The 72,089-nt window shown below is 42.8% G+C and overlaps 1 protein-coding gene across 5 annotated transcripts; it reads right to left on the reverse strand.

Annotated features, from left to right (window-relative positions):
- Positions 1-2,028: 2,028 nt before the first annotated feature.
- HAUS3 (HAUS augmin like complex subunit 3) lies at positions 2,029-56,713 on the reverse strand. Of its 5 annotated transcripts, none has more exons than XM_030192580.1 (6): positions 56,600-56,713; positions 46,461-46,492; positions 36,266-37,247; positions 24,917-25,359; positions 3,838-4,066; positions 2,029-2,786 (listed from the first exon to the last, which is right to left on the reverse strand). In XM_030192580.1, the coding sequence occupies exons 3-6, from the start codon at positions 37,172-37,174 to the stop codon at positions 2,571-2,573; spliced, it is 1,797 nt and encodes a 598-aa protein (XP_030048440.1). In that variant the 5' UTR covers positions 37,175-37,247; positions 46,461-46,492; positions 56,600-56,713; the 3' UTR covers positions 2,029-2,570. The 5 variants fall into 5 exon arrangements, with proteins under 5 accessions (XP_030048440.1, XP_030048439.1, XP_030048442.1 ...); XM_030192579.1 differs by lacking the exon at positions 56,600-56,713 and adding an exon at positions 55,878-55,981; XM_030192582.1 differs by lacking the exon at positions 56,600-56,713 and adding an exon at positions 55,758-55,981.
- Between the last annotated feature and the right edge of the window lie 15,376 nt (positions 56,714-72,089).

A 72,089-nucleotide genomic window follows, 5' to 3' on the forward strand; every position in this document is an offset into this window, starting at 1 on the left:
GTGTAAAGCATAAGTTTACCGAGAAAAGGATGAGTCGAGCAAACACTATTTTTTCCAGTACTTTAGACATATAACAAACGTTTGAGATGGGATGATAATGACTAGGAGAGGTAAGGTTTAGGGTGGGTTATTTCAAAATGGGGCAATTATGGCCTGCTTCCAGAGATCAGGCACCTGCTCTAACAAAGGGCTAAGATTAATCAGGGACAGTAAAGTGGGAAGTAGATCTATTTCTGGTGCCTTAAGCCAAGAAGAGGGAAAAAAAAATCACAAGGGCAATAAGTGGTTTTCTTCAAAGAAAAAAAGTGTTTGAACTTCAAAAGAAGATAAGGTAGAGAAGCCTGTGTGTGAATCTGTCAAAGGGGAATAAGGAAGAGGAGTCGGGGAGAGAAGTGTTGGTTAGAGAAAATGCATGTCCTCCCATCCCTGTGGAATTCATAGTAGAGTTAGAAGCCATACCCCTGAAGAATTTTTTCTGTTTTGATAGTACATTTTACCAGCATGTAAAAGGAACCACTATGGCACCCTCTGCTGCAAATCTATATGGAGCAGCAAACACACATATATATATATCTACACACATACACACACACACACACATATATATATATAGTCAGCAGGTCACCCTTCAACTCTTTGGCCACGGTCGACCCTGCTTAGCAGACATGCTTCACTGCTGATCTTTCTCCCTTGCAGCACCAGTTGGTTTCAATTCCTTGCCCTTCTGCCACCGCTTCCTCACAGGACTGCTTCTTTTAGTTTGCCATTTAATAATGAGCACCCAACAAACAGACAGAAACTCCAGCAGTCTTAGAATAAAGGGATTCATTTTTATTCACAGCCGTTCAATTGTAGTGAAGTCAGCAACACAGTACAATGATCTCATTTTGCAGTCTTTCATAAGTTCATGTTCACAATACCAGACAGACATTTCCTGTTAATTCGCTGAGTATAGTTCAATGACCTTTACCCCTCTCTCTTTTACTCTGTTAGTTGCTAGGTATCAAGTTAAACCACAGCTCCTTGCAACACACAATATTTAACTTCTCATACCCTTAGCCTTCTTAAGCATTTGCCACCATAGGTTTCTTCCCAGCTGTATCAATCCTGTCTTCCCCTTTCTAGACAGTTGAGGTCATACCTTAGCCAGGAAGCTCTTCACCTTAGCACTAGCAGTCTGTGCACATGCCACCACCTCCATTCTCTCCTCTTCATTCTCCTCCTTTTTATCCCATTCCATCTCCTCTAATTCCTCCCAGGGCTCCCTCAGCTGCTCTTTATCACCCTGATCAGAGACCATCTCCCAATCCTGCTCCTCTCCCTCTTGTGTTGGGTCACATACATTGTGGGAATAATGGTTCCTAGGCTCATCCCTTATTTAATTGGTCTCTTGACCACCAGAGGGTGCATTCCAAGTCTAGAAGGGATCTGCACGTCTTATACTCCCTCCCCGGGGCTCCTCTCGCTTTCCCTGAGACCGTCTTCTCAGTAACCCCTTACAATATATATATATATACACACACACATTAATTATATTAAATGGTAAATAAACTTAGTTTAAAAATACATTAAAGCTAGTTAAAAATACTACTGTATTTAAAATCTGCTTCTTGAGGGACAAGCATGGTACTCACATTCAAATGTTCACAATCAGGCTTATTTTTGAAAGAGAAGGGCGCCCATCTTTCGACACAAATCGGGAGATAGGCGTCTTTCTCTCAGGGTCGCCCAAATCAGCATAATGGAAAGCCAATTTTGGGCGTCCCCATCTGCTTTCCGTCGCGGGGACGACCAAAGTTCCTGGGGGCATGTCGGAGGTATAGCGAAGGCGGGACTGGGGCGTGCCTAACAGATGGGCGTCCTCAAGCGATAATGGAAAAAAGAAGGGCGTCCCTGATGAGCACTTGGCCGACTTTACTTGGTCCATTTTTGCTTACAAGCCTCAAAAACGTGTCCGAACTGACCAGATGACCACCGGAGGGAATCGAAGATGACCTCCCCTGACTCCCACAGTGGTGACTAACCCCCTCCCACCCTGAAAAAAAACAACTTTAAAAACTTTTTTTGCCAGTCTCATTTTAGTAATTCAAAGAATCTCAAGCAAGTCTAAAAAGCTTTGCTGTATACCTTTAAAAGTGATTAAAAAAACAAAAAGAATGAAGGCATCTATACGTTACATTCCCATTTTTTAAAGATTCCTATAAAATGATCAAACCTAACATACTACAAAATGATTACAGTTTTACATAGAACTACATTAATGCAGGATAAGAAATTAAAATGGTCTCTAAGACTTTACCCATGTTAAAGCTTAATCATTATGCAAAAATTTTATATTGGGTCCTATCATACTTCCCACATACAGAATTTTACTCTCTAGAAAAGCCTTTGTTGTACTAACTAGATCAATACAGTATTTTCTGCTACAAAAATTACTTTTATGAGCAATATGGACACGAAAAAAGTTTTGAACTCATGCAATTAAATAGCTCATTTATAAAATCTGTTATTGCAATCTAATATCAAACAACTTAATCAAAAAAGTTATTTCAAAATTTATTTCAAGATGTTTAGAACAAGTTTGCTTCAGACTCCAGTTTTTCTATAATATCCTTCAGACCATCATCATCTTTGAAGAAATACACATACAGCTGTTTTTCCATCTGATGCAATTTATCTGTTTCTAGGATCTTTCTCTTCGCTTTTGTATCAGTAACAATTCCCAAAACAAGCTGATTTAATTTATTCAGCTGAGCTTCTAGTTGTTGAATGTGTTCTGTTATTTCCTTAACAACAACAACAAAAAAAAGGTTAATTATGTTCATATTCTAATTTTTATTTCCAAACTATACCATGTCACTTTTCTGCCATAACTAGTGAAACACGAGATGGTCTCTTAATTGACATTTCCCTTGGAGTCTAAACTACATGTCTTTGTAGGTCAGAAGAATATCTTGATATAATTTTCAGTCTTTCCCAGCTATTAATGATGATCACTCAGGTAAATTTTAGCAATTTTAATTTTTAGTGAAGTAGGGAAAGGGAAAATGGGACTTCACATACTGCCTTTCTGTGGTTTTTAAACTATATTCAAAGCGATTTACATAATATATACAAGTACTTATTTGTACCTGGGGCAATGGAGGGTTAAGTGACTTGCCCAGAGTCGCAAGGAGCTGCAGTGGGAATTGGGCCCAGTTCCCCAGGATCAAAGTCTGCTGCATTAACCACTAGGCTACTCTTCCACTCAAAGTTTTGGTTCAGCAAAATATATATATATATATATATAAAGGTAAATGCCTAAAAGAAACCTGTCTCTAATTTAAAGATTAAAATATTTTTGAAATATCTATATACATTTTAGTAATCCCATTCCAAAAGAAAGCACCCTTATCTGACACTTATTCAATAACTACCTTGGCTTAGTCACATTTGCTTTAGGCTCAATACATCAAATTTTAGCACATGCAATTATCTGTTGCCAGGCTCACTGATATGGTTTTGTATTGTTTTTCTTTTAAATATCAGCACAACGTGATTATACTATATTAAGACACTTTAAAGGTGGATTTAAAATGTCATAGATGTTTCATTATCTTGATAATTACATGTTTCCCCCTCCAAATCCCACCTTATTCTGGGTAATTCATTACCAAAACCACAGACTGATAGCAGCTCAGAATAAGGTTCATCCAGCCTGTTAATGTTATTTCCTGGTAAAATGCTACAAATATCATTTGACTTCCGTTTTTCCCTTCACATTAACTCAACAAGGATATTTTTGCTTTCTTGTATTCTATTACCATATTTTCCCCACCACTTAATGAAAACACTTACCTGAGCACTAAGCAAGGGATCCTGAACCCCACAATATAATGAATCATATAGAGACTCCAAATCAGCATCCAATTTAGACAGAGAGAGAGACTGTTCTTTATCAGATATGGCTAATTGATCTTGCAATGAAATAATGTCTTGCATTAATTTCTGAGCCACTTGTTCTAGGCCATTATACGTAGTGAACAACTGTTGCTTTTTGTTCTCTCCATCTATAAGCTGGTATAGTCTGCAGTTAATAAAGATACAAAATTTTAATAGAGCTGATCAAAACCCCACACAATTTCATTGACAATTTAGTATCTCGATCATAATTATTTCATAAAACATAGAAACTGTGTGGATTAAATACCTGCAAATGTGGTGCTTGTCAGAGTGCAAGACTGCAAATAAATGCAATGCAAAAGTGTGTAAAATGCTAATCTGTTTTTATGTCCTAAATGCAACTTGATAGGAAGGAAAGAATTGTCAACTACCAATATAAGGAACAATGTACATAAGTAATGCCATACTGGGAAAAGACCAAGGGTCCATCGAGCCCAGCATCTTGTCCAAGTATGATAGGAATAATGCAAAGTTCTGGAGCACCTGGGAAGCCAGGGTTTGAATCCTACTGACACTCCAGTTGTGATCTTGACCAAGCAACTTAATTTGGATAGGGATACACTTAATGTACCTGAATGTAACTTGCCTTAAACCCACTACTGAAAGAACTACTACAACCCAAATTCCTTTCTGTAAGAACATCGAGGATGGACAAAGATTAGTCTAAAGCTACCAAGATAGTACAGTGTCTTCAACAGAAACCAAAGAGAGATTTAATGAATGTGAAATGAACTTCCTAGTAAAACGTGGACAGAAACACTTGGTTTTACCTGCTAATTTTTTCCCAAGTCCTATCAGACCAGTCCAAAATGAATGAGTTATACCCCTCTTCCAGCAGATGGAGATAGAAAACAAGCATTGAGTCTTGCCTTATATAGGACACCATGCAGTCACCTATTGCTCAGTATATTTTTTTAAAACAAACATATGTAGTACATCCCTCAAGCTCAATCATTAACTTAGGAAGGGAGGGAGTGAGGGTAGTAGAGCTTCAACCTGTCCAGACATTTTTAGCCAGAGTTGTTGGTGAGTTTTGGATCCTAATACTGGCCTATTAGAAATGACAGACAATTATGAATGAAACCAAACCCAAGTAAACAAATCAGGGTGGAACTCTGGACTGGTCTGGTAGGACTCAGAAGAAGGAAGGAACATTTTGATCATACTTGCTAAATGTCCTCCAGACCAGTCCAGAATGAACAGGATGTAATAGAGCAATCCTTCACACTGAGCGGGACTTGTCAACCTCAGTTCTGCGTAATTCTGTTCTAAAGGCCATGATCCCTCTCGCAAGCACATCTTAAGAATAGTATTCTGAAGATAACTGCAACAGCCACCATGTCACAGCCTTACAAATTTTTTCTATAGAGTATAAACAAATGTCTCCTGAAAAGGACACCAACTCACTAGTCCAGTGAGCTTGCCATCTCTCAGAATCCACACAACTTTGTGAATATCAATCGAGGAGGAGGACTACACCATACTACACTCCCCTGTGGAATCTCTAAATCTATCTCCCACCGTGATCCAGTCCAAGTTTGCAAACCACAGGCATCTAGACCAATCCTGTGCCTTGAGCACCATGAAACTAGAATGCGCAGTAATCCACTGCAAGACTTATTCTAGAAATGGACAGAGGAAAAATACAGTGCCTCCAACAATGGTTGGGCAACCATTCCATATGAATCACACTCTTTCAGCACAGAAGAATCATGCATGTAAACCCCTTTGTAGCAACATGCTGTAGCCGCACATATCTGCTCTCTTACAGAATAGCGCTTTGTGCACTTTTTTTTTTGTTACATTTGTACTTCGCGCTTTCCCACTCATGGCAAGCTCAATGCGGCTTACATGGGGCAATGAAGGGTTAAGTGACTTGCCTAGAGTCACAAGGAGCTGCCTGTGCCTGAAGTGGGAATCAAACTCAGTTCCTCAGTTCCCCAGGACCAAAGTCCACCACCCTAACCACTAGGCCACTCCTCCACTCCACTTATGCATGCAAGTGCCAATTAAGGGGCCACTAAGGGCCCAGTTATAGGAATTGCCCTTATTGTAAATTGTTGTAATTGTCTTTTGCCTATGTTTAACTTAATTCTTGCTGTACATCACCTTGCATGAATTTCTTCCAAGGCTCTAAAATAAACCTTAGCAAAAAAAAAAAAAAAAAAAAATTTTTATAGAATTTCACATTCTGTCTTGATACCCTCTGCACCCTGACTGGGTTGTCCCCCAACAGGCTTTGATAAGAGAGGTGGCCTCCTTGGACAATTCCCAGTTTTCTGACTCCAGGGAGTGCCTGCTCAGGACATCTATCTGGGAAGTCTGAGTTTCTGAATCTCTTGTACTATTAACTGTATGGTCTGGCTTCCTGCAGTGTTGACACACCAAGGATTCCTGGTTTGTCAGTGAAGCTTCCTTCCCCAATGCACTGAAAATGGACACCGGTGCAACCAACCTTGATTCTGGCAGGACATGGATCTCTAGAGTCAGCTGCATTGCCCCTGCTCTCAACACTGACGATGTCAAAGCTGCAGTACTGCATCGAGTGAAGAAGCACTCCTTCTGCTCCTCAAAGCTTCCATCGACAAAGACATGGACATCACAGAAGGAGTATCCACATCCTTCTGAGTTCCCTGACGTGTATCAGAAGCAGGGTCTCGGGGCCATAGAAGCTGTTTTACTCTCTCCAATGGCAAGTGATTCTCACGTTTATAGCACTTCGAGAACAATGGCAACCTCGGTAACTTGGTGCCATGCTTTGATGAGGAGCAATACCTAAACATCACACTCCCACGGCATCATTCTTCAGAAAGGAATCAGATGATGACTGCTTCCAGAGAGCTCTTCTGTTGCCTGATGTCAAAAGCAACTGAGAATCTCTCGATGTCGAAGCATCCCCAGCATCCAATGTAGCATCTGATTCCACGGAGGCTGGTGTTTCCAATTCTGAAGTCAATGGACTGGTCTTCTCTTTGAAAAGCTTTTCTCTAGCATGAATCAGTGAATCTCTGACATCTGTAACAGATAAGAGGAATAGGTCAGGTCTCTGCAGGCACTCTGAGTGAATATCTGTAATAGATGTGGTCCTGTTGCACCTGGAACACATCTTGATGCTGCTTGGCATCTTCTTTTGGGACATTTTGTTCAGAAAACTAGCCACAGAAAAATCATGCGGCAAGATAATGACAAAAATATTCTGACAAGGAGCTCAAAGCCTAAAAATGGCCCACACTGAGGTATCATGAAAGAAGAATTAAAACATACTTTGCCAATCTGACTAAGGAACTACTAGGTAGATGTGATAAATGGCAGGACTTACATATTTTCAAAAATTAGATATTAGTAGTACAGCAAAGAGAGGGAGCAAAGTACAAACAAAAGTCCAAAACGCAAAGAAAAAAGTACCAGTAGTCTTCAAAATAGGGACACAGACCCATTAATCATACGCTTTTGTAAAACAATCTCTCCGAGGATTGTTTTACAAAAGTGTATGATTAAAGGATCTATGTCCCTATTTTGAAGGCTACTGGTACTATTTTCTTTACGTTGCAAAAATTAGATATTGACACGTTTGAGGTGCTGAGGCGACTGCAAAAAACACCCAAACCAGGTCTGATCGGCTCCTCGATATAGACTAGACTGAGGAGGTCCTGTGAAACAGCAACAGGCGAGACTAGGCTTGTACGTTTCATAAGAATAGCAAATGTTTCTGGAAAAGATTACTGGGATACTATTTTCCATGCTGGGCTCTGTTCTGCTTGTCCTCCAATAAGAAACATTTTCCTATACATCACTTTGAGCATATTTTCAATAGGCAATTTATAAATGTGCATAATCGGATCACCCCCTCAATGCGCTTATTGGAATTACAATATAAATTTCTTTTGAGGCTTTATATCTCACCTGCCCAAGCGTTCAGGGCCACTTTCCCTGCATATGAATCAGCGACCCACAGCCATATGTTTTGGCACTGCCCGCAGATACAGCGGTTCTGGACTCATTTATTGTCGGCAAATTCTTTGCAGTGGGTGCTACAAATAGCACCAGTGCCTCTGCTTCTTTTTAACCAGTTTACCTACTCATTACCTGCACCACTGGGCATCCAATCATTTCTTCATAGAGCATCCTTAATTGGTTAAAAAAAAAAATCTATCTTGCGGTGTGAGATGGGGAGTGGCCAAGATGGCGCCGACACGCTGCGAGGAGCGAGACTGCCAGGGTTAGGTTGCTGAAGTTTCCTCGGTTTTTCCTACTTTTCCTGCTATGCCTCATACTAAGACAAAGAGGATTTTGTCCTGGCTTTACCACTACCCCGCCCTTACTTCCTCCCCGATACAGCAAACCCTAGCCAGCTTTGCACTCCAGCGCCCACAGATTAATACCGGAGGGGGTTCTGTTTTAAGCGCTGAGGGAGGAACCTTGTCGCTTCAGGAACATGAGACAACGCTCTCACCTCCGGAAGCTGAAACACCACCATGCCCCGCCGTGACGTAGGAGGAGAAGACGGGCCACAACCTTGCAGAAGTCGCTCAGATTGGGGCCAGTGGTAATGGCTTTTCCTCGGATCATTCAGCAGCAGTACTCACGACTCTGGATAGGAAGGGATTGTTGAACCCTCCCGTGGAGGTTACGCTAGACACCCTCTGGCAGGCAATTGAGAGATTGAATTCCTCGGTAACAAAGTCAATTCAGGAAACTGCGAATCTTGTTTCTACAGTGGAGCAACTTTCTAAGTTGATGGACAAATTAATGTTTCCAATGTTAAGGATAATATGGCAGCAGTTATGAAGGACAAATTGATTATGCATCAGAAAACTGAACAAATTGAAAATTATAATAGACATTTGAATTTGAGGATACTAAATTTTCCAAGGCCTGTTGGAGTCCTTCCATTAGAATTGTTCAAGAAATACCTCATTGAAAATTTAAAGATTTCCTCTCAAAATATTCCTCCCATAAACAAGATATATTTTCTCCCCATGAAGAAGAAGCTAAGGGGGGGGGGGGGGTCTCCTGAAGTTTTGGAACAGGCCCAGGAAGAGGAGAAAATTAATGATCTAAGAGATATTTCCCTGATCTTAGAAGATTCGTTATCAGAAGTTACCAATAGGGCTAACACTATTGATTTCATTGGTATTTGAGCAAGATTTCAACATGATTTTGAAGTTGTACTTTAAGAATGCCCATCAAAAGTTCTGTGGGCAAAAGGTATGGATATTTCCTGATGTTACCAGATCCACTCAAGACAGACAAAAGTTTTTTTGGACATGAGAGAAGAAGTAAAGGCTATGGGGGTTACTTTTTTTTCAAGCTTATCCCTGCAAATGTATAGTCACTAAACACTTCTCTTTCTTGATTTCACTCTGATTACACTTATATATAATTACTATCTCACTGTAATCACTGTACATTTTTATATCAAACTTTTATTCATGTATTTATTTATAACACTATAGTTTCTTAAAACTATTACATCAACCTACACCTTTTAAAAGATATCCTTATCCTTACTTTCATGCATACACGTAGTCCTGGCATGAACATGGCATCAAATCCAATGCCCAAACAAAAAAAACACAGCACCACGGGCCTTTAAAAATGGAACACAGTTCTTTAATGAATGAGCCTTGACAAAAAGACTTTTGTCAAGGCTCATTCATTAAAGAACTGTGTTCCATTTTTAAAGGCCCGTGGTGCTGTGTTTTTTTTTGTTTGGACTTTAGTTTGTACTTTGTTCCCTCTCTTTTGTTACATCAAATCCAATGCATCACCTTCTCAGTGCTGCATGGGTGCACTCAACATTACGCCTGATGAAGGTTCTACATCTTTTACCAAATCTCCTGCCATGCTTGATGCTAATGCTGAAGTTGATGCAGAAACAAAAAGTATTGACACTGGATTCTGCGGACTTTAATGCACCTCTTCTGCACACGCTGACAGAGGTTACAGAGAATATCTCGGTGGCCCAGATCTAGGCACTGAACACACCAGTTATGGAGGTCTTTTCCTGAAATAATACGATTACACCGAGCACACTTTTTAAAGCCACTCAGCACCCTCAATCTGACTTCTGTGGTAAGTAAATCAATGGAAATGCTTTAAAATAGAGAATGGTAAAGTTTTTGGAATACAATGGATTACAGAACCCGAGGCAACATGGTTTCACTAGAGGAAGGTCTTGTCAGACAAATACGATTAATTTCTTTGACTGTGACCAAAGAATAGGACTGAGGGAGTGCACTACATGTGGTATATTTACATTTTGCAAAGTCTTTGACACGGTTTCACATAGATGACTAATAAACTAAATGCCCTTGGCATGGGCCCTAAATTGACTGACTGGGTTAGCAACTGGTTGAGTAGAAAGTGATAGAAGGTAGTGATAAATTGAGCTCATTCTGAGGAAAAGGATGTTAAAAGTGGTGTTCCACAAGGTTTGGCTCTTTTTAACAGTTTTTTGTAGCGATATTACTGAAGGGCTGTCTGGTAAAGTTTGCCTCTTTGTGGATGATACCAAAATCTGCAATAGGGAAGTCACCCCTGATGGTGTGGATTACATGAGGAAGGATTTGGTGAAGCTAGAGGAATGTTCTCAAATTTGACAGCTTAGATTTAATGCTGAAAAATGCAGAGTCATGCATTTGGGCGGCAAAAACCAGAGGGCAGGGTACAGTTTAGGGGGCGAAAAACTTTTGTGCAGGAAAGAGGAGAAGGACTTGAGTGTGATCATATGTGATGATATTAAGGTGGCCAAAAAGGTAGAAAGGGCAATGGCAAAAGCTAGAAGAACACTTGGGTGCATAAGGAGAGGAATGGCCAGTAGGGAAAAAGGAGGGAATGATGCCTCTGTATAAGACTATGGGGAGACCTCATTTAGAATATTGTGTACAGTTCTGAAGACCACACCTCAAAATGATATAAACAGGATAGAGTCATTCCAAAGAGTGGCTACTAAAATGGTCAATGGTCTTAGTCATAAACTGATGGGGACAAAGATGTCAATATGCATACTTTGAAAGAAAAGTGGGAGATGGGAGATATGATAGAGAAATTTAAATACCTATGTGGCATAAATGCACAGGATGCGAGTCTCTTTCAATTGAAAGGAAGCTCTGGAACAAGGGGGCATAGGATGAAGATGAAAGGGGACAGACTCAGAAATAACCTGAAGAATGACTTCTTCACGGAAAGGGTGGTGAACTTGTGGAACGGCCTCCCGGTGGAGCTAGTGGAGACAAAAACAGTATCTGAATTCAAGAGAACTTGAGGCAAGTACATATCTCTAAGGGAGTGAAAGGGAGAGTAGATGGCATGGACAGGCAGACTGGATAAGCCATATGGTCTTTATCTGCCTACATTTTTCTATGTTTCTATGATTGCATGGAGGCAAAAATGGGTGACGCAAGGTCAAAAGGCTCAATGGCCTGGGGAGCTCGAGTAATCGCATACCCGAGAAAGTCAATGGTTCCTGGGTAGAAGGAAGATCTTGGAAGCTCCTTGGGCAGAAAATGAAATGAATTCAATAAAAAATGTTAATCTATGACAAAAACAAATAGTTATGAAGAAAATTTGACCTGAAAAGGTAAAGAACCAAAAGGTAAAGAACCAAAAGGCAAAAGGTTTTTTGTGTGCTGAGGAGAGATCATGAATGCGACCTCTCTGCTCCACGAAATATTGTGCCTGCTTGCCCTCGAAGAAGCTACAGACATTTAAATACCTACATAAGAACATAATTGCCATACTGGGTCAGACCAATGGTCCATCTAGATCAGTATCCTGCTTCCAACAGTGGCCAATCCAGGAGACAAGTACCTGGCAGAAACCCAATTAGTAGCAACACTCCATGCTACCAATCCTGGGGCAAGCAGTGGCTTCTCCCATGTCTACCTGAAAAACAAAGGACTTTTCCTCCAGGAACTTGTTCAAACCTTTTTTTTTAAATCCAGATATGCTAACCGCCGTTACCACATTCTTCAGCAATGAGTTTCAGAGCTTAACTATTCTTTGAGTGAAAAAATATTTCCTCCTATTTGTTTTAAAAGTATTTCTATGTAATTTCATTAAGTATTTCTATGTAATTTCATTGAGTGTCCACTGGTCTCTGAAAGAGTGAAAAATCGATTCACTTTTACCCGTTCTACACCACTCAGGATTTTATAGACCTCAATCATATCTCCCCTCATCTGTCTCATTTCCAAGCTGAAGAGCCCTAACCTCTTTAGCCTTTCCTCATATGGGAAGAATTCCATCCCTTTTATCATTTTGGTTGCTCTTCTTTGAACACTTTTCTAATTCTGCTGTATCTTTTTTTAGATAGTGACCAGAATTAAACGCAATACTCAAATTGAGGTTGCACCATAGCGCAATACAGAGGCTGGGACACTGGCTATTACCCTTAGAATCAGTAAAAAACTAACCTTTATTTTGACTAAGCAGTGATAAGGGATTTCAATTTCTTAATCTCACTGGTGAGGTCTTGTGGACAAAAGGGTCCTTGGTAATGTCATCTAAGGAAAAGACTAGCTCTTCAAGAAACCACTCCCTCCCACCCCAGGCCAGATCTCTAATTTATAAGCCAAAACAACAAGTTAAAAGCAGCCGATCTCTTGGACCAGATGGGTACTGAAGGTGCTCAAAAATGAAACTGCAGGTCTACTATTGGTGATCTGTAACCTGTCATTAAAAATCTTCCATGGTACCTGAAAGATTGGAAGGTGGCCAATGTTAATGCCAATTTTTAAAAAGGGTTCCAGGGGTGATTTGGGAAATACAGACTGGTAAGTTTAATATCGGTGCCAAGCAAAATGATAGAAACTACTATAAAAAACAAAATTACCGAACACATAGACAAACAGTTTAATGGGACAGAGTCAACATGGATTCAGTCAAGCGAAGTCTTGCCTCAGCAATTTGCTAAATTTGTTTCAAAGATGTGAACAAAAATGTTGATAAAGAGGGGCATTTTTGATATGTCTAAATCCAATTTTGGCCATTTTGCAGAAAGCGTCCAAAAATCGTCGTTGATAATACACTGAAACCTTCTGCTCAGTGTGCTGCTGCGGCTAAGAAAGCGAATAGAATGTTGGGTATTATTAGGAAAGGTATGGAAAACAGGTGTGAGGATGTTATAATGCCGTTGTATCGCTCCATGGTGCGACCGCACCTTGAGTATTGTGTTCAATTCTGGTCGCCACATCTCAAGAAAGATATAGTAGAATTGGAAAAGGTGCAGCGAAGGGCGACTAAAATGATAGCGGGGATGGGATGACTTCCCTATGAAGAAAGACTAAGGAGGCTAGGGCTTTTCAGCTTGGAGAAGAGTGGAACAGGTAGATGTGAAGTGTCTGTTCACACTTTCCAAAAATACTAGGACTAGGGGGCATGCGATGAAACTACAGTGTAGTAAACGTTTCTTCACCCAACGCATAATTAAACTCTGGAATTTGTTACTGGAGAACGTGGTGAAGGCGGTTAGCTTAGCAGAGTTTAGGGTTAGACGGTTTCCTAAAGGCCAAGTCCATAAACCACTACTAAATGGACTTGGAAAAATCCACAATTCCAGGAATTTATTTATTTATTGTGAACATTTATATCCCACATAATCCCACCAAGGCAAGCTCTATGTGGCTTACAACGTTGAAGGAAGCGTACAATACAATAAGTCATATGCAAGATGGAGTAAAGAGTAGAGGAGGGGAAGAGAGGGGGTCAACAGGGGAGAGGAATAAGGGAATGCAGGGGATCAAGCAGGAGTGGAGTAAGAACGATTACACAGGTAAGTCTTTAGAGATGTCTTGAATAGGCTGTGTTCGGCTGTCTCCTTTAACGGTGATGGTAGAGCGTTCCAGAAACGGGGGCATGTGTAGCTGAACGACGAGGCAAAGAGCAGCTTATATCTGCATAAGTTCCTGCAGTTAGGAAAGTGGAGAGTCAAATAGGTGCGGGAGGACGTCACGGAATTCCTGGGCGGGAAGTCGATAAGGCTAAACATATAGGTTGGTGCCTCCTCATAGACAATTTTGTGAACGAGAACACAGACTTTGAATTCTATTCTTTCCTTGATCGGGAGCCAGTGGAGCTTTTCATGGAGGGGCTTCGCTACCTCAAACCGCGATTTGCCAAATAGCAGTCGCGCCGCTGTGTTCTGTGCAGTCTGAAGTTTTTTAAGGACGTGCTCCTTGCAACCAGTATAAATTCCATTGCAATAGTCAAAGTGGCTTAAGACGAGTGAGTGGATTAGCGTCCTGAACAGGTCAAAGGGAAGGTACTGCTTAATACGCTTAAGGGACCTCATGGAAAGGAACATGCGCTTCGTGACGGACAAGACTTGGAGCTCAAGGGTCAGGTGAGGGTCCAGAATGACCCCAAGGAGTCTCATACTGGCAGCGACAGGAATGGAGATGTTCTGTGCAGTAACCGAGGCCGGTACAGACTTGTTAAACTGGGAGGAGAGGATGAGGCACTGCGTTTTTTCCTGGTTGAGTTTAAACTTAAATGTGCAAGCCAGTTGGTCATGATGGCGAGGCTGGTCTGAATCTTAGCTGTGATTTCGGCTATGGAAGAGCGAAAGGGGATGTATATGGTCACATCGTCAGCGTAGATATTTTTATTATTATTATTTATTTATTGCATTTGTATCCCACCTTATCCCACCTATTTGCAGGCTCAAAGTGGCTTACATAGTGTTGTTAACATAGTTATTCCAGTATGTCAAGCTTAATCATGGGAAGAAAGAAGAAGGGAGGGAGTTATCAGGGTATTTATAGAAGGTGGGCTTTATAACTGAATGGGTTGGTGAAGTGGATTAGTGGGGCTGTAGGTTTTCACTGTAGACCTTGTTGAAGAAATATGTCTTCAGAGATTTGCGAAAGGTAGTTGTTTCATCGATTGTTTTCAGGTTTATGGGTAATGCGTTCCATAACTGCATGCTCATGTAAGAGAAGGTAGTGGCGTGCATCAGCTTGTATTTTAGTCCTTTACAGCTGGGGAAGTGTAGGTTGAGAAATTTGTGAAATGATCTTGTGGCATTTCTGGAAGGTAGGTCCACGAGGTTTAGCATGTAGGTTGGGGCGTCTGCGTGAATGATTTTGTGTACAATCTTGCAGATCTTGAATGCAATGCGTTCCTTAAGAGGTAGCCAGTGAAGTTTCTCTCTTAAGGGTTTTGCACTTTCATATTTAGTTTTTCCATATAGGAGTCTGGCGGCCGTATTCTGGGCAGTTTGGAGTTTTTTAATAGTCTGTTCTTTGCAGCCAGCGTACAGTGCGTTGCAGTAGTCCAGATGACTTATTACCACTGACTGTACCAAGGTACGGAAGACTTATCTCGGGAAGAAAGGTTTTACTCTTGAGTTTCCACATGGAGTAGAACATCTTTTTCGTAGTGTTTTTCACATGGTCATCAAGAGTGAGGTTTTGATCAATGATGACTCCAAGAATTTTCAAGTTTTGTGAGACAGGAAGAGAACAGTATGGTGTGGTTATGGTGGAGAAGTTTTTTGTGTTAAATTGTGAAGTAAGTACCAGACATTGTGTTTTTTCTGCATTACGTTTTAGTTGGAATGCATCTGCCCAGGTGTGCATTATTTGGAGGCTTTGGTTGATCTCTATTACTCTGTAGTGGGGCTACACTGAGTACTGTGTGCAATTCTGGTCGCCTTATCTAAAAAAAAACATAGTGGAACTGGAAAAGGTACAAACAAGATCAACCAAAATGATTAACGGCGTGTAAGGACTCTCATATGAGGAAAGGTTAAAGAAATTAGGGCTCTTCAGCTTGTTGAGACAGCTGAGGGGAGATATGGTTCAGGTCTATAAAATTGTACATGGAGTGGAATACGTAAACATGGATTGTTCACTCTTTCAAAAAATACAAAGACTAGGGGACACTCCATTAAGTTACATACTGGCATATTTAAAACAGATAGAAGAAAATATTTTTTTCACTCAGTATATAGTTAAGTAGTAAAATCAGTTAATGTAGCTAAGTTTAAAAAAAGGTTTGGACAAATTCCTGGAGCAAAAGTCCATAAACCATTATTAAGGTAGACCTGGGGAAGCCACTGCTTATGGTTTATGTTTATCCTTGGGGTGAGGTAGCATGCAATCTTGCCACTTTTTAGGACTTTGCCAGATACTTATAACTTGAACTGGCCACTGGTAAAAACAGGTTGCTGGACTAGATGGACCCTTGGTCTGAGCCTGTAAGACAATTCTTATGACCTAATGAGAAGACTTCAAAGGGATATCAGTAGAATAGTTCTCTTTGAGCTACCACTGACAGAGAAATACTTGGGGCACCACAATGCAGATTCTTAATCTACTATATTAGGGATTTTCAACCTAGTCCTCAGGGCACACCCAGCCAGTCGGGGTTTTCAGGCTATCCCGACTGGCTGCTAAACCCCTGCTCTGTATACTGAGCAGCTCTGTAGCATTAATTTGACACAGACCTAGACTCCAGTAAGCCTAATCTCAAACTGATCTAAGCTGATTCTCAACTTAAGGCCAAGAAAGGAGAAATCAACTTGGCTTCTAGTCCTGCTTCACCGACTCAAAACTCAAAAAGTGGTCTGCTTAGACAAACATTAAGGGAGCAGTTAACGTTGGTGCAGGAACACTCAATACCAATCGAGGCCCATCAGCATACGAGTTGACACTTGATTCAACATTTTAACCTAGGCAACAGCTGTGTTAAATCTTCCTTTCCTAGTCCATGCTGAGTAGCAGAAACGAGCTAAACGGTAAATCCTTGTTGAACACTTTCAGGCTTATTTTCGAAAGAGAAGGGTGCCCATCTTTCGACACAAATCGGGAGATGGGCGTTCTTCTCTCAGGTTCGCCCAAATCGGCATAATCAAAAGCTGATTTTGGGCATCCTCAACTGCTTCCCATCGCGGGGGCAACCAAAGTTCATGGGGGTGTGTCGGCACCATAGCGAAGGCAAGACTGGGGCGTGATTAAGAGATGGGCGTCCTCGGCAGATAAAGGAAAAAAGAAGGCGTCCCTGACGAGCACTTGGCCGACTTTACTTGGTCCATTTTTTTCTTGCGACCAAGCCATGAAAAGTTGCCTGAACTGACCAGATGACCACCGGATGGTATCGGGGATGACCTCCCCTTACTCCCCCAGTGGTCACCAACCCCCCCATCCTAAAAAAAAAACTAACAATTTTTTTTCCCAGCCTCAATCATACCCAGCTCCATGACAGCAGTCATATCAAGAGACATCTATAAGATATTAGGATAGCTCCAGAAGACCAGGATAAAGCAATTTCAACAGAGAAAACCAAACTAACCTCCAGGTGCACCCATTTTAGATTATGAGCCATTTCAAACATGTCTGGACTCTGGAGAGTCATATAACCTCTTGTTAAAGGCTTGATATGAATCTTTAGATTCTTTGCCAAGTATCTGGAAGAAAAATGGAGCATTGGCTCAACTGTCAATAGGGCAGAGGTTTTCTTTAGGAAGACCTGGCCAGCAGCATGACTATGGTCAATTTCCCAGATCATCTGTTGAATCCTTGAGACTAGCTTCTTGGAGCTGGGCTTAAATTCATTACCAAGGATGGTGCACAGTGTATTCATTTAGGATTTAACTGCTGACAGTGACATTTTGGAGCAGATTTCTCAGTCAGCAGCCCTTTACAAGAAATGCAGTCACTCTGTGATGGCCAGCTATGATCACTTCTATGGATATAGGCAGAATTTAAAGTAGTTCTCATGCTCATCTGGCATGGTGCAAAAAGCCAAGAATGTGAAATCCATAGCAAACATTTCTTGAGAGGTTATCTGTGAAAGATTAAAAAAAAAAAAAATCAGGGGCCTGCCATAGTAGTTCAGACCAATGGTCCATCTAGCCCAGTATCCTATTTTCCAAACAGTGGCCAAGCCAGGTCACAAGTACCTGGCAGAAACCCAAATAGAAGTAACATTCCATGCTACCAATCCTGGGGCAAGCAGTTGCTTCCCCATGTCTGTCTCAATAGCAGACTATGGACTTTCCCTCCAGGAATTTGTCCAAACCTTTTTTAAACCCAGCTACACTAATCTCTGTTACTACATCCTCCAGCAAAGAGTTCCAGAGCTTAACTATTTTTTGAGTGAAAAAATATTTCCTCCTATTTGTTTTAAAAGTATTTCCATGTAGCTTCCTCGAGTGTCCCCTAGTCTTTGTACTTTTGGAACGAGTAAAAAATCAATTTACTTCTACTCGTTCTACAGCACTCAGGATTTTATAGACCTCAATCATATCTCCCCTCATCTTCTCTTTTCCAAGCTGAAGAGCCCTAACCTCTTATCATTCTGGCCACTCTTCTATGAACCTTTTCTAATTCCGCTATGTCTTTTTTAAAGATATGGCGACAAGAAATGAACGCAATACTCAAGGTATGCTCACCTCATGGAGTGATACAAAGGCATTATAGTATTTTTGGTCTTATTCACCATTCTTTTCCTAATTAGTCCTAGCATCCTGTTTGCTTTTTTGGCCACTGCCACACACTGAACAGAAGATTTCAGTGCATTATCTATGACACCTACGTCTTTTTCTTTTGCGCTGACCCCCAAGGTGGACCCTAGCATCAGGTAACTATGATTCGGATTATTCTTTCCAATGTGCATCACCTCACATTTGTTCACATTAAATTTCATCTGCCATCTGAATGCCCAATCTTCCAATTTCTTATGGTTTTCCTACAATATTTCATAGTCCGCTCGTGTTTTAACAACCTTGAATAGTTTTGTATCATCTCCAAATTTAATCACCTCACTCGTCGCTCCGATTTCCATATCATTTATAAATATGTTAAATAGCACTGGTCCCAATACAGATCCCTGCAGCACTCCACTGTTCACCTTCCTCCATTGAGAGAAATGACCATTTAACTTTACCCTCTGTTTTCTGTCCAATAACCAATTCCTAATCCACTAGAACCTTGCCTCCTACCCCATGACTCTTTAATTTTCTCAGGAGTCTCTCATGAGGAATTTTTATCAAAAGCTTTCTGAAAATCTAAATACACTACATCAACCGGCTCACCTTTATCCATATTTTATTTATTGCACTTGTATCCCACATTTTCCCAACTACTTGCAGGCTCAATGTGGCTTACAAAGTCCTGTTATGGCATCGCCATTCCAGGGGAAAAGATACAACTGGTGTAACAACAAGATCAAGGATGACAGGAAAGATCTACGCAAACAGTTATAGAAGTATGACTTTCAGAGTAAGGGTGGAGTGGTGAAGTGTTATAATTAAGCTATGGGTTCTCGTGGTAGGCCTTGTTGAAGAGATAGGTTTTCAGAGATTTGCGGAAGTTGATTATTTCTTTGATTGTTTTCACGCTAGTTGGTAATGCATTCCACAGCTGCGTGCTAATGTAGGAAAAGCTGGTCGCATGTGTTAGTTTGTATTTTAGTCCTTTACAGCTGGGGAAGTGTAAATTAAGAAATGTGCGGGCTGATCTTTTAGCATTTCTGGGAGGTAGGTCCACGAGGTTTAGCATGTAGGTCGGGGCATCTCCGTGAATGATTTTATGAACAATCGTGCAGATCTTGAACGTGATGCGTTCTTTAAGTGGGAGCCAGTGAAGTTTCTCTCTTAGGGGTTTTGCACTTTCATATTTTGTTTTTCCAGATATGAGTCTGGCTGCGGTGTTCTGGGCTGTTTGAAGTTTCTTGATAGTCTGTTCTTTGCAGCCAGCGTAGAGTGCATTGCAATAGTCCAAGTGACTTAGCACCATTGACTGTACCAGGTTGCGAAAGATGGATCTCGGGAAGAAGGGTTTTACTCTTTTGAGTTTCCACATGGAGTGGAACATTTTCTTAGTTGTGTTCTTCACGTGCGTTTCGAGTGTGAGATTTCGATCAATGGTAACACCAAGAATTTTCAGACTGTCTGAGACGGGAAGGGAAAAGTTTGGCGTGGTTATGGTGGTGAATTTATTTGTATTATGTTGTGAGGTGAGTATAAGACATTGTGTTTTTTCTGCGTTGAGTTTTAGCTGGAATGCATCTGCCCAGGAATGCATGATTTGGAAGCTTTGGTTTATCTCGTTGGTGATTTCCTTTAGATCGTGTATGAACGGGATATAGATCGTGACATCGTCTGCATATATGTAGGGATTGAGGTTTTGATTGGCTAGTAGCTTGGCTAAGGGTATCATCATTAGGTTGAAGAGTGTTGGTGAGAGGGGGGATCCTTGGGGAACTCCACAGTCAGGTATCCATGGGGTTCATATGTCCGCATTCGTTATTACTTGGTATGATCTTGTGGTCAGGAATCCTTTAAACCAGTTGAGAACATTACCTCCAACTCCAAAGTAATCTAGGATATGCAGTAATATTCCATGGTTGACCATGTCGAAGGCACTAGACATGTCGAATTGCAGGAGAAGTATGTTGTTGCCCGTTGCAATTGTCTGCTTAAATCTATTCATTAAAAAGTTACTAGTACTGTTTCAGTGCTGTGGTTCGATCAAAATCCTGAGACTCGTGAAGAATTAAGTATTTATTTAGGTAATTAGTGAGTTGTTTCGTTACTACGCCTTCCATGAGTTTGGTTATCAGTGGGATAGATGCTACTGGGCGATAGTTGGTTATTAGGCATATTTTCAAAGCACTTAGCCTTCCATAAGTGCTTTGAAAATATGCCTCTATGTTACTTGTACTTTTCTTTGCGTCTTTAGGTAAAGGAGTAAGTAGAATGTTTCCTTTATCCTCTGGGAAGAGACCATTTTGTAACATGTAGTTCAGGTGCTTCGTGAGGTCTGTTTTGAGTTGTTGAGGGGCAGATCTTATAAGGTTAGTCGGGCAGATGTCTAATTTGCATTGTGACTTGGCATATTTTCCAAGCATTTGGGAGATGTTGTCGATCGAGAGTGTGTCAAAGTTGGTCCATGATCGGTCTGTTGGGTGTTCCCCAGGTATTGGATGTAAACACTCAAGGAGGTTTATATAGTCAGTTGTGTTGATAGGTAACATGAGTCGTAGCTTTATGATTTTCTCTTTGAAATAATTCACAAGATTGGTTGCTGATGGGGTGTCTATGTTGTTAGAAGTAACTGTTGTGGTATTTAGTAGTTTGTTTACAAGTTGGAAGAGTGTATGTGTATCCTTGTAGGCTGGTCCGATTTTAGTTTTATAGTATGATCTTTTAGTTTGCCTGATGGTGTATTTGTATTTTCTTTGTAGTTGTTTCCAGTTGTTGAATGTAGAATCGTCTTTTTTCTTACTCCATGCTCGTTCTAGTCTTCTGACTTGTGTTTTTAGTACTTTCAATTCTTCATTGAACCATGGTATTGAGTTTTTTCTGTGTGAGGTTCTGGTTTGGAGTGGTGCTACAGTGGGGGAAATAAGTATTTGATCCCTTGCTGATTTTGTAAGTTTGCCCACTGACAAAGACATGAGCAGCCCATAATTGAAGGGTAGGTTATTGGTAACAGTGAGAGATAGCACATCACAAATTAAATCCGGAAAATCACATTGTGGAAAGTATATGAATTTATTTGCATTCTGCAGAGGGAAATAAGTATTTAATCCCTCTGGCAAACAAGACCTAATACTTGGTGGCAAAACCCTTGTTGGCAAGCACAGCGGTCAGACGTCTTCTGTAGTTGATGATGAGGTTTGCACACATGTCAGGAGGAATTTTGGTCCACTCCTCTTTGCAGATCATCTCTAAATCATTAAGAGTTCTGGGCTGTCGCTTGGCAACTCGCAGCTTCAGCTCCCTCCATAAGTTTTCAATGGGATTAAGGTCTGGTGACTGGCTAGGCCACTCCATGACCCTAATGTGCTTCTTCCTGAGCCACTCCTTTGTTGCCTTGGCTGTATGTTTTGGGTCATTGTCGTGCTGGAAGACCCAGCCACGACCCATTTTTAAGGCCCTGGCGGAGGGAAGGAGGTTGTCACTCAGAATTGTACGGTACATGGCCCCATCCATTCTCCCATTGATGCGGTGAAGTAGTCCTGTGCCCTTAGCAGAGAAACACCCCCAAAACATAACATTTCCACCTCCATGCTTGACAGTGGGGATGGTGTTCTTTGGGTCATAGGCAGCATTTCTCTTCCTCCAAACACGGCGAGTTGAGTTCATGCCAAAGAGCTCAATTTTTGTCTCATCTGACCACAGCACCTTCTCCCAATCACTCTCGGCATCATCCAGGTGTTCACTGGCAAACTTCAGACGGGCCGTCACATGTGCCTTCCGGAGCAGGGGGACCTTGCGGGCACTTCAGGATTGCAATCCGTTATGTCGTAATGTGTTACCAATGGTTTTCGTGGTGACAGTGGTCCCAGCTGCCTTGAGATCATTGACAAGTTCCCCCCTTGTAGTTGTAGGCTGATTTCTAACCTTCCTCATGATCAAGGATACCCCACGAGGTGAGATTTTGCGTGGAGCCCCAGATCTTTGTCGATTGACAGTCATTTTGTACTTCTTCCATTTTCTTACTATGGCACCAACAGTTGTCTCCTTCTCGCCCAGCGTCTTACTGATGGTTTTGTAGCCCATTCCAGCCTTGTGCAGGTGTATGATCTTGTCCCTGACATCCTTAGACAGCTCCTTGCTCTTGGCCATTTTGTAGAGGTTAGAGTCTGACTGATTCACTGAGTCTGTGGACAGGTGTCTTTCATACAGGTGACCATTGCCGACAGCTGTCTGTCATGCAGGTAACGAGTTGATTTGGAGCATCTACCTGGTCTGTAGGGGCCAGATCTCTTACTGGTTGGTGGGGGGTCAAATACTTATTTCCCTCTGCAGAATGCAAATAAATTCATATACTTTCCACAATGTGATTTTCCGGATTTAATTTGTGATGTGCTATCTCTCACTGTTACCAATAACCTACCCTTCAATTATGGGCTGCTCATGTCTTTGTCAGTGGGCAAACTTACAAAATCAGCAAGGGATCAAATACTTATTTCCCCCACTGTATGTTGTCCAATATTATTCTGCATCTGTTGTCCCATTCAAGAAGAAATTGGGGTGAGTCTGTTGGTGTTGTCCATTCGTTGTTGTAGAATTGTTGCCAAAATAATAGCGGGTCTATTTTGCCTCTCGTGGTGTAGGTTTGTTGTTTTTGTTTGTGTTGTGAATCTTTTGTTCGCCATTGAAGAGAAAGGTTTGCCTTGTTGTGGTCAGACCATGGTATAGCTGTCTACTTTGTATCTGTTAGTGCGAGATTTAGTTCTGATGCAAATTTGTGTGTAATGATATCTAGTGTGTGATTATTCATGCCTTCAAAGAAATGAAGCAAACTGGTGAGGCAAAACTTCCCTTGACTGAACCCATGTTGACTCTGTTCCCATTAAACCATGTTTGTCTATGTGTTCTGTAATTTTATTCTTTATATTAGTTTCCACTATTTTGCCCGGCACCAACATCAGGTTTACCGGTCTGTAATTTCCCAGATCACCCCTAGAACCCTTTTTAAAAATCGGCGTCACATTGTCCACCCTCCAATCTTCAGGTACTACAGACGATTTTTATGACAGGTTACATATTACTAATAGCAGATCAGCAATTTCACGTTTGAGTTCTTTGAGTACCCTTGGATGTATGTCATCTGGTCCAGGTGATTTACTACTCTCAGATGGAACAGTGGATGATTTGGCAGAATGTTGAAAAATAAAACATTTACAAGCTGAAAGCCAATTAAGGAAACAAGAGGATAACATAAAATTTCTCACTAAGACCAAGAGGAAAAGCGGCTGGTGGAAATAAAAGGACACAAGAAGCACTTAATTTTATTTTTTGTGAACTGTGGAAATGTGGTGGAACTGTGGAGGTGGTGGAAATGAAAATGGTAACAGAATTCAAACACGCGTGGGATAAACATAAAGGAATCCTAATTAAGAAGGAATGAATCCTAAGGAGCTTAGCCGAGATTGGGTGGCAGAGCCAGCCGGTGGAGGGAGGCGAGGATAGTGCTGGACAGACTTATACGGTCTGTGCCCTGAAGAGGACAGGTACAAATCAAAGTAGGGTATACACAAAAAGTAGCACATATGAGTTTGTCTTGTTGGGCAGACTGGATGGACCATGCAGGTCTTTTTCTGCCGTCATGTACTATGTTACTATGACCCAGTTGTGAGACATGCATAGTGAAACCACTACTCAGATCTCTCAGTAATGGTACCAAACCTAATTCCCAGGTCAGAACCTGCTAGTCAGCAAAGAGTTATATTAAATACAGTTCTAGATATTTGTACTTTCATTTTGGCATCATGTGGTCACCAGTGCTTGCTTTGTTGATGACGATCAGAGCAGGACAAATACAAAGTAGCAGCTGAAGGATAAAGTAACTATTTCAACAACCCTGTATTTTCTAAACTTCTCTCAGCTAAAAAAAGAAAATGGGGAGGGATAATTGTACAAATTTGAGCAAAAAATACCATAGTGTGAGGCAGGGGTGAAGCCAAACTTTAGGCTTTGGGGGGAGGAGGCAGCCTGAGCCCAAATGGAAGGGGCACAAACTTTTGACCCTCACAACCCCACATACCTCAGCTGGTGGTGGCCCCAAGCCCCACTAGCAGAAGCCCTCCTTCAGCCAAAGTCTGGCGCTTTTCCTGGGCTGCCATACCATGCAAGGCCCCCACCCCTGCGCATGCTTGGCTTTCACAAAACTGAGCATACATGAGAGAAGCCCACCTCCTACGCATGCTCAATTTTTATGCATGCGGAGGGGCTGGGCCTCCCTTAACCATGCTAAATATCACAAAAAAGAAGCATGTGCTGGCGGGTAACTGATTTGGCAGCAGCCCAAAAAACATAGCAGGCTTTGGTGGGACTTGGGAACCCCTGCAGCCAAGTTGATGTGTGTCTCAATTTTTTTTGGGAGGGGGGAGGCTGAACCCAAATTGTCCCCACCCCCCCGTGGCTATACCAGTGGAGTGAGGTAGACTAATCATTCAACAGTCAATGTAAAGGATGAATTGAGGGAATAAAGCAAACAATCATTAACATACGTACCTGTGAGTAGAGGTGTCATTTGAATCAATAGTGTTTCTTTGTTTTGGATACTGAATGAGTGGATCCAACAAACTGTCGAACCTCTTCTCTAATTCTTTGCTGCTATGCTTCAACTCCTGAATTAGGTTTTCTAGTTGACGGTGAATTTCTCTGTGTTTTCTCAACTCAATTTCATAAGCTAGCTGTAGCAGCTCAAAGGATGATTTCTGCTTTATCAGCTGACCACACACCATATCTTGCCTGGATGTGTAATAGTCCTGTCGAGCAATCTGCAGATCAAAATCACCCTTCACAATAGGCATATTTAATAACTGTGCATTATCTTTCACTGAGCAAGGGAGAGTTTCTTTATTAATTTGGTCCACTTGACTTTTTAAAAGCAATAGCTCATTTTTTAAGCTAGAAATCCTTGTCTCCAGCTGTTGTTCTTTGCCAACTGCCTGCTTTAAAAGAAAATTTTTATTAAAATGGGTAAACAAGCCTGAGACATAGCATATACAATTTTATTTTCTGTAGTTTGCACCCTACAAGAATTGGTTATATGTTCTTATAATTCAGTTCCCAGTTCTCATACTAATCTGACTGCCAAAACTAAAGCAGAAACTAAAAATGAGGTATTAGTTTTTTAGGATATTTTCTTATGTACCATTATGCTTACAAGATACTATGAAATTATAAGTGTACAACAGAGCAGAAGAGATCTCAAGGTTTTGTGAAAGTTACTATCATATGGTATCAATTACTAATCTCCCCAAACAAATATTAAAATCTGTCATGAAAAACACTTTTAAAACTTTTACAGAACTTTCGCCAACACAGGTTAAAGAAACCAACTACAGTAATTCAGTCAAACTACAAATTTTGTTTTCATATACTAATGAGGCTCATTTTCAAAGCACATAGACTTACAAAGTTACACTGTAACTTTGTAAGAATATGTGCTTTGAAAATGAGCACCTTTTGCTCTTTTAGATATAGATATAAATACATTTTCACTCTTCTTTATTAGGCACTTCTTAAACTACAATATATGTTTTACAAACAACGCTGAGCATCAAGACACCTTATAAAAGAAACAATAAATAGAGATATACATACAGAGAAGATCATTTTACATGCCCTCATATGGAAACCGGAGTAGCAGTGGGCTCTTATCTGTTCCCCACCCCCACCCCTCAATGTATTGTACTGAAAATATAGCAAAAAGAACAAAAGAAAAGAGTATATGCATACCATCTTCAGGAGAAGGCTCATGCGTCTGTTTGATTTTTTCCCCCCTCTTGACCCTGAAGCTTGTTCCCACCACATCCCTAATCTTAAGTAATCCCAATTCCTCCCTCCTCCCGTCCCCTCTCCACCCACCCCTGCAGCAGTCAGCTATCTATTCATAATAGACTATTGTTGTCAGTGAATGAAAATCCACCAGTAGGGCTCAGAGACCAATTGAAAAAATTTTTCCATTTTGATGAGTCTCCATGTCTGGCATCTGTTCTCTCAAAAAGTAACAAATTAAACATCAGGTCTCTCTATTGTTGTAGTCCGAAAGGTGTTGCCTCCCGCCAATTCAGCAAGGTCACTTTTTTCACCACTGAAAAGGATTTGGTGAGATGTACTGCATTCCCTCCCCAGGAGTGGATGAAAGCTGCCCACCCTGAAAAATGAAGATCGGAATGGAATCGCACATCAAAGGCTCGGCTCCAAAAAAAATCCCTAATTCACAACCAGAAAGACTGTACTTTAGGGCAAAGCCAAAACATATGTGGTAAGGTCACTTTGGCAGAGCCATACTTTCAACCAACTCAGATTGTTCTTTATACGCCCATCATGAGGCTACAAAAATTTATATTCAAGTTCCCTAAGGGACATGTTAACAGTGCTCAAACCAATGTTCAGAAACTATCTTTGACCAAAGTATCCTCTATGGTACATCCTAAATCCGATTCCTAGGTACTGGTCAAATCTGCATAAGGTAGACCTGGGAGGAGGTCTCTGAAGTACTGATAGAAGCGTTTAAGTTTTCATCTCTTCTCTTTAAGCTGTAAGCATTTATCAATAGATTGAGCCCTAAGTACCATCATATGGGGCCTCTCAGATCTTGGCTATAGTGTCTAACCTGTAAACAGGCAAAATAATCAGTAGAGTTAAGATTATAAGAGTCCTGCAAAATGGAAAAGGGGGCAATCTTCGACTGATCAAAGAGGAGGTCACCAATCAAAGATAGGCCCCATATCTGCCATCTACAAAAGATTGGATTGCTGAGACCTGATTGAATTACAACCACAGACAATATTTATTTTTATTTTTTGTTACATTTGTACCCCGCGCTTTCCCACTCATGGCAGGTTCAATGCGGCTTACATATTGTATACAGGCAATGGAGGGTTAAGTGACTTGTCCAGAGTCACAAGGAGCTGCCTGTGCCTGAAGTGGGAATCGAACTCAGTTCCTCAGGACCAAAGTCCACCACCCTAACCACTAGGCCACTCCTCCTAGGGGGAAACAGTGATCTCCTGGTTGGAGCTTAAACAACTGTTTCCAAGCCCATCTCATATTTCCATATAATATGCATTCTTAAGGACCTATTTAATTTCTGACTTGGGGCATGGAGCAAACATGTCCCAGAAAGGGAGGAAACTTATCTCCTTTTCAAGTGTAAGGGGTGTAAAAGCAACCATGTTCTGTACTGAATCTTCTACATGTCTCATGCTGCAAGCTAAAGTTCATAACTTGAGATTTTAGAGCCTCCAATCCCCTTGTTTATTGGTAACATAAGAATGTTTGAAATTCTAGCTTTCCCTCCACAGAAATTTCCTTACAGCTTTAAAGGTGTTTTTATTTATTTTATTTATTTACAAGAATTTGATATATCGTCTTAACTAATATCTAGGCGGTGTACATTATTAAATGTAAAAGTATAAAGTGATGAAAAGAATCACAACGTATTGATAGGAAAGTAACACATTCATTCATGCAGACTGGATACTATGACAAAAAAACAACATGAAATGAAAGACTATTAAGGAAGAGGGAGGGAACAGGGAAAAAGTAAAATATACAGGAGAACAAACTGCGCCAGCAGCTGCAAACATCCTATGAAGTATTAAAGGCTTGGTGAAATAACCAAGTCTTTATAGCAGATTTGAATTTCTTGAATGCAGATTTTGCTCTGATATAGAGTGGGAGAGAATTCCAGTGGAAAGGGGCTGCAAAATAAAAAGCACAATGCCTGTTAGTTTCAAGAATGGCCTATTTGGGGTTGGTAAGGACTAGACGAAAATCATTTAAAAGACTGAAGTAGACACATAGGAGAATATGAGATGGTAAGATTCAATAAATATTGAGGCAGGCCAACCCGGATTGCCTTGAAGGTGAGAGTTAATAGCTTGTGAATAATTCTTTGGCCAATGGGGAGCCAGTGGTATTTCTAGAACAAGGGAGAGATGTGATCCAATTTTTTTTAGTATAACAGACTAACCTAAATGCAGTGTTCTGGAGTGACTGAAGTCATTCGAGCATGTAACCTGGTGCTCCAAGGTAGATAATATTACAGTAATCTATTCTCAAAATTAGTAAGAACAGGATAAGTGAGTGGAATGCATTATGATCAAAGTATTTCCTAACAGAACAAAGTTGCCTAAGGATAAAGAACTAATCAAAAAATTAATTTGCTCTAAGATTGACTCTAACCCACAATATAGAATATAACAAGAAGAATTTATTTTTAAACAAAATGAAACTTCAACAGCCTGGGGTGACTACAAAAGATGGTCGTCCCCAATGTCAACAGCTCCTATCACCAGTTTCAATATTCCTCTGAGCCCCTGCAAGGAAAAACAACTTCCTAATGGAGAATAAACCGTTGCAGCCAAAAAAACCAGAGGAATTTATATCTTCAAAAATCTATATTGGGTTAGAGTCAATATCATGCTGAAGATCCAAAAATTAAGAAAAATTATTATAATATGTGCACAGAGAAAACTTATTTCACTTGGCTAAGCCACCCGGGTGATAACAGGTGTCCTCAATTTCACCAGACATCCAGCTGGGACTTGCTCAAAGTTCAACTGTAGCACCACACAGTATCCTCAACAAAGGGCCCCGTTTTGTCTCTGCCTCAGGAAGAATCCATCACAAACAAAATCTCTCTGACATGAGAGAACCACAAAATGGCGACTGGCTATAGAAGCGCTACCTTTAGAACCGCCCAATAGATGACATCATCCAAAATATTAAATTCTCATAGATCAATCAGCACTTGTACTAATTGTGCTTAACTCTAATTAATAAAACACTTCCCATTCTAATGGGCCATTCAGACCCATAGGAAACATAGTTTGTAATTTGAAGATCCATCTTTTTTCCTTTTGATGTAAATACCGAGACACATCTCCTCTCCGTCCATTATCATTAAGTTGTTCAATCACCAAACAACATAATTTTCAAAGGAGTGCCTCATAGATCCATGTTTTACCAGCAGAATATGAATCTTTTCAGTATTAATACAGTGTTTATGTTCAAATTAGCCTAGTTTTGAACCGCCGTTTGGTCTGCCCAATATATTTCAATCCACAGGGACAGCGAATCAAATAGATAACTGCTTTAGAACAGCAGTTGGTAAAACCTCCAATATAAAGCCATCTCATGTTGTAATCGTCCCAAAATTTAGAGGTTTCTTCCATCACATCACACATAATACACTGGCCACATTTAGTACGAACAGGATTCTGAACATGTCTCTTTGACCAAACATCTGTTTGACATAATAAATCAGAAAAATTAGCTCATCTTGAATATGTAACCATACAATTTTTTCGTGCAATGAGCTGATAGGATGTTCCAGTGACCAAGTATCATCTTAGCAATTCTTGGAGATAATAAAATACAAGATATATCTGAATCAGAACATATCCAAGACTTCTCCTCTAAAAGGTGCTCACGATGGCTAAACAATGGTCTTTTATAGGCATATCTAATCACTCTTTTAGGATATCCTCGTGTTTATAACGTAGTACTTAATTGTACAGCAGCCTGTTTATATTTACTTGAAGAATCACATATCCTCCTACAGCGCAAAAACTGTGCAAAAGGAAGACTATTTTTTGTATGATTAGGATGCATACTGTCAAATGCAAGTAAAGAATTACGATCTGTGCCTTTGGTGTAAATATCAGTTTCCAACAACCCATCATGTCTGCTAACTTTCACATCAAGAAACCAGACCTCTAAAGGATGAGAAACAGATTGAAACTTAATGGTAGGTAACAAGCATTCAAGAAGATCACAAAATCATCTAAAGGGGATGGGATGACATTTGCCCAGCCTAAAGTTATGCTTTTTTAATGCAGGGGGGAGCGGGGAGCAGCGGCGACCTTGGGCGGGGCGGGGGCGAGGGTCCATAAAGGATGCTCCTGATGAGCGTTTTTGTCCCCCGAGATTTTTTTTTTTTTAACATTTTACTTTTTTAAGCTGGGCAGCCCTAACGAGAGGTACAGACCTCTCGTTAGCTTTCACGGAGTTTTCCAGCGTTAGGGCAAGCGGTAAACTTTGATGCATCTCATTTCAATAGGGTTTCTACACAATTTGCTCATCTGCATTCCGTTTTCGTTTGCTGCTACCGTCGTCGGAAATTGGGCTTTAATACATGCCAGGGTTGAAAACTTGTTAGTTAAAGTGTGGTTAAAGGCTCATTTAGTGCATCTTGTCCTTAGTGTCCGAACCTTTGCAGTCGATCCTTTTAGTTTCTTTTTAACCATTTCCCTCATTTTATTATAGTCACCATTTTGAAAATTAAATACACCCCATACACCCACAATTGCAAAGTTACAAGGCCCTATTATCAATACAAGTCCCACAGCAGGGAATGCAAGGGTGTGGTCTAGGAACACAGCAACAGGGTACTGTACTAACAGCTTTCTCATTTAGGTTCTAGAACCAAGATCTTCGTGTCTCATGTGTAAGAATTCTGATTTTTTCCTCATATTTATCACTGTTTAAATTGGTTTTGTGTCCAATTAATCTACTATCTATATTATGTATAGTGTGTTTACTGCTATTAAGAACATATGTGTTGCATTACTGGGCCAGACAGAAGGTTCATCAAGCCCAATATCCTGTTTCCAACAGTGGACAATCCAGGTCACAAGTACCTGGCAAGATCCCGAAAAGTGTAAAATCGATTTTATGCTGCTTATTCTAGAAATAAGTGGTGGATTTTCCCAAGTCCATCTTAATAATGGCTTATTATGAAATTATCCAAACCATTTTTAAACCCTGCTAAGCCAACTGCTTTTACCACATTCTCTGGCAACAAATTCCAGAGTTTAAAATTACACACTGAGTGAAAAAATATTTTATGCAATTTGTTTTAAATTTACTAATTAGTAGCTTTACTGCGTGCTCCAAGTCCTTGTATTTTTCGAAAGAGTAAACAAGCAAGTTACAGCTTCCTGTTCCACTCCACTCAATATTTAATAGACCTGTATCATTTTTGTCGCCCTTTTCTAATTCCACTGTATCTTTATGTTTAAACGGTTTTTATTGATATTGCAGCAACAGAAACATTGTCATATAAGACACTGCATATAACATTCATCAAACCTCGATCAAACTATACAACCATTTGTTAATGAACATGTATCATTTTTGAATTTTTTATTACAGTATTTTTTAATTTACTCCCATCAGGATGTAATTATCCTCCCCCCCACCCTCCCCCAAACCCCTCCTCTACCCCCTCCCTCCCCGCCCCCAGACCTGGAGATCTATTCAGTAACAGCCCGTGGGGTTCACCCTGCATTTAAGAGTAAACTACGACCTCTATGGCTTAGACTTCGCAGATAAGGACCCCAGACAGCCAAAAATGTGACTCTCTTGTTCTTTGAGAGCCGGGATTCTCCAGCCTCCCAAGATACCAGCTGGTGCAACTGGTTTCTCCAATGCCAACATGCTGGAGGATCTTTAATTGTCCAGTACTGTAAGATGCATTTCCTGGTCAGTAAGCTCATCTTACGGAGCAGTATTGTTTCAAATCGATTCTGCCCTCTAAATGACCCCGGGATGTCTAAAAGCAATTGTTCAGCTGTCCTCAGGATCCGAAGCCCCAGCCGTTCCTCCCAAAAACCTCGGACCCGTGTCCAAAACCTTTTCAAAGTGGGGGCAGCTCCAAAACATATGCAGCATTGTGCCAGGGTCCTTTCCACATTTGAGACACTCTGGGCTCCAATTCCCTCCCATATGGGTTAGTTGAGCTGTAGTTACATATCCCCTGTGAATACAGCGATAGGCACATTCTCTCAAACGAGCATCAGATACTAACAAGGGTATTCATGCTATCGATTTAGTGATATCCCATGATGCTACTCCAACCCCCAATTCCTTTTCCCAAGTACTCTTCAATCCATTGTATCTTTTTTGACCAGAATTGCACACCATATTTGAGGTGCGGTCATACCATGGGGCAATATGAAGGCATTATAATATTGTTTTCCATTTCTTTCCTAATAATTCCTAACATTCTATTTGCTTTCTTAGCCACCACTGCACACCGAGCAGAGGGTTTCAACATATCATCAACGATGCCACCCAAATCCTTTTCTTGGGTGGCAACTCCTAATGTGGAACCTTGAGTCATCTAGCTGTAGTTTGTGTTCCCCTTTCTCACATGCATCACTTTGCACTTGCTCACATTAAATGCCATCTGCCGTTTGGATGCCCAATCTCCCAGTTTTATAATGGCTTCTTGCAATTTTTCACAATCCTCTTGCGAATTAACAACTTTGATCAGAAAATTTAATTACCTCACTACTTATTCCCATCTCTAGATCATTTATAACTATGTTAAAAAAGGAGCAGTCCCAGCATAAACCCCTGGGGAACCCCACTAGCTACCCTTCTCCACTGAGAATACTGACCATTTAACCCTACTTTGTTTTCTAATTTTTAACTAATTCTTAATCCACAATAGTACACTACTTCCTATTCCATGAATTTCTAATTTCCTCATGAGTTATTCATGAGGTACTTTGTCAAATGCCTTTTGAAAATCCAGATACACAATATTGACCAGCTCACCTTTATTCACGTTTATTCATCCCTTCAAAGATTTGTAGTAGATTGGTGAGCCAAGATTTCCCTCGACTAAATCCATGTTGGCTTTATCTCATTAATCCATGCTTATACATATGCTTTTGAAAATCCAGATACACAACATCAACCGGCTCCCCTTTGTCCACGTTTGTTTACTCCTTCAAAGAATTGAAGTAAATTGGTCAGGCAAGATTTCCCCACACAAAAGCCGTGCTGACTTGGTCTCAGTAATCCATGTCCTCGGATGTGCTCTGTAATTTTGTTTTTGATAATAGCCTCTACCATTTTCCCCGGCACCGACGTCAGACTCACCGGTCCTATAATTTCCCGGATCTCCCCTGGAACCTTTTTAAAAAATGGGTGTTACATTGGCCACCCTCCAATCTTCCGGTACCATGCTCGATTTTAAGGATAAATTACATATCACTAACAGTAGCTCCGCAAGCTCATTTTTCAGTTCTATCAGTACTCTAGGATGAATACCATCCGGTCCAGGAGATTTGCTACTCTTCAGTTTGCTGAACTGCCCCATGACGTCCTCCAGGTTTACCGTGAAGTCAGTAAGTTTCTCCGACTCATCCGCTTGAAATACCATTTCCGACACCTGTATCCCACCCAAATCTTCCTCGGTGAAGACCGAAGCAAAGAATTCATTCAATCTCTCCGCTACGTCTTTATCTTCCTTTATCGTCCCTTTTACCCCTCGGTCATCCAGCGGCCCAACCGATTCTTTTGCTGGCTTCCTGCTTTTAATATACCGAAAAAATATTTTGCTATGTTTTTTTGCCTCTAATGCTATCTTTTTTTCGTAATCCCTCTTGGCCTTTCTTTATCTGCGCCTTGCATTTGCTTTGACACTCCTTATGCTGCTTCTTGTTATTTTCAGACGGTTCCTTCTTCCATTTTCTGAAGACGTTTCTTTTAGCCCTAATAGCTTGCTTCACCTCACTTTTCAACCATGCCGGCTATCTTTTGGACTTCTGTCTTTCTCTTCTAATTCGCGGAATATGTTTGGCCTGGGCCTCCAGGATGGTATTTTTGAACAGCGTCCATGCCTGTTGTACAGTTTTTACCCTCTCAGTTGCCCCCCTAAGTTTTTTTTTTAACCGTTCTTCTTTAATGGATGAAAAGAACTAATTTGCTTGTCACACATATGTACACATACCCCCAAACTAAAACTGCACATAACATAGCAGAACTTGCTTATCTACTTCTACTCCAAGATCACATTCATGCACCTTTTTGACTTCACGTGCAATTTTGTTAGTCCCCTTATGTTCTAACCCCTGTTGCTCTATCATTATGTTTCTATATGCTCTACCCGTTTACCCCCTATTCTGTCTATTAAGATGTTTTGTTGTGTAGTGTGTCAACCCTGAAAATAACATACTATTCCATAACAAGTACTATTATTTGACGCTGAAGTTGTCTATTGCCTATGTCGGCTGTATACTGCATTAGGTTAAAATGTTCAAAAGTCAGTAAACAAATCCAAATCCATTCATCAATAAATACAAAGATACTGTTTTAAAAAGAAAGTAATCTTTGTAATCTCATTTTTGTCTTTAATTTTAATAAATGAGTTCCATCTTATAGCAAATCATAAAATCAGGAGCCATTACTGGGGTAAGGGAAGTAGTGTGTTCTGGAATTTTCTGGCCTTTTCTTTTGGGTCTGCTTATTTCTGTGCGTTTCCACTGACAGTTGCAAGACAGTAATTTCTGGCTGACCACAAACTGACAAGACCCCCGTTGAAGGTGACATCCCACTCTGTTACAAACATAATTTACTGAGCAGAAGTGTGGCAAGAACCTCAATACACCTATCACAATTGTTAGGTGAACATGCGGGACTTCTGATTGGTGCAGGACAAGAGAGGGGTGTTTGGGAACTACAGTCCTATAAAGGTACTAAGCAGACAAAGAGACTCTGAAATAGCTCGGCTGGCAAGAGAAGCTTCATATCCTTGCTCAGCAGGAATATTTCCCAGGAAATACACCTTTTTCTCTTTTTATTATTATATTGGTGAGAATTATATTTTTGCAGCTAAGAGCTTTATATCCTTATATTCTTTCATATTTTTCTCCCTTTTTCTTTTCTTTCATTCACCTTTATAACTTTTCTAACTTTTCTGCAGACTTACAGCTAATGATATTTCCTGTCATTGGTATCCTCTAAAAGCTCCTATCCTTCTTCCTCTTTCTGCAATATAAGATATAATTACTATTTCTTTTGCAATTGCCTAAGTTATCATTGTTTGGTTTTCTATGATTCCTGGTGCCTGACAGTTATAGAAGCTCCTGTTGTAGTAAGTAATAAAAATTCCTTTCTTTTTTTTACTTCTAAGAATAGCACCTAATGCAGCCACAACAGGTGAAGGTCTAAGAAACACAGGGGGGGGGGGGGGGGGAGGAATCTCTCCCTTCCACACCACCTCTCTCATCTAGACTCTAGTCCAACCCAGCCAGTCAGCAATCCCATCCCCCACCATCCTGCCTGGTGAGCACAAACTTCTGGCAGCAGCTAACTTCTCCATCTTTCTCTATCAGTCACAAGACGGTATTCTACCTTAGCTGCGCCGATATCATCATCAAAGGCCCCAAGCATACACCTTTGATAATACATGTATCCCAACATGTCAAAAGTAGACTTTTTTGGTCCTTCGGTGATGTCACCAAGGCAATTGGGAAACCAGCCTCAGTTGCCTGGATCATATGAAAATTTGAGATATGAGAAGCCAGAAACTATGCTTTACACTGATTCAACATGCTAGACTATTTAACTTTATGAGTTAGAAATGATAAAATAGTTTGGACTTTTGCTACATTCAACTGTTCTTAAAATGTGGTTTTCAGTGATTCCCAAGTGAAAAATCACAGGCTACTCTTCTCAAAGCCAATTTATAATTTCTAGTGAAATCTTTGACCAGAAGTAAACAGCCATTACTAAAGTTCTACAAAAATTAATTGCAGTACATTCTTTGTATAATTTTAAGAACACATTTTCAAAAGTGTCATAGGCTCAGAAGGAGGCACTGTAGCGGAATCAAAGAAAGCCGCTGTAGATTGGTTGTGCTCCCTACCCACACAGAAAGCTTGGAGCAGACATGCTAAAAACAAATACAAAAAAGGAATTCTAAAATAGCAAAAAGGAGTACCACATACGCAGACAAGAAACCCAGAGTATTAAAGAAAAAAAAAGTTTAAGAATCAACACATTTTATAATAAAGTTTTAAACGGAAGTATTTACTCACCAACACTTACCTTGCTTTGAATAGAATGAAGATTATGCCCTGCCCATTGAAGGCCAATTTTTATACTTTCAGTCTTAGATTTTAACTGAATGAACTGGTGTTTAGCACAAATATATGCTAACTGCAGCCTGGCCATTTCATGCCGTCTCTCCTCACGAACGTCAGTACTTTCATCATAAATTGATGGTCTGTTGATATCAACAAGCTGAAAATTCTCTTCATTTGAGCTTTCAACCAACTCAGTTATTCCTTCAAAAAACTGCTTCTTAGTGTACAAAGTAAGTGCAGAAGTGCTTTGTTCTTCCTGGGACAAATACGTTTCTAGGACAAGCTGGGACAAAAATGTTGCCCTAGGACCTCTATCCTGCCCTTCAGAAAGAGTGAAGAATGAGATGAGCATCTTAACACTTTCAAAAAGGGACTGAAGTTCACTATTTATTTTAATATTTACAGCATTCAGAGCTCTGTGGGGGTCCTTGAGAACTTTGGTCACTTCTTCCTCTTGATCTTTCAACACCAATGACATATGGCTAGCTGAAGCGGCCATCATTTGAAGTTTGTTACGCTGCTGAATTTTTTGACTTTTTACCTTTTGCAGTTCCTGAAGTTCATCCTCTAGCTTCACAAATGCCACTTCATCTGTACAACTGTTTTTTGATTCTGATAATTTGCAGGTTTTCAGAACCTCATCCAAAGCTTTTTCATCTAAGATAGACTTGCCAGACTCCTTAAGAGAATTAAAGGCTATCAGTTTTTCTTCAGGCAACACATGCTGTTTGTTTATATTTCCACAAAACCACTCCAAAAATGACTTATCAACCGTCTCAAATAGCCAATCAAAATCTTCACCATTAAGTTTAGCTGCTTTTTCATAACCAAGTTTTCTTATTGTTTCAACAAAGAGACTTCCAGAGCTCATGATAACTAAATTCTTTGAAAATATTTTCAAAAACTGGTTCCTGTTAAAAATCCTCAAATTGAAGAAGCAAAGCCTGTTAAATCCCAATAAATAAGCAAAATAGTTGTTTAAAATAGGCAATAGTTTTAATAAGAATTCAGCTTATAAAGCAAGGAAAGCGAAAATACTGACTTATAGCAGGTATTCTCCGAGGACAGCAGGCTTTATATTTTCACAAGTGGGTGACGCCAATCGCCCGATCCAGCATTTTGCCACAGCTAAAAGAGAGAGTTTTGTGAAGCGTGACTGTGCTTCACCGCGCGTGCGCAAGTACCTTCCCGCCCGGTGCGAGAACGTGGTCTCCTCAGTTTTATACTATAGCAAAAAATAAAGTAAAAAGAACAAAGGAGACAACTCCAAGGGGAGGTGGGAGGGAATGTGAGAATATAAAGCCTGCTGTTCTCAGAGAATACCTGCTACAAGTAAGTATCCTTGTTTTCTCCGAGGACAAGCAGGCTTATAATTCTCAAAAGTGGGGAATCCCTAGCATCCAGGCTCACCAAAAACAACAAACATTGGTCAGCTAATAATTCTCACAAGTGGGCTCACCAAAAACAACAAACATTGGTCAATTGGGCCTCGCAACGGCGAGGACATAACACAGATTAACCTGAAACTATATACAATATGAATGAGAGTGCAGTTTGGAAAAGAATAAAATGGGACTAGGAGGGTGGAGTTGGATTCTAGACCCCAAACAGATTCTGCAACACTGTCTGCCCGAAACGACTGTCACGTCAGGTATCGTGCTCAAGGCAGAAGTGTGATGTGAATGTGTGGACTGAAGATCACATTGCAGCCTTGCAAATCTCTTCAACGGAGGCCGACCTCAAATGGGTTACTGATGCGGCTATGGCTCTGATATTATGAGCCGTGACATGACACTTCCAAGGTAAGCCCAGTCTGGACATAATAAAGGAAATGCAATCTGCCAGCCAAATTGAAATGGTGTGTTTCCTGATGGCGACCCCCATCCTGTTGGGATCAAAAGAAACAAAAAACTGGGTGCACTGCCTATGGGGCCTTGTCCACTCAATGCAGTAGGCCAATGATCTCTTGCAATCCAAGGTGTGCAAGCTGGTTTCGCCAAGATGGGCATAAGGTTGGGGAAAGAATGTTGACAAGACAATCAACTGGTTCAGATTTATTTTATTTCCATTTTGCTCACACCTTTTTCAGTAGTAGCTCAAGGTGAGTTACATTCAAGTACACTGGATATTTCTCTGTCCCAGGAGGGCTCACAATCTAAGTTTGTACCTGAGGCAATGGAGGGTTACGTGACTTGCCCAAGATCACAAGGAGTGGGATTTGAACCGGCCACCTCTGGATTGCAAGACTGGTGCTCTAGCCACTAGGCCACCCCTCCACCAGATGGAACTCCGACACCACCTTCGGCAGAAACTTAGGGTAAGTAAAGAGGACTACTCTGTTGTGATGAAAGTTAGTATAAAAGATGCATCCACCACTAAGGACTGAAGCTCCCTGACCCTACGAGCTGAAGTAACAGCTACTAAGAAAATTACCTTCCAGGTCAAGTACTTCAGATGGCAGGAATTCAGTGGCTCAAAAGGAGCTTTCATCAGCTGAGTGAGAACGACATTGAGATCCCATGACACTGGTGGAGGTTTGACAGAGGGCTTTGACAAAAGCAAACCTCTCATGAAGCATACAACTAGAGGCTGTCCAGAGATGGGCTTACCTTCTACACGTTGATGATAAGCACCAATCGTAAGCATCAATCATATTAAGGTGAACCCTTATGGAGTTGGTCTTGAGACCATACTCTGAAACGTGTAGAAGATATTCAAGCAGGGTCTGTGTAGGGCAAGTAAGAGAATCTAGGGCTTTGCTCTCATACCAGACAGCAAACCTCCTCCATTTAAAAGAGTAACACCTCTTAGTGGAATCTTTCCTGGAAGCCAGCAATGCCCTGGAGACACCCTCCGAGAGACCAAAGGAAGCAAATTCTAGGCTCTCAACATTCAAGCTGTGACAGCCAGAGACTGGAGCTTGGGATGTAGAAGTGACCCCTTATTCTGAGTAACGAGGATCTGAAAACACTCCAATCTCCACAGCTCTTCGGAGGATAACTCAAGAAGAAGAGGGAACCATATGGAACAATCAGAATCATGGTTCCGCGCTCTTGCTTGAGTTTCAACAAAGTTTTTCCCACTAGAGGTATTGGAAGATACATGTACAGACCTGTCACCCAACTGACAAGGAAGGCATCTGATGCTAGTCTGTCGTGGGCCTGAAGTGGCAAAAAGATCCACCAAGGTGGTGCCCCATGCTTGGAAGCTCTTGTGGGCTATGCCCATATTAGAGAGACCACTTATGCGGTTCCATTATCCTACCCAGCCTGTCAGCCAGGGTATTGTTTGTGCCCACCAGATAAGTGGCTCGAAGGAACATGCCATGTTGGGGAGCCCAATATCACATCCGGACGGCCTCCTGACACAAAGGGTGTGATCCAGTGCCTCGCCCCCCCTTGCTTGGTGTAATACATTGCAATCTGATTGTCTGTTTGGATGAGATTAAATCCTACCTAAGCAAGCACACCTCTCATATGCTGTATTCTTAATTGTTTAAGGAGGAAAAATGACTTCAGATACTCAACACTCACTTTTTAGCTTTTTGGCTTACGTGCTGTGAATGCTTGGCTGCTAGATATCCACTCTTGAAGGTTCCCTTCTTAATGTGCAAATCGTGCGAGCTCCTCACGAGTCAAAAAAACCTCCTGGGCTTAAAGGGCTTAATTTAGTAAACCTCTGCCATGTATGTTATTCTTCTATATTTAGAAAACATTTAAATAACAGCACTTATCTGAGCAATAGCTGCAACTGGGGATGCTCTACAGTGAGCTCCTGTTTCGCACAAGCTTCTTAAGGAGCAGTACCCTCGGCCTTAATAATGAGTGCCCTGAAACACAGTGAAAGCATAATAACTTAGAGGGAGTGGAAAATTCAGCGGTTCTGTTTGGATGAGAACAATTTGATGAGATAGCCAATCTCTGAAAGCCTTTAGAGCGTTCTAGATCACTGGAAGCTGCAGAAGATTGATCTGAAAATACGTTTCTTGGGAGGACCAAGCACCTTGAGTGTGAAGCCCATCTACATGAGCTCCCCATCCCAGGAGAGATGCAACCGTCGTCGGCACTTTTTGTGGCTGAGGAATTTATAATGGAAGTCTCAGAGTCAAACTGGATCAAATTGTCCACCACTGAAGAGAGCGCACAAGCTCTGGCGACACTTGGATGACATTTTCTAGACTCCCCGTGGCTTGATAGCACTGAGAAGCCAGGATCCATTGAGCTGATCTCATGTGAAGACGTGTCATGGGTGTAATGTACACTGTGGAAGCCATGTGATCTATCTCAACATCTGCCAAGTTGTGATCTGCTGAGAGGCACGAATCTTGGACACAAGCGAGACAAAATTGGCTGCTCTCGTCTCCAGGAGGTAGGCTCAAACCCTCTGTGTTGAGCAGGGCTCCTATGAAGTCCAATCGCTGGACAGGGCAGAGATGGGACTTGGAGTAGTTTAAAACGAACCCTAGTAGCTTGAGCACCCGAATGTCATCCGCATGGACTCCTGAGTACCATCCTCTGAGGTGCTCTTTACCAGCCAATCGATGAGATATGGGAACACATGGGCTCCCAGTCTGCATAGCGATGCTGCAACTACCACTAGACACTTGGTGAAGACCCTAGGAGCTGACACGAGACCAAAAGACAACACATTGTACCGAAAGTGATGTGTTCCCAACCAAAATCGAAGATATTTCTGGTGAGCAGGAAGCTTCAGGATGTGAGTATATAATTCCTTAAGTCCAGACAGCATAGAAAATCATTTTTCTGAAGCATCGGGAAAAGGGTGCCCAGGGAAACCATCCTGAACTTTTCTCGGACTAGAAATTTATTCAGGGCCCTTAGGTCTAGGATGGGATACATCCCCCTTGTCTTCTTCTGCACAAGGAAGTACCTGGAATAGAATCCCTGCCCTTCTTCCTCTGCAAGTACCCGCCTGTGCTGACAGCTAAATGAATGAGCTCTTGATGGGCAATTTGGAGGTTTGGGATGCCAACTAAGAATGTATCCGAGATGGACTATTTGAGGAACCCACCAGTCAGAGGTTATAAGAGGCCACCTTTGGTGAAAAAAATTTCAGCCTCCCCCAGACTGGCAAGTCGTCCAGGACGGACACTTTTTCTGCGGCTATGCACTGCTGGAGCCTGTCAAAAGCTCGTCCCTTGCTTTAACTGGGGAGCAGCAGGGGCCTTAGGTGCACGCTGTTGACATGAACGAGGGCATTGGGGCTGAGCCTGAGTAGGCTGGTGAGCCGAAGTGCTGTACCTACACCTAAGATAGTAATAGGTATTCCTCCTTGGTTACCAAAGACCTCCTAGCTGAGGATGATGATGATGATGCAGAAGGCGCCCAGCTGGCGAGAGACGAGATGGTATCAGTGTGTTCTTTGATTTGGTCTGCGACCTCCTTAGCCTTCTCTCCAAACAGGTCATCCCCCTGTCAAGGGGCATCCACCAACCTCTACTGAACAGAATGTTCCAAGTTAGAAACACACAGCCATGAGTCTACGCATTGATATACTTTAAGAAGAGTTCCTGGATGCCACATCAAAAGTGTCATAAGTGGCCCTAGCCAAGAACTTGCGAAATACCTTCTGGTGCTTGACCAACTGAAGAAGAGGCTCGGCATGCTCCGAATGGAACGTGTCAACCAAGTCTGACAGTTATTGCACCGAGTTCCACAAGTAGATGCTCATAAAAAGCTGGTAGGATTGTATTCTGGAGATGAGCATTGAAGCCTGGTACATCTTCCTCCCAAAAGAATTCAGGCTTCTAGCTTCTCTGCCTAGGGGTGCCGTGGCATAGCCCTGGAACTCCTGGCTCTTTTGAGAGCAGATTCCACTATCATGGAATTGTGAGGCAACCGAGGCCTATCAAAACCAGATGTACCATGTATCCAATACTGGGTGTCAATCTTCTTGGGCATAATAGGGACTGACAGAGGGGACTCCCAGTTCCTGATGAGGACTTCGTGGAGTACCTCGTGAAGAGGTGCAGTCACAGCCTCCTTAAGAGGAGATGTATAGCCCAGGAGCTTGCGCATCTTGGCCCTAGGCTCATGCTCCACTTCCAAAGGAAATAGAATGGCCTCAGCCATTTCCTTTACAAAAGATGGAAAGAAAACATCTCCGGTGGAGACCATCTCCTTTCAGGTGGAGGGGAGGGTTCAGAGGGAATCCCATAAGACTCATCTGAGAAAAAGTATCTGGGATCCTCCTCTGAATCCCATGAGCGCTCCTCTTTGGTGTCGGATAATATCTCCCTATGGGACTGCAGAGACCGAACCTGCCTCTGTGCCGATGAACCATATTCCCAACAGCAGCGTCGAGAAGTCGGCTCCTGCCTCGACACTGGCGAAGCTTCCTCCACCGACGTCGAAGGAGTGCCAGCTTGGGTGGCAGGTGGTGCCGGAGGCCACACCACAGGCTGAGGGCCAGGCAGGGCTGCAACATGAGGTAGGGTAGGTGCAAGCACCCCCAATACCAAAGCACACCATTGCATAAGGCCATCCAGCAGCTGAGGAAGCAAGGCCCGGATGCGCTCATCAATGGCAGACACCGGGAAAAGCTGGGGTACTGGCTGAGGCACAGGTTGACCTCCTGGCGCCAACACTTCTCGGGTGCCAAATCATTCGACGCACCAAACTCCCGGCACCACATGTCGAGGGTGACCAACGACGATGCTTCTTGGCCTTTGCTCGAAGCATGTCACCCAGGCTCCTCGGTGTCAACGAGGATAACGTTGAATCCTCACGTCGCCTCAGGGTCGGGTCTGGTGATGGATGGTCCCAGGGGGCCTTTACAGCAGGAGGCCTCGAGACAGGTGGAGACTCACTCAATGCCTCCCTGCTCCCAGTGTCTAAGGGTCTTGAAGCAGCCATGCTTACCAACGCTCCCAATGCTGGTGCGATGCTCGAAGTCAATGCCAACACCTTCGACCTCAATGAACCAGACCTGGCTCTAAAAATCCTCTCTTGTTGAGCCTCTCGGGAAACCTAGGTCCTCTTCTTCATGCGAAGACAAAGAACACAGTTAGCGGGGCAGGGCTGACACTGCAGACATCAAGAATGGGTGTCCGACTGCAATGGGTACATCGCTTGAAGCCGCTGGGAATCTTCATGGACATGGATGGAAAAACTTCGTCAGCTAAATGAAATGACTCTATGGTGCCTGAAAAAGGGACAAGGCATGGTAAAAAGAAAAGAGAAAGACCTGGCCAAAGTCAAGGTCTGAAAAGAGACATGATGACGATGGAAAAAGATAATAAAACTTAAAACCCAGGCAAAACAACTCTTAAGAAAATAAAAGCGAAAAAAGGTTCCAATAAAAGGAGCACAATAACCAAGACGGGAAAAATTGCCAGAAGGCACAAAAAATAGCTCTCAAGAACAAGCGAATGAGGAGAGGACAAGAAAAAAACACCTCACGCGAAAAAAGAAGAACCGAGACTGCGTTCAAGCGACGGGGAGGAAGGCACTAGTGCATGCGTGGTGAAGGGTGGGCTCATGCTTCACAAAACTCTCTTTCAGCTATGGCAAAATGCCGGACCGGGCGACACAGACTGGCATCACCCACTTGTGAGAATTATAAGCTTGCTTGTCCTCACAGAAATGTAATTACTAGTCAAAATATTCAATTCAAGTATCTCTTTTTCCAGCTAGATCAGGCCTCAACAAATTTTCATCAAATCCAGGAGCCGGCAGTTTCTTCTCCACCCCACACCCAATGTTGTCCATAGTGAAGTCTGGGAGGTGGGAGGGGATCCCCTCTAGTTCAAGTTCAGGGGGAGGGATCCCCTCCAAAATTAGAAGCAGGTCCTTTAGAAACCGATTTACTAAGGCTCTTTTCCCATTCTGTGTTTGTAGGCAATGAAAGTTTAATAAATCAGTCCCTTAAGGTACCACCGACAATCATTGACAGAAACTAGCAGTCTCCCACTAGAAACATACTATTAGATGTGTGACATCACCTACTTTGTTTCACGTATCACCATGGCCTGGGTCCCCACCTCTCTCTCATACCCCAGCACCACCACCAGTGCTCCCTCTAAGATAAGCGCGTGAGCAATTGTTCATACAAACCAGGAGCATCACTCACTTAGGGTCAATGTTCACTCTCTGTCTCGATCCTTCCCCGTTTTCCCCTCCATTGACACCCTGACACACCTCAAGTGTGCAGTCAGCAGAGGAGGGAACCAATCCAAGATCTAAGTGTGGGTCACTCTTTCACAGGCATATTTGCAGAGTAGGGCTAGGGTCAGCAGTGCCCCTGAACCCAAGTCTCTCTCTCTCATACCCAACTTTTCAAAATGATTGGGGATACTAAATACAACACGATTTAACACACCCTGGACACTGTGCAGGAGCTTGTTCCATACTCTCAGAGCTGGCACCTATGCTCATATGCCCTCTCCCTAGCCTTCATCCAATTTCTCTCTCTCATACTCCCTCCCCCAGCCTTCACCCTGTGTCTCTCTCTGAGACTGCTGCCTATTCTCCTCACCTTGCTGACTGCAGATACAGAAGAAAACACATCCTACTTCCCTGTTGTGATTCAGCTATATGAAAGCTTGAGCCACATGGTGCAGGAAGTGCTGATGGGACAGTTTCAAGTCCCATGAACTTCCTGCATTGAGTGACTCAAGCTTTCAGAGAGCCAAATCCCATCAGGGAAGTAGGAAATGTGTTTGCAGCAGCAAAACAAAAGGTGCCAGGGTTCAACTTCTAGGTACCATAACAACCTGGCATCTGAGATTTGTTGAGGTCTGAACTAGATCATGCAAGTTTTACATATAAAAGATTATACAAATATAAATTATGCATAATAAAACAGAAAAAGCTTATAAAACCATTCAAAGCCTTATTAAGGGGTCCTTTTACTAAGCCACGGTAAAAAGTGGCCTGTGGTAGTGTAGTTGCGCATTTTGGGCGCACGCTGGGCCAGTTTTTAACGCATCTGCAAAAAAAGGGGCTTTTATTTTAATGGGCCGGGAAAAGGGCATGTGGTAAAACTGAAACCAGCGCGTGCCTAAACCCAGCCTGAGCCCTTAATGCCACCCATTGATCTAGCGGTAAGGGCATGTGCCAACTACTGCCGGAAACGCTGCACTTGGGAGGAAATAAGTCATCCAGGTGTTATGGGCATGCAGCAAATCTGAAATTACCGCCAAGGGGAGCGCTAGCCTGGCGGTAGTCTCAATTTGGTGCATGCAGCATGCGCGTAGAGCCTATCGCACCTTTGTACAAGGGCCCCTAAGAGAATAAAAACGCAAACTTGAAAGCAACTACTACTTATTTCTATAGCGCTACTAGACATTTGCAGCGCTGTACACTTGAACATGAAGAGACAGTTCCTGCTCCACAGAGCTTACAATCTAATTAGGACAAACAGGACAAATAAGAGATAAGGGAATTACTAAGGTGGGGATGATAAAATTTATTTATTACTTTTGTATCTCGCACTTTCCCACTAAAAGCAGGCTCAATGCGGCTTACATAGTAATAGGTAACATAGAATTTTGTTATGTAAAGTAGGAAATTAAGTATAACATAGTAATGATGGGTAGTAATAGGATGGATGGGTAGGTAGAGATAGGTGATAGAGAGGAAGGGTAAGGTGGGAGATAGAGTCTGGGTCAATGTTGTTTTCTCTTCGGTATATGTAAGGTAGATGGGTTCATAAGAGTACTGAACAAGTGAGTAAGGGTTAGTAGTTAAAAGCAGCATCAAAAAGGTGGGCTTTTAGCTTAGATTTGAAGACATACAGAGATGGAGCTTGACGTACTGGCTCAGGAAGTCTATTGCAGGCAAATGGTGCAGCAAGATAAAAGGAACGGAGTCTGGAGTTAGCGGTGGAGGAGAAGGGTGCAGATAAGAGAGATTTACACAGTGAACGGAGTTCCCGGGGAGGAGTGTAGGGAAAGATGAGAATGGAGAGGAACTGAGGAGCTGCAGAGTGAATGCACTTATAAATCAATAAGAGGAGTTTGAACTGTATGCGGAAACAGATAGGGAGCCAGTGAAGTGACTTGAGGAGAGAGCTCATTTGAGCATAGCAACAGGCTCTGCCAGAGAAAGAAAAAGATAGCTCACCAAACTGTTTTGATTTACTTGCTCAAATACAAACATGCTTGCTTGTCAGGAGTCTGCAGAACTGACACTTACTTTCTGTGTAAGTTATGTGTTCCCAATGGTACCTGTAAATAAAGAAAAAGCATTACTGCCTGCAAAAGCAATTACAGCTGCATTAATTTGTAATATGGAAAAATGACTAAGGTAAAAGTTAGTATTACACAACATTCTGCAAATTATATCTACAATTTTACACCAGACACATCAAAAACAGATTTAAAGAAAATTATACCCAACATACCATGTAATATTTCAAATGTGTACACCACAGATAGTATAACAAGTATGCCTCAATGCTCTTCATTACCCTGCAGTGGCCGCCTTCTATCTTGGGCCCTAGTGCCTCATTTTTTCAATACATACATGGAGAATAAATATGCAAATCCCCATCACGGCTTTCATACATAAATATCTTCAAGTAATTTAACTATTACAGAATTTAAAGGCATTTCAGTATGAAGTGTCCTTCAAATCTTTTAACATCACTGAAATGAAATTTCTCCACAAAAAATATAGAATATAAAGATAGTTAAGAACTGTGAAGTCAAGCTATTCTGTTCAAATATTCCTGGTGAACAGATTCCTATCGACCCTCTGGCTTTCCTATAAACTCTCTAAAACTAGGAATCATCTGTGCTTATCCCAGGCTTTCTTGAATGCCACTTCTGCTGTCTCCTTTTGTATGCCTTCAGGTGTAGACCAGAGGTGTTAAACCCAATGGAATATCAAGCCAGAATGGAAAAATACACTGGATATGGGCCAACATGGAGAAAGGGAGTCCTTCTCATGATGTTGCTCATTTGGCCAAGAGGGAATCCTCTACAAAGCTGCAGTGAACTCAGTTTCTCCACTTCCTTCCCCTCAAGTTGTCACTCATCCAATTCACTCTGCCTTTCTTATCTGGAGCCTCTCCCCTTTCCACTCAATCCTCCAAGTAACCAGTCTCCTTACTAAGCTTCTCCTGACCCCCCCCCCCCCCCCCCCCAATCCATGTTCTTCTCATCCTCAAAATTCCCATTCACTACTCCTCACTCAGTCTCTCTCTCAGCACGTTTAGCCCCATACCTACGACTCCTTATCAGACAGGTGTCTCTTCCTGTGTGAGGAACTTACCGGCCTGGAAGCAAAATGCTTCTCAGTGCTAGGAAGATTCCTGTTTCTGAAATAATAAACCATTCCTTTTATACGTTTATTTAACTGTGTGTATGTGACCATATCGCATGACTTTGTGGTATCATGTTCCAGTTAACATAACTTCCACCAACCAGCCTCTTGTTTACAGTCTTCCTCCATTGTCATTGGTTGGCTTCACAGCATGATCACTGCATGAACCTTGCTTTTCTACTCACCTGCTCCACATCTGCTTCCCCCTCTGAATAAGCCTCCTTACACACAATACCCTAAAGATTTTCTTCATACCATCCCTTTGTCTTGTTTGCTATTAACCACTTATCTCTGCAGCACATGATTGCCTGCAGCTGGCCAGACTGCTAACACCACTGGAACTTACTTGAGCAATCTATTTTTATTCAATACTTCAGATCTTTAGACCTGGTCATGCTTTACCTTGCAGGGCATAAATTACAGTACAATTCAACAAGCAATCCTACCTCATTCTCTGCCCAATCCCAAATTACCTCACCCTCCTCATCTTGCAGCTGTCACCACTGGCACCGGAACAGCAGCTGAGTTTGGTTTTGTTCTTTGGCACCAGGCAACTCAGACAGCATAACCATGTTGTGCCTGAACTCGGGTATTGTTCTCCAAGTCTCCCAAGAGCAACATTTGAGCTTAGGTCCCATATGGTTCACCGTCAGGACCATGAGGTGCCAGAGAAAAAATTAAATAAAATCTGCTGTTTTTAAGGCAGTGGAGTCAGCAACATCAAAGTGAGAACTCTTTCCTTGTAATCTGGTTGAGGGCTCCCACAAATGGCCTACAGCTAAATAGTCAAATCACAAACAGGAAAATAGTTCATAATCAAAAAAGGCTAAAAAAAAAAAAAGTCCACTCCTTACACACAGTAAATACAACAAAACAGTGGACCTTAAGTTCACCACAATATCATTAGATAGGAGAAAAAGGTCTCCGACATCACCAGGTCAATTCGCCTTGAGCATTCAAACCAGGTCAAAATAAAGGACACATAGGTGACTGTTGTAATCATTGCCACCCCCCTTCTTCCTAGTTAAACTTTAATAGTTATATATTTTGTATTTATAATATTTTCACTGTTTTTCATAAAAATCTGTGAAAAAAACCTGACAATTGGCAAAATTCATCAGTTTAAAGTGGCAAGTATCTGTAACCCATTTTGCTGCTGCTGCTTCTTCAAGGGATATAGGCCAGTGATCACATCATGAAACCATGCATAATACTTCTGACCCGGTTTGAATGCTCAGGGCGAACTGACACGGTGATGTCTGAGACATTTCCCTCCTATCTATTAATACTGTGATGACGTTAGGGTCCACTGTTTTGCTCTACAGCTAAATATCCAACACCCGAAGATGGCCTACACCAATTAGAAAGCCTTCCATCTTATTCCTACGTGATGGCCATGAGTTTCAAACATCACATGCATGTGATCCAGTTTATAAATCAACTTGGCCATAGGTGAGATATCTTCCATTCTCCAATATTCTGCCACTGATATCCTTGAAGCAAATCACCACAAATGTGATAAGGCGTGCACTGTCATTTGTTACATGTTGGATAGATTGATTCAGTAGCACTTCCTTGATAAAACATTTTAAAACCATGCTCCACCAGGTTACAGGCAATCCCAACTTTAGTCAACTGCTCAATCATTGCCTCTCACCCTTTCATTTCATACTCTTTCCCAACAACATCTTCCCATCTTTGTCTAAAAATTGTTGACTTCTTCCCCCCTCCCCCCCCGATGCAAAAAAAACTAAAATATGGGGGATCTGTGCCTTCCAGGGGGACAACACCAGCTCAGCACACAAACCTGAACATAAGCCAGCAATGTGGAAGACATCCAGGACTTAAGAAATGTAGAGACAACTACAGGCAAGAAATCAGATCTTACTAAATGCCTCCTTTCAAGGGCCAAACAATAAGGCAGAAGGGATCTACATCTTCCATTTCCACCACACCCTGACAAACAAGGCTGTGTCCCCTGGGCAGAGGGAGCAATTTGGCTACTAATAGCCACACCAGGTTGACATACCACGGCCAACAGAGCCAATCAGGAACTACCAGATGAGAATGCCATGCAATCCTGCACACGTCAGCCTATCAGGAGCTCCTCACTGGTCACTTCTGGACCAATGCATCAATCCCCTTCCTCCTGTGGCTGAAGAACTGCTCCAACTTGACACTGGAGCGTGTAGCCATCAGGTCCAACACTGGTGGCTCTCACGAGTCCTGAATGAGTTGAAAGTCCACCAACCTCAGCTCCCATTCCCCTGGATCCAACTGGGCGCAGCTGAGAAAGTCCACCTAAATATTGTTCTTGATCACTGTATGTACATCTGACAAGGCTTACAAATGCTTCTCCGCTCAATGGCAGAGACTTGCAGCTTCCAACACCACTGCCTGGCTCCTGGTACCACTTAGCTTATGCAGGCTACCGCTGTGGCACTAAATCAGTCATCACCCAGACCGCCTTCCCCTGAAACAGAGCAAGAATGCCAGGCCAGGCACACCACCAGTGTCGCCAGGTGGCTGATGGACCACGAAGCCTCCAGCAGGGACCAGGTCCCCTAAGCCACTCAGCCCAAACAATGTGCTCCTTAGTCACCACCAATGCGAGTCTCCTCAGCTATCAGCCACTCAGAAGAATCCAATGAAACTCCCTGCAGAAAGTGAACAGCGCTGTCCCACCAATCCAGACTGGCTCTCACCCTGGCGCTCAAAATCCAGACTGGGGCCCACCTAGACAAGAGCGCCAACTACAGAAGCCGGATGTGCACTTGTGCTCAAGGCACCACTTTCAGGGTTGCAGCCATGGAGCCCAAGAACTAAAGGTAATCTCAAATCCAGGGAGTCATCAGTTCACAGAACCTGCTTTTCTGAGCCTGTAGATTGGCCGCCCTGTCCTCCAGGAGGAAAACCATCTCCCAAACAGTGTCAAAACAAACTTCAAGATATTCCAAGTCCAGGGAGGGAAGCAAGCGACTGAACATGATTCACCACCCAGACCAGGCCCTTCAGGAGGGCAATAATCTGAGAAGTGGCCAGGCTAGACTCCACCTTCAAGTCAGCCTGAATCTACCAATTGTCCAGGTAGAGAAGAACTCGAATAACTGGTGCCACAATTGGCCCACTAAACCATGGCGCCATAACCCATCTGAAAGAAAATTCCCAAAATTGAAAGACACCCCTACGCACACAAAGTGGAGGAACCGCTTCTGATGGTCTACAGTGAGAACATGCTGATAGGCCTCAGTGTGAGCCCAAAGAAGTCAGGAACTCACCCAAATGAACCAAGGCAATCACAGACCAAAGGGTCTCCACGTGAAAGACTGCATAGTGGAACAGGGCCAACTCAACCAAGGAAAATCTCTCCAAGATTTAACCCCAAGAGGGACAGAGGACTGTAAGATATGGAAGCCATTTTGAATGCAGAGATTGCTCCTGCCCCGATTAGGCCACTAGACCACCAGGACTTCTAAGGTAGGCTTGGGGAAGGTGGCACTTTTGGTTGGGGGGGAAGGGGCCCTCTTTGGGCTCAAGGGGTCGTGTATTACCAGTTTCATCTTCAGCTAAAACTGTGCAGCAAATTTCGGCTGCAGATTCAGTTTTGGCTGTAACCAAAAAGCCCACTTTTAGTCGCCCTCTAAATAAGGTGGTCACAAAATTGTGCGCTAAAACCAGGGCTGGTGTGAGGGAGTGGGCAGAGTCAGCAGAACGCGGTATGCATGGTAGGGGGCGCCAATATTCGAGGTGTGCCAGAAACTGCCATGCTTACCCTGTGTTACACTACAGCCCTCCTAAGAAGGCCTACCTTGATCCTTGAAGGCGCCCTGGCAGTTTGGTGGAATCTGAAGTTGCGGCAGCAGGAAAGAATCCCACTCTTTCCTGCCCTCTGCCGCCTCCACTTTGCTCTTCTGTGCCACGGGTGTATAGGGGTACTTTCCTGCTATCTCATCTTTGCTGGTCTGGGGCCTATACAAACCTGAACCATTCTTTTATAACCAATGTGGATTCTACAGTCTGTGGCCTAAGTACATCTGTAACCATCAGAAACCAGCTTTTCTATAAAGGAACATTATTGTTGGGCATACCATGATGACTTCATCCAAGGACACATTGTTTGCTGCAAACTAGCCTCCAGTTATCTCCTGGGAAGAGTGGAGGAGCGTAACTCACAGAGAAAGATGGCTCCAGGAATATGAGACCTGTCAGGGAGGTTTGCTGCTGTCTGATAAGAATTTCTTTGCTAAGAACAAGGCTTCTCTTCATGACCACGAATTCTGCTGGACAGAATTACACCATCTGTGATTGATCCATAGGTATCATCTGACCCAGAAAGATGCCAATGTTGGACTGAAGAGGAAGAAGAGAAAGGAGAAGACCAGACTTGTTGGTGGTTAGATTGCTCTGGATAGATGTCTCTGAGAGGAGAAAGAAACTGATTTTCTAAACACACCAGCGAACTGCATACCTTGTAACGAACTGACAAGGTTTGCTCAGCTAAATAGTAGGCCTACCTGAAAGACTTATCAGTATCAGAATATAGACCTTGGATTTTATTCCTGAACTGGAAGAGACTCACAGAGGCTTCTGCTAGAGTCTTAAGAAGAAATCTGATTCTGTCCTACTGGGCATCTGTAATAAAGACTGCAGGGTAAGAGACAGGGTTTACTACCTACAGCAGGGGATTAGTTCAAGGTTTGGTCTATGAAAGACTAGTTTTTCAGGACTGGTGGTCAGTGACTCATTAGCTGCTGTGTATTTTGCACGAAACATATTAGTTGTGTAAGTTCTCATAATCTCCTTAGGATATTAGTGGTGTGATTAGTTGTATTATTACTTATCCATTCCGAGTTATTTATTTTTTTTGTTACATTTGTACCCCGCGCTTTCCCACTCATGGCAGGCTCAATGCGGCAGGCAATGGAGGGTTAAGTGACTTGCCCAGAGTAACAAGGAGCTGCCTGTGCCGGGAATCGAACTCAGTTCCTTAGTTCCCCAGGACCAAAGTCCACCACCCTAACCACTAGGCCACTCCTCCCACACTAATCATATATCTTTGTATATATAGATCTTGGTTGTAATCTATTTTTGGTAGAACAATATTATTGTACTTTGCTTTGCTACATATTTTTATATCCTATATAATAAAAAGCACCTCCAACGTTCTGAAGCTGAGAAAGTGAAGCCTTGAAGCATTCGTGCTCCTGCTGTATCTGTCTCCTGAAATGACGTCACATACTTCCATGTAGGTAAAGACCAATCACTGTAATGGAACGCTGCAGAGTTGCCAGGCAACGTAACGCGACGTCACACGCATGAGGGTGTCGTCGTCCCTCCCTTCCTCCCAGTTCCAGGCCCCATACCTCCAAATTTTAAAAGTCAACTTCACTTACGAAATCGGGTTTATGGCAGCCGACAGCAGCAGCGGTAACAGGCATGCAAGCTTGACCCTTCTCTCTCTCACTCAGCTCTGGTCCCGCCCTTGCGGAAACAGGAAATGAGGGCGAGACCAGAGCTAAGAGAGAGAGAAGGGCCGAGCCTGCACGACTTTTCCCGCTGCTGCTGGCCACCATAAACTTGACTTCGTAAGTGAAGATGACTTTAAAAATTTGGAGGTAGGGGGCCTGGAACTGGAAGGGAGGGAGGGACGACACCCTCATGCGTGTGACATCGCGTTCCGAGGGGGGGGATCCTGGAACTGGGAGGGAGGGAGGAACCTGAAACTCGGAGGGAGGGAGGGGGAGGACGACCCTGGAACTCGGAGGGAGTGAGGGGACGACGACCCTAGAACTCTGAGGGAGGAGGGGGGACGAGCCTGAAACTCGGAGAGAGGGAGGGTGGACGACCCTGAAACTCGGAGAGGGAGGGGGGACGACGACCCTGGAACTAGGAGGGAGTGAGGGGATGACCCTGGAACTGGGAGGGAGGGGGGCCCATGGCACACACACTCATTCTCTCACACACACACACACAACACACTCTCTCTCACACAGACACACTCGCACCCAGTCTCACTCTCTCTCTGTCACACACACTCGCACATTCATTCATTCACTCTCTCTCTCTCTCTCTCTTCTCTCAAACACACAAACTCAGAGAAAACCCTTGCTGGCGCCCGTTTCATTGGTTTCAGAAACGGGCCTTTTTTCCTAGTTTTCTAATAAATCATAATTTAGTACATAAGTATTGCCATGCTGGGAAAGACCAAAGGTCCATCAAGCCCAGCTTCCTGTTTCCAACAGTGGCCAATCTAGGTCACAAATACCTGGCAAGATCCCCCCAAAAAGTACAAAACATTTTATACTGCTTATCCCAGAAATAGTGGGTTTTCCATAAATTCAATTTAATAATGGTCTATGGACTTTTCCTTTCGGAAGCTGTCCATACCTTTTCTAAACTCTACTAAGCTAACCGCCTTTACCACATTCTCTGGCAAAGATGTCCCACGTTGAGTGAAGAAACATTTTCTCCGATTCATTTTAAATTTACTACTTTGTAGCTTCATCGCATGCCCCCTACTCCTAGTATTTTTGGAAAGCGTAAACAGATGCTTCAAGCCTACCCGTTCAACTCCACTCATTATTTTATAGACCTCTATCATATCTCCCCTCAGCCGCTTTTTCTCCAAGCTGAAGAGCCCTAGCCGCTTTAGCCTTTCCTCATAGTGAAGTCGTCCCATCCTAGTTATCATTTTCGTCGCCCTTCTCTGTACCTTTTCTAATTCCACTATATCTTTTTTGAGATGCGGTGACCATCATTGAAAACAAAATTTGAGGTGTGGTCGCACCATGGAGCAATGCAAAGGCATTATAACGTCCTCATTTTTGTTTTCCAATCCTTTCCTAATAATACCTAACATTCTATTTGCTTTCTTAGCCACAGCAGCACATTGAGCAGGTTGCAACGTATCAACGACGATGTAGCATTATTCCTTTCATTGGTACAGATAGCAGAAATAAGAGCAAATTAGGTACTGTCATATCCCTGAGCAAACGAGTCCATAATAATTGCTTTTGTGTGTGAGTATCTGATATAAAAGTACTTACATGCGCTGCCACCGTATTTTCAAAATGGCTGCCGAGACTGCCGCCGAAGTCTCGGCAGCCATTTTGAAAACCCAGTGGCACCACCCGCAGCACTGAAAATCAAAGTGGAGATGGCGGAGCGACAGTGGGCAAAAAACAGTGGAATTCTTTCCTGTCCCCACAGCCGCCACTATACCACCAGGGCGGTCTTCAACAATCAAGGTAGGGTTTCTTGGGAGGGTTGTACTGCATAGGAGAGCGGTGTAGTATGCGAAAGGGGTAAAGCATCAATAGTTCAGCGGCGGTGCGGGGGGATGGTGGCCTTACAGCAGTGGCACAAGGGGTGGAATTGGCATGGTATAAGTCATCACAAGAACAAAATTTAAGAAAATCAATGGGCTGCATTAAGGACTTATAGCCCATTTAGTTATGTTTAAGTTAATGAGAGATCTGCATGAGAAAATATTTTTATTTTGACTTATGAAAACCACTGGTCTCTGAAGCATGCTCAAAACAGAATCATCCATTTGTACAAAAGAGATGTGGTGAAGATGTGACTCCATGTGCTCCAATGAAAGGAGAGTTTAATTTTACTTCCAGTATTTATAACACCAGGCATCTCAAGGCAGATTACAACAAGTTGATGAACCTATTAGTAAACAGGATATCCTCACTGAAATGTGGCCTAATGTTACTATATTGTATACAACAGTGTAGGAAAAGAACACAAAATAGAGCCTTTATTAGTGCTACAATAATTTTTGAGCAGTTTTTGTGATATTCAATTTTTTTCATGATATTTGTATCTACATATGGGGAGAGTGGAGACCCCAGCACCGGCCATGGGAGTGGGCAAACAGGGCAACTGTCCTGGGCCCTCAAACCTACCTGAAATTGAAAGAGGGACAATATGCAAGCAAGTTTTGGGGGGGACCCCCTGGGGGGGACCCCCTGGGGGGGACTCCCCCCCCCCCCCCCTTGCGTCGGTCCTGAGACCCACCATGTCTAGCTAAAGCCAAGTTAATTGGTGCATAAAGCCCTGTGCATTCTTTTGCTCTGGCCACAGACCCTCCTTCACCGGACTTTCTCTCTCCCGTCCAAAGATACCAAAAGTCACAGACACGCATTCAGCTGTACTCACACTCTCACACGCCGACCACCCATCCTCACGCGCATTGGGGGGGATCGGCCTCCCCTCTATCTTCCACTCTCCTCCTTGTCCGCGAATCGATGTCCCTCAGCCCCGCGATCAAACTCATACCTGGCTCTGAGGTCGCCCACTAGCAATCCCACAGCTTTCCTTCTCCGGTACCCCGTAACCGTCCCCTAAACACGGCACAACACATCACAACAACCTCCCCTCTTCAAAAATCATCCCGATTCCCGCCTTCTCGGAATGCGGAAGGAAGTTGCGTGACGTCAGAGGAGAGCGCAGCCGGGGCCGGCTTCTGAAAAACTGGTGTTGGTTTGACAAAGCAGCGTTGATGCATTGCAGTTACTGCTCCTCCCTCCGTAAAAGTATGCAAAGATACCCATGTGGCTGCTGTACAAATGTTCTATGGGAGAAGCTTTGTGAAGATGCGCTTTTACTAGCCGTAGTCCGAAGACAATGAGCTGTGTATTGAGGAATGTAGATTTTCATAGTAGAAAAAAAAAACACATGCCGCTATCCATTGCGACAAAGTACGTTTCGTCACTGGTTGAGGCTACTGGCGCTCCCGTAAAAAAAGAAAAAGAAATAAGTGAGATGGGCGGCCTGGGCATGTGCGAGTTAAATAAATGGTAATTGCTTGTGCACAATCTAAACTATACAATCGACGTTGGTTAGCAACAGTATGAACAGGTGGACAGAAGAGTAGAAATATTACGGATTGATTTAAATAAAACGCAGACACCACCTTCGGAAGAAATTTCGGGTGTGGTCGAAATGTTATTATGCAACATGAGTATATGGCTTATAGTGTACCAGCGCTTGAAACTCACCTATATGGTGTGCTGATGCGGTTGTAATAAAAAAAAAAAAAAACTTCCCCCATCTCCCATGTTGATAGTGGCAGTGCAGCCGCACTTGCTTTATGCAGTGCCAACTGCCAGTGTGCCGAGGCTGATGCAGCGACGCTTATACCAAGGAGATTTATGACCAAGTAAGTTTAATAGACAGGGGTGGAAGTGAGCCTATCTAGTCCACTGTAAGCAAGGAAGCCAATTTGGTTAATCTCTGTTTCCACTCCCCTGCGCAGCCGTCATTACCTTACACTCAAAACACCGCTCAAAACAAAGCAAGCAAACCAACGACCTGCTGCATCCACGTTGTCATTCTTTATTGTTGGTCCATCAGTAACGAGTGTCACTAAAACAGCTTCAAAAATTATTGTAGATGGTAGAGAACCAGCAATTATAAACTCTGTAGTTTGTGCTCATTTTTCTTCTCTGCTCTTATATACAATACAGATGGCCAGATTTCAGTGAGGATATCCTGTTACCTGATGGGTTCATCATAACTGTTGTTGCAATCTGCCTCGGGAAGCCTGGTGTTATAAAGATGATGATGGAATTCATTGAAATTAAATGGAAGTAGAATTAAACTCTCCCTTCATTGGGGCACATGGAATCACATCATCTATTTTGTATAAGATTGCTTTTTAGATACATAAATGGGTTATTCTGTTTTGAACATGTTTCAGGGGCAAGTGATTTTATAAGTCAAGATAAAAATAAATATTTTGTTTCATGCAGTTCTCTTTTGTTTAAACATAAATGAGCTATGAGTCCCTAATGTAGCCTATTGGTTTTCTTATATTTTGTTCTTGTGATGACTTATACTGTGCCAAAACTGAAAACACTTATCTCTATCTGGTTGATAATAAAAGAAGCTCATTGTGAACACTATCCACCCTAAAAGGTTGTTTTGTGACTGTAACATAGTAAATGACGGCAGATAAAGACCTGAACTGTCCATCCAGTCTGCCAAACAAGATAAATTCACTTTATATGTATACCCGAGTTTGATTTGCCCTTTCCATTCTCAGGGCACAGACCGTAGAAGTCTGTCCATCACTGTTCTTGTACTAAAAGTTCTGTAGGTAACATCGAAGCCCCTTAAACCTGACAGTATGAATCTGTGCCAGATAGGGAAGGCTATGAACAACCAGAACAAATCCACAAAGTGCCAGTCTAGGTATGAAGGGGAGGTGTTACAGGACAGATAAAAAGATCAAGCCGTAAAAGTGATCTGCCAAGCTGTACTGGTACAACACACAGCTCAACACTGCTAATAGGTGTCACTAAATCCATAAATCCAGAACCTCCACAGTGAAGCCTACTTAGACTTCCAATATTCCTTGCGTTGTGCCCATTTATCATCAATATGTGTGACCCAAACACATGGCCCACAAATATACCTGATGGCTATTCTATCAGTGGCTCCACAAATGTGCAGGCAAGGGTCCAACCAGTTCCAGACACCCCCCCCCCCCCCCCCGGCTGGGAAAAGTCAATGTTCCTCTATATAAAAAGTGTTGCTCCTTGGATGACCATTGGTGGAGGTTTGGACCAAAGAACAGATGTTAATGTTATACAGTGGAAGCAAACTCTGAAAATAATCTTGAACTTTAAACTTACATTCAGTGTAGATGACCATGCGAAAGAACTGAAAGAACTACCTGTGGCATACGCCATTATAATGTTCTAACCAAAGTGTTTGCTCTTTGACCTATTTATGGTACCCTAGCTACTATTACATCAAGGAGCCACAAGACATCCACCAACTGCATATGTTGATCAAATGTTTCACCTCAACTTATGGACAGGAGAGCCCTAGAATACTGCTATTATTGTCCCGATTGCTAGTTAATACCTAATGAAGTGGAAGGCACACAGTGTGTATGACTGAACTGTATAGATGCTCTTTCTCTCTCTCTCTCTGCACGTTTAAAAACACGGTTGTATCAAACTCTCACATGTATTGCACGTCTCCTATGAGTACATTCGAATAGACTGCATAATGCCTGAAGTTAGCAAAACAACATTCATCACATCTCACATTCTGCTGGCATATTACTTGGCTGACAAAGGCTGCAGGGAGTTTCAGTAGCCTCTTTGTACTCTTCACAGAGGGTTATTTCCAGTGGTGTGTCTCATCCAGCAGAGATTTCCGTCCTCCCCCTGTGGCAATCATGGAAATGTTACGCAAGTGAGTGCTGTCAGCAATGTACAACTATTTGATCTGGAAATTCAACATGATATGCTACCTGACCACAGGATTTCAAACCTGTCCTAGGGGAGATCCAGGCAGTTGGTTTGTCGGGATCGGCTACATGAACAACAATGAATTTCATTTGCATGCCTAGGAGACATTACATAAACATTGAAATGATGAGTTCTTAATATGTTGACATCCAAACTAACTGGAGTTTCCCCAGGACAGGTTGAAGATGATCTGTGCATTATATGTGAATAAGATCTAGCAATTATGTAGCACACAGGTGAGGAATAGAGGGTTACAGGTGTACAAGAAGGGGAACCTATCTAGCATAGCATCCAGCTTAAAAAAAAATAACCAGGAACGGTTAGCCATGACGATGTCAGCCAACTCTGCTGCCTTCTCTGGAGTACGGGGCTGGTGATCTTGAACATGTTCCCTCACCTCTGGATGACAACACTGAAGAAACTGCTCCAGGACCATCAGGTTTTGGCAGTCCTCCAGGGTTTTAACCTTAGCTCCACTGAGCCACCGCTGGTGCTGGTATCTTAACTGGATCACAGACTCACTGTATCATCCGCCCCTTGCAAAGTCTGTAACTTTAGTCTGTAGGTCCCAGGGGTAATGGCATAATGGTTCAACAAAGCTTTGCGCACCTCTTCAAACTGGAGCAGGTCTCCTTAGACATGCCTGAAGCATTCTACCAGTGAGCTTTTCTCCCAGATAGCACACTCAGTCTTTCTGAGGAATCTCATTGAGGCAGCAAATTTTCTCAAAGGCAGATATCTATCAATATCACCTTGGGTATCATCAAACTGCACAAACGGGTTGGGCCCGATCCGGAGGTAGGGCTGTGGCTCCTACCTCTGGCCTTGGTGCAGGGGTTGGACTGGAGCTTTGGATGTGAGCCATTTCCATCTCCAACTTCATTTTCTGCAGCTGGAATTCCCACTCACGCTCTTCGTGCCGCATCTGGAATTCCCATTCTTCATGCCACTGTTGATCTAACTGCTGTGCTCTTCCCTGTAGATCTGCCAGATTTCAACTGGTGTGGCATCTGGCCCTGCCAACTCATGGGCCTCTGTCCATGAGGAGTCTGTTCTCCCCCTAGGAGTTGAACTCTGAGCCGGCAGATCCTGTAGCACCTCCTCACTGAGGTCATCCGGTCGCTTTTGTGTTAGGACAGGCATATCTGGTGTCTGATGGCCACTGTCAGTCACCATCAGCATACTGCTAATCTAAAACTACCAAAAAAAACCCAACTGAACAGGGAAGGGACTCTGCTACTACTGCACTTGTTCATTGTGCTCTGTGTCTGGAGGTTACAGGTTAAAAAAAACTCTGAACCATTCAGTGGATGGTGACCTTCACCCCACACACTGAGCCTGACAATCCCACCACGCTGCCACAAAAATGGACGCCTGTCACAAAATACCTAAGCCCACCTGGGAGATAAACTCTGCAACCACCTCAAAAGTCTGTCCCAGCACTGCTCAGGTCCACCTGCTGGATCCCACTTGCCTCTGGGTGAGTCTCCCACCCACAAGTTATTTCCCTGGTGGTTTCTAAGGGCAGGGGCCACAATCCCAGGGGTCTCACAGTTCCCAGAAAGCACCCAAGTCTTGTAATAATATTTAGTTTGAGATAGCCATGAATATAAATCCATCAAAGGATGTGGTTAGGCCCACAAAGGTTTCGCTTGCCAGAGGGCTGACATTGACATCACAGTCATGCCTTTTGTTCTATCAGGATGCCTGTGTCTTTGTATGTGCCTATTGACTCATATAGAAAGATTATGCAGGGGAAATCAGGTATCCAAGGTATCCTGTCCAGATGCACAGTGCAAAGCTCAAGGGTAGCCCTGACTTATATTCAAAGAGTTACTTTGTCTACCTTACACATACCTGAAACAATTTTCTTTTATTTAACCCTGCATTTGCAAAACTACACATTCTTATAAGGTACCAATACTGTGAATTCTTTTCCACAATGTTCTGTGTGACTTGCACTAGCTAGCATCTCAAGTATATGTCCAAGTGTTAACATAGTTTTAACGATCCTCCACTTGGTAACTGTTTTACTGCTTGATTAGTGCTTTGATTGACATTCACCATTATCTTAGTACAAATAAACTCTCTAGGTTTTTTTTTCCATGTTCATGGTTTTTCCTACTTTCAGCTATCATTTTAATAAAGTTGCTTCTTTGAAATGTCACCTACACACCATGCTGTTAATACAAAACCAGGTCTTTCCATACACTGTATGGCTTTTCCCTCCATCACCTATTACCCCAATGCAGAATGCAATGGATCTATTTCATGTTTAATTATCATTGATACTTGTATTCATTTATGGTGTTAATGTTGTACTCTACTGTCCCATTGTTTATTGTCCATATATTGTATTCCATCACTAAACATTCATTGTGTCGAGATTGTTTTCCATCATATGTTTACTTGAACTTTATACTGCATGGTTAGAGACTGATTAGAGCCTGATAGAATGTGGTATATGCAGCTACTACTATGGACATCACTTGCATTGTGCACAGATATTTTGCAGCCTTTTTACCATTGCTTATTGGTATCATTACCCATTTGTTTGTTCATTCCCAATTGTTGCAAGCCTTATAGATCCTATGTTCGTCATCCAGCCTATACTTTGATGAACTGTGTCTATATCCAAAGGACAGCTGGCCATCGCCATGCTGTGATTCTTAAGGACACTTGGAAGCGTATTTTCAAAGCACTTAGACTTACAAAATTCCAAAGTAACATATTAGTAACATAGTAGATGACGGCAGAAAAAGACCTGCACGGTCCATCCAGTCTGCCCAACAAGATAAACTCATGTATGCTACTTTTTGTGTATACCTTACCTTGATTTGTATCTGTCATTTTCAGGGCACAGACCGTATAAGTCTGCCCAGCACTATTCCCGCCTCCCAACCAGCCCCCCTCCCACCACCGGCTCTGCCACCCGTGGAACTTTGTAAGTCTAAGTGCTTTGAAAATGAGCCCCTTAGGGGCTCATTTTCAAAGCACTTAGCCTCCCAAAGTTCCATAGAAACCTATGGAACTTAGCCTCCCAAAGTGCTTTGAAAATATGCCTCATAGTATGTTAAGCGTTTCCATTAGCATTGCTAACATCATTTCATCATTAGCAAGTTTGTTACTAGTGACTTTTCCATGAATTGATTAGTCATTTGACTTTTATGGACATTCATTTACCATCATGTCACTCAACTACACTTCTTATGGATATTGTCTAATGTCAGTTAATTTGCTTGCAACTTAACAACAAACAGCGGTACCACCTCATATGTTCCATTTGTTCACATGTTCATGTTAAGACAGGCTGATGTTATACCTTCTTGCCAGTGGGCCTGGGTTCCTGGTCATATCCAACAGCATTGGTGAACCCCATCTACTGGCATGTCATTGAATTGCTTTATATCAACAGAACTAGTATATGTCGTGTTCATGATTTTAGATATTGTTTACTAGTACATCTGTTATGCTGGGTCAAGGGTACACACAGAATTGTTTATATAGCTAGTATTTCAATCTGTTCAGCACCTTTTAGAGCTGAGCTCCTAGAAAAAGGGGGGCTGTAGGAGCAAAAGACCCCTACATGGAGCACTATTCAGCATTACAAACCTGACTTTAAAAGATACAAACACAGACTAACTTCAGCTCTCATGCTAAGACGTTGCCTAAATAGACCTCAAAAATCAACTTGAGCTATATCTGAAACTGGCCCCATCCCCCTGAAGACCAGTGATGCTTATAACAATAGACCTAGCTGGGTGGATACTAAAAGCCAATCACCACATCTCCAAATAACAAAGTCTGCATATTGACAGCAATCACAGAGACTGGAGTTAATCCTTATGTCATTTAAACATGTGACCAGCCACCATGCTCCATCTCAAAACTAGATAGAACTAGTTTTCAGCTATCCTTGAGTTTTCACTGGATCAGTATACCCCACCTGACTTAAGTTCAGCCTATTGGCCCAACAAGAAATTGTAAAACTTGGAACACAGTCCACCTGCTCTCTCTCCTCTCTTCTCCCTGGACCTTGCCTGTTGGGACGATCTGCACCTCTCTGGACCTTCACTGAATCCCTCTGGGATAAGTTAGGTTCCATTCTCAACAAATCTGCCAAAAAGACTTTTCCAGAAAGGACCTCCTTCACCTTTCCAAACCAGCAGCAGAAAAAATTTGTCTGATCCTCAATTAAAGACCATCCAACTACAGAGAAAAGAGCTCCTTCACCACACCAGCCAGCAACAGAAAGAATTCATCTGAGCCTCAATCAAAGTGAGTTACTATTAAGTCAACTTAATTAATAATGCAGACTTTCTAACAGTATTTATCTTGTGGCACTTTCCCTTGTGTAAAATCAATAAAAACTCTTCTAGCATTGCATTACCTGTATTGTAAATAAAACATTATTGGTAACAGTGGCGTAGCAAGGGCGGGGCGGTGGGGGCGGTCCGCCCCGGGGTGTCAGCGGGTGGGGGGTGCTCCGCTCCCGCTGCTTCCAGCCTCCCACCCTACCTTTAAAAAATTTTGTGAAGCGTCGTTGCAGGCAGCGCCTCGCGTCTGCCCTGCTCGTAAAAGAAGTAAATCTCTTCGCCTCCTCGTCGTCGGGTCTCACTGTGTCCCGCCCTCTTCTGAGGTAACTTCCTATTTCCGCGAGGGCGGGACACAGTGAGACCCGATGACAAGGAGGAGAAGAGATTTACTTGTTTTTCAAGCAGGGCAGACGCGAGGCGCTGCCTGCAACTCGGAGACATGTCTGACTGTGAGTCCGTGAATGGAGGAAAAGGGAAATGTACCATTGTGTCTTACTGTTAACTGTGCACTTTTCAACTTGTTTAAGCTTTCTGGACTGCTTCTGTTAATGGAGTAAATGTGTATTTGAGACTAAATGGGGATGAACTGGTAATCTATAAAATAGAATTTTGATTACTTCCTGATATTCTTTTGTTTAAAAGCAATAGGGAATCTGACCTGGGGACATCGTTGGTACAGTGGGATATAGCTAGAGCCATTCAAGGCATACCCCGATTGGTCCAGGGAGCAGATTTGAGAGCGTGTATAGTCCAGGTGCTTCATTGGGCCTATTTCACCCCAAGTGCAGATGCATAAGGCAGGAAGATTGGCTTCTTCAATGTGTGTTGGGTGCAAGGACAGAGATAATACATTTTATCGCATTGTGGGATTGTCCTCTGATAACAGAAATACTGGTCAGCCATTGCCTTATATGTGAACACTTTATTGCATACTCATATTTCCTTTACAGGGGAATTGGTTATATTTGATTTACTGGAGCGGCTGGGTGGCTTGGGTGGGCCAAAGAAGACACTGCTTCAAAAGTTTATTGTAGTAAGGAAAGGTAAGGAAAAATGCATTTTAGGTTACTGGGTATCCCCGGAGCCTCCATCTGTTTGGACCTGGTGGGCTGGGGTTCATCTCCTGGCATTGTGAGAGGGGAGGGATGCAGCATTTTCAGCTAAAAGAGAGCACAATTATCTATCTGTATGGGACCCATATTTACAATCTCTCACACAGAGGGCAAGGGGTATGATTCTAAATCATATGTATACACCTGGCAGAGGATTGTAGAGTTTACTGAAGCTTTCTCGTTTCCACTTAATCAGTTTGATGTATTTATTTGGGGTTTGGGAGTAAGGAAAGAGTTTGTGGGGGGGGAGTGAGGAGTAGATAGTTAATTAGTTTGTGTTATTTGGATAAGCCTTGTTATTCTTTCAATAAACAGATTTGAATTAGAAGCAGTGAAGCTCAGGCAGTGATGTGAAAGGTGAAACATTTTTATTTCACTCATAGATATTGACAGCACAGAATGCCAGGAGGTAGTGTCATAACGATAAATAGCCTACTGGGGGCTGAAAAGGGGACAGGGAGAAGTGGCTGGGGGCTGAAGCTCGGGACTGGTGGGAGAAAAGGGCTGGGGCTGAAACTGGGGACTGGTGGGATAGTGGGGCTGGAACTAGGGGCTGAAAAAAGGGGCAGAGAGAGGAGACAGATCCTGGATGGAAGGGGAGTGAGAGGGAGGGCAGACCCTGGATGGATGGGAGAGTGAGGGCAAATGGTGGATTGAAGGGGCAGTGGATGGAAGGGATAGAAAGGGCAGACAGTGAATGGAAGGGGGGGAGAGAGAGGGCAGACAGGCAGATGGTGGATGGAAGGGGCAGAGATAGAGGGCAGATGTAGATGGAAGGAGCAGGAAGAGAGGGCAGACATTGGATGGAGGGAACAGCAGAGAGGGCAGACACTGGATGGCAGAGAGAGAACAAAGACAGATGCTGGATGGAAGGAAGACAGTGAAAATAAGATGAGGAAAGCAGAAACCAGAGACAACAAACTGTAAATAAAATATATATTTTTATTTTTTTGCCTTAGGATAAAGTAGTATTGTAGCTGTGTTAATGTTTATAATAGAACATGTAAACAAGGTAATCTTTTTACTGGACTAATTTTAATACATTTTGGCTAACTTTCGGAGAACAAAACCCCCTTCCTCAGGTCAGGATAGGATACTGTAACAGCACTATACTGTATTGACCTGAGGAAGGATGTTTTGGCCTCTGAAAGCTAAATGTATTAGTCCAATAAAATGGACTTACTATTTTATTTTCTATATTTGTTTTATTTCTATTTGTTAATTTGTAAAGTGGTGATTGGTACTTGTTAGTTTTTTCAAATTTACATCTGCTGTCTTTATATTTTGCATAGTACTAGGGGCCATTTTCTGTTTCTGTGATGTTGCATTGTATGCAGAGTCTGGCATCTTGGGGGTTCAGTTTAATTTTTGTCTAAATAGAAAGTTTATTATTACTTATTCTATAGTGGATTAGGGTGTATCTGTGTTTGTAAAAAAGACATGGCTTTCAGTTGGCATTGACTGTGCAGGATCGACGATCTGTATTATTCTGCCTGGTTTCATTTTACAATAGGTGAATTGATGTTCTAGTGCTCACTGTAGTGTTTAAGATGCCTTCCTTTTCTTTGTGTGACTTGTAGAAATTACTGCTTATGGTATGGTAGAATTGTTCTATAGGTCCTGAGTGTTTTGAATTCTCGGCATGCCTAGTACTAGATTTTGGAGGGGGGTGTTAAAAAATGACTGGCCCGGGTGTCAACTACCCTAGCTACGCCACTGATTGGTAAAAATCTGGTCCTTATGTTATGAGCACATGTCCTTAAATCTTATACAGTGCAGGTTAATGCAATTCCCCAAAATCAAATATATCCTTAAACCTCTTTTTCAGCTTTACCCAAGAAAAGGTATAAGAAGCCTCTGAAAAAAACATGAAGTTATCTGGTTGTTATCTAGCAGTTATGTGAGGAACTGCTGTCAGTGGAACAGATGACAGCCCCAATCCAAGCTAGCAACATCATGAAGACATCTCAAGCTTGTTAAACACGGCCCTGTGGCATGCCTGCCTGCTTGCTGGTCTGCCTCACCAGCCAGAGAGAGAGAGAGAGAGAGAGAGCACACCTGATGGTCTTATCTCCCTGCACCAGCTTGCTGTCTGACCTGTTCCTCCTGTAGCTCCTGTCATTCTCCTGAGAGATAGCACTGGACAGCTCCCTGACCGCCTTTGCTTTCAGTGTCCATGAGAGTGGGAGAGCCCTTAATCATCAGTCAGATGTCTTTTCCTATAGTGCTGGGGAATTAGGAGTCCTAATCAATTCAGGACATATGGTATAAAGTGTGTGTTTTCTTTACCTTGCCTTAACATGTACATAAATTCTCATTTCTTTACCCTCCGTTTGGGTAATCTAATATAATAAAGCTCAAGCTCACCTCCAGTTCTGAAGCTCACTGAAGCTCACAGTGTGGCAGGGAAACAGTGAAGCCCTGTAGTGTTGTAGCCTGTCAGCACCACTCACTCTCACTCTCACTCATACACCCACCCTCAGCCACGCCCCTTCTGGACATAATTTGCGAGCCCAACATTCTAATGAAGCCACTCCAGCTCCATCGACTTCCATGAAGGGTTCGTGGCATTCGTGGTGGTGAAGCCTCTCGACTGAGCATCTGTCCATCTCTGTCAGTCACGCCCTCGCGCCCTCCCGACGCTGCCGTTGTCCACCCTCTGCAAACAGCTGATGACCGACGCTGCCGTCCTGCACCCTCCTGACCCTACCGTACATACACCTGCTGACACTGCCACGATCCCCAAGCTGCCACCCTCCACAAACCAAAACAACGGAACGCCGGATGACCAGGAAGTAAAACTGCTCCGTGCTAGCAGGCCGGCGGACGAGTCGCGAATAACGGCGATCAAGTGCCACGGAGGGGTGCAGGACCACTACGAGGTGGGGAGAGAGGCAGAGGGGGGGGGGGAGGCCCCTTGGCAGCCAGGCAAGCACTACGAGGTGGGCAGAGAGGCAGAGGAGGGAAGGCCCCTTGGCAGCCACGCAGGCAGGCATGCAGGGAAACATCAGTGCTAGCAGGCAGGGAATGGTGCAGGAGGAGTAGGAGGTGGGGAGACAGGCAGAGGGATGGAAGCCCCTTGGCAGGCAGGCTGCCAGGCACGCAGGCACTGGCACGCACTCTCATTCCCCCCACACACACCCACTCTCTCTCTCACAAACACACTGTCTCTTTCGCACACACTAACTCTCTCTGTCACAAACACACACTTGCATCTGGCAGACAGAGAAGAGGGAGGGAAGGGGGCCACCTTGGGGGAGGGGGCACCCTAGCACACACTCTCATTCCCACATTCTCTCTCTCTCTCTCTCTCACAAACACACACACTTGCTACCACCTGTTTCATCACACACACTCTCTCTCACACACAAACATTGACACACTCTTTCTCTCTCTCTCATTCTCTCTGTGACACACACACTCCATCTCTCGCACACACTCCTTCTCAAACATACACTCTGAGGAAAACCTTGCTAGCGCCCGTTTCATTTCTCACAGAAACGGGCCTTTTTTACTAGTTTATCATAAGTGCATTGTCTCTGACTTACACTATTTCTTCTGTTGCCAATAAAAATAAAAATGAGCTTTTATATTTGTATAATATCTGAGCCTTGTGTTCTGTTCTTTTCAGTGTGTATTTTGGGCTGTAAGAACTTGGGTCTGTAGTTGGAGGGATGCTTGTTGTAACTGATCTAATTCCCAGGTTGCTGTCTTTTCATATTTTGTCATCATTTGTACGTCCTCTCACTTCCTGCTCTCTACCTGAAGAAAGGTACTTGTGTTAGCCCCACATCACAATTATAAGAACTGGCCAAAGCAAGGAATTACAATCAATTAATAATAAAACAACAAAATACTGTGAGCATAGAACATAAAATCAATATTACTATCCATTGCATACAAATTTTTGAAACAAATATGTCTTAATCTGATGCTTAAAATCTAAGTATCCATTAGCATCCAATAACATAGGAGAAATTTCCTTACTTAGCCTTGCTGCCTAAAATGACAAACTCTCCAAGGACCTTACTGTGAAAACTGTGCTCCTGGTGGCAATTTCGTCAGGAGAGAGTCAGAGCCTTAGGCTCTGCCTATCAAGACCCATATTTTTCCTTTTTGGATGATTCCGTTTCCATCTGCTCTGTCATTACCCTCCCTTCTGGTTGGGGGTTCAGGTATTACTTCTGATGGCTTTTCAAACTGGACTGCATGCAGTTTTGCTACAGTTCTTATAGGGAATGTAAGAACATAAGCACTGCCATAGTGAAACAGACCAAAAGTCAATCAAGCCCAGTATCCTGTTTCCAACAGTGGCCAATCCTGGACAAAAGTACCTGGCAAGATCCCAGAACAGCAAAACAGATTTTATACTACTTATCCCAGAATCTGCAGTGTATTTTCCCAAGTCCTTATGGACTTTTATTTTAGGAAATTATCCAAACCTTTTTTTAATCATTTTTATTAAGTATAACATATGGGTACATTTCCAAAATATTGAAGTCATGAAAATACATTTTTTCCAACTCTTCAAATACAATAGTATCCCAAGATTCTTAATAACCCCAACAATCAAACTCCCCTCCCCCTCCCTTGCCTCTGACTGCCTCTAACTAAGCCTAACCAACTTTAATTGTTCAAAATTCTGCTGCGTGCCACAGGTGATAATGAATTCCAAAAGGGCTCCCAAATGTGAATAAACTTTTACCAGCTACAGAGTCCAACTTCCCCGTCCACATCTTGTCCATCATCAAAAATTTGATCATTTCAGATCACCAGAGATTCAATGTTGATGGGGTAGGCAGGAGCCAGCACAACAAAATACATTTCTTCCCCAATAAAGCTGCACACTTCAGGAAGCTTTTGTATCCTTTAGGTCCAAAAGACACTGAGCTGAATGAATCAAAAAGGTCCAATGGGGTAGGAATCCAACGTGTTTGCCACCTCTGAGAAACATGTAGATATTTGTAACCAATAACGCCGTATACGTGGGAAGGTCAATATAAAATATGTATACGTATTATGGGAAGTTCAATATAAAATATTAATGCATACGCACATATCTTCATACTGCGCATATAGAGCAAAACTACATACTGATAGTGTATGTCTGAAATGTTCTAGAGATAATGCGACTCTGGGCCATAAGTTTTGGCATTGCTCTAGAACATTTCAGACATACACTGCCAACAGTTTTGCTCTATACATGCGGTATGGAGATATGTGCATATGCATTAATATTTTATATTGAAATTCCCATAATGCAGTGTTTGTAATAATAGCAGTGGTCCCTTTCAAACAAGATTTAATCCAGTCAGCAGACACTTTTGCCCCCAAGTCTCTACTCCGTGCTGAAGCCAAAGATGCATAATTTATAGGCTCCCGCAACTCCTGAAGGCTCATGTGCTGATAACATAAGAGGACAGGTTATTGAGCTTCTAGACTCAAAGGTGATGAAAGGGAGTACCAAGACTCTTCTGTAAAGATGGCATCTCAGCTGGAGCTGGAACTCGGCTCGGACTCCGCATCTTGGCTGGAGCTGGAACTCGGCTCAGACTCCGCATCTCGGCTGGAGCTGGAACTCCGCGTGGACACAGCGACTTGGATGAAACTCAGAGCAGAAACTAGACCAGCCCTCCAGGAAGGCAGCAGGCGAGCCAAAACCCCGGGACTACCACAACGCTTCCTTTCTGCGTCCGCTTCAGGAGTGTCCCACAAGCCTGGATCGGAAGTAAGCAGGTTACAATACTTGAAGAGCGAGGTCTTAGGATCAATGGCAGAAACTGGGTTGATAAGGAAACCAAGCCCCCTGAGGCGTTCCTGCTCTGCAGCAGCTTCAGGGGTATTCTTCAAGGCTGGGTCAGTACAAAGTTTGTCACGGTACTGCTGGAGCGATATCCCACAAAAAAGGTCAGAAATTGGGTAGATACCGGAATCCGAACTGGAACCAAGAGCTGCACCCGGCCAGAACCCCGGAGGGCCAACAAAGGGAAAAGTCATAGGCCGGAGACCCAGCAGGTAGGGTGATCGTGCCGAGCTCATGGCCTTTGCATTCGGTCACGTTTTCAAAGCTGGAACTAGGTTTGTGAGCCCTTGGACCACTGCTGAGGAGCGGCAGCAGCAGCAGGCAAAACCACCCCACACCAGAGGCAAGGCAGAACTCTGACAAACAGTGAGACTTCACCTGCACTTAGCCGCCCTTCCCCAGGAGTTGAGCCCCTGGCTCTAGGCGGCCAGCAGGACTTACTGGACAGAGCCGGGACTGGATATCAGCTAGGCGCTCTAAATCTGGGAAATCTGAGGCACCATTTTCTATGTCCTCAGAGGCACAAATCAGATCCAACCATGCCTGAAAAAGCAACATCCAGAGACTCTAATGTCTCATCAGGTTTGATGTTCAAAGAACTTTAAACTCTCAAATCGCAACTGGAAGTAATAAAAGGCATTCAGAACGATCTAGAAATGCTTACATCTCAATTTTCATCTTCACAACTGAGGCTGGAAGATTTGGAAGGCCGCACAATGCGCTTGGAGCAATCTGATGAACAAACAGAAAAATAGGCAAGATATTCCTTGTCTTCTGCAAGTTATTGAAGATTTATAAAATAGGAACAGGTATAATAACAACATTAGAAATCTGTGAGTTGAAGGCTCAGAAGGCACCAACATGATTGCTTACCTCACTAATCTGCTTCTAGAATTTCATGGAGAAATTGTTACGCCTTTATTGGAGATCAAGAAAGTGCACAGTGTACCTTTGAGACCTATATCATGGTCTATTATAGCAAAAATTCTCAGATACCTTCAAGCTCTGCAAATTGTAAACTGTGCAAAAACTAAACAGCATATTCTTCATCAAGGACGGAGGATATTCATAGTTCTGGATCTGTCACCAACCACAGTCAAAAAATGATAAGAGTTTTGAAAATATCACAACTGAATGATCTGGGAGCCCGCTATGGTCTCATGTACCCCACCTAAATGAGGGTTACTTTGAATAACCAAACTTCTTCTTACACAGACCCTATAAAACTTCAAGAATTTATTGAGTCACTAAAAATGCCTTGATACAGCACAGCATTTAAAAAAAATCCTTTTATGGATTTGCACTGCTAACAACCATTGCCTCAGGTTTGTGAGTATATTCTTAGGGGTCCTTTTACTAAGCCCTGGCCAAAACTGGCCTGTTGTTACGTTCCTCACCTGGTTCCAGGCCTGCGCGGCCGGTTCGGCAGAGCTAATCGGCTATCTTGGTGGTGTTTCTCCAGGATAGGTCGGCCATCTTGGGATGGGCATCTTAGCTTGTGGCAGCCATCTTGGGGTTAGCCGGCTGCAGGAAGGAAGCCCATATTTGGGCGTTGGGTTTCTCTGCTGATGGGAGCAGCCATCTCGGTTCAGCTGCACTTGTTTAGGATTGATTCCTGCTCTATTTAAAGCCCTGCCTCCAGTCCTTTGTTGCTTCGGCCTCAATTGATTGTTCTGAGGAGTTGCTGTCGGAGTGCTGTTTGCTGACTACCTTCTGTTCCTGTTTTCCTGTGTACCGGACCCTGGCTAGTTTTCTCGGATATTGCTTGTTTGCTGCCTGCCTTGACCCTGGACTGATTTTGACTATTCTTTGCCTGTTGGAGTACTAGTTCTGGACTGTGTCTGTTTCTTGCCAGCCTGGTCAGCGGCTGTGCAACCCCGCCGGTTCCAGAAGTCCTGGTGGCCACCTGCAGCTGGGAGCTCAACTCCTGGTGAACGGTGGTCGCTTCCCAGGTGAAGCTAGGGGTTGTCTGGCTGCCTGACCGAGTGCGGTGT

The sequence above is a fragment of the Microcaecilia unicolor genome, chromosome 2 (assembly GCF_901765095.1).
Source record: "Microcaecilia unicolor chromosome 2, aMicUni1.1, whole genome shotgun sequence".
Lineage (NCBI taxonomy): Eukaryota > Metazoa > Chordata > Amphibia > Gymnophiona > Siphonopidae > Microcaecilia > Microcaecilia unicolor.

Excerpts from the sequence above, each read along its gene's own strand:
- HAUS3 (XM_030192578.1), bottom strand. The coding sequence starts at position 44,831 with ATGTGTTTTCTTCTGTATCTGCAGTCAGCAAG. Across the intron at positions 37,248-44,799 it reads CTGTATCTGCAGTCAGCAAG|GCTTTGCTTCTTCAATTTGA; the intron begins GTGAGGAGAATA and ends GGGATTTAACAG. Across the intron at positions 2,787-3,837 it reads ATCCCTTGCTTAGTGCTCAG|GAAATAACAGAACACATTCA; the intron begins GTAAGTGTTTTC and ends GTTGTTGTTAAG.